At 47.3% G+C, this 69,318-nt stretch overlaps 4 protein-coding genes, 1 long non-coding RNA gene and 1 pseudogene across 12 annotated transcripts in view; 5 read left to right on the top strand and 1 right to left on the bottom strand.

Moving 5' to 3' along the window:
- The first annotated feature begins 598 nt into the window (after positions 1-598).
- LOC103558378 (sialic acid-binding Ig-like lectin 6) lies at positions 599-8,341 on the top strand. 2 transcript variants are annotated; one of them, XM_070558309.1, is made up of 10 exons: positions 599-792; positions 870-1,241; positions 1,409-1,687; positions 1,888-1,935; positions 2,450-2,701; positions 2,785-3,069; positions 3,801-3,894; positions 4,243-4,324; positions 6,750-6,919; positions 8,111-8,341. In XM_070558309.1, the coding sequence occupies exons 1-10, from the start codon at positions 750-752 to the stop codon at positions 8,178-8,180; spliced, it is 1,695 nt and encodes a 564-aa protein (XP_070414410.1). In that variant the 5' UTR covers positions 599-749; the 3' UTR covers positions 8,181-8,341. The 2 variants fall into 2 exon arrangements, with proteins under 2 accessions (XP_070414410.1, XP_008529560.2); XM_008531338.2 differs by lacking the exon at positions 1,888-1,935 and having other exon boundaries at positions 637-792.
- A 1,318-nt stretch (positions 8,342-9,659) lies between these two features.
- LOC103558389 (sialic acid-binding Ig-like lectin 8) lies at positions 9,660-16,283 on the top strand. 2 transcript variants are annotated; one of them, XM_070558345.1, is made up of 8 exons: positions 9,660-9,830; positions 10,023-10,185; positions 10,292-10,518; positions 10,759-10,989; positions 11,145-11,264; positions 14,339-14,544; positions 15,278-15,365; positions 15,735-16,283. In XM_070558345.1, exons 5-8 carry the CDS (start codon positions 11,201-11,203, stop codon positions 15,740-15,742), a joined length of 366 nt encoding a protein of 121 aa, XP_070414446.1. In that variant the 5' UTR covers positions 9,660-9,830; positions 10,023-10,185; positions 10,292-10,518; positions 10,759-10,989; positions 11,145-11,200; the 3' UTR covers positions 15,743-16,283. The 2 variants fall into 2 exon arrangements, 1 of the variants encoding a protein (XP_070414446.1); XR_011522407.1 differs by lacking the exons at positions 9,660-9,830; positions 10,023-10,185; positions 10,292-10,518; ... (1 more) ...; positions 15,278-15,365; positions 15,735-16,283 and adding an exon at positions 12,631-12,762 and having other exon boundaries at positions 10,852-10,989.
- LOC103558377 (uncharacterized) lies at positions 11,565-40,066 on the bottom strand. 2 transcript variants are annotated; one of them, XR_011522408.1, is made up of 7 exons: positions 39,793-40,066; positions 35,618-35,758; positions 32,428-32,621; positions 21,755-21,817; positions 21,418-21,671; positions 15,123-15,197; positions 11,565-13,457 (listed from the first exon to the last, which is right to left on the bottom strand). It is a non-coding gene; the product is annotated as an uncharacterized lncRNA (long non-coding RNA). The 2 variants fall into 2 exon arrangements; XR_011522409.1 differs by lacking the exons at positions 32,428-32,621; positions 35,618-35,758; positions 39,793-40,066 and adding an exon at positions 17,459-17,523 and having other exon boundaries at positions 21,755-21,914.
- Positions 22,063-30,062, top strand: LOC103558376 (myeloid cell surface antigen CD33-like; annotated as a pseudogene).
- Positions 40,067-48,087: 8,021 nt separating the features above from the next.
- Positions 48,088-56,623, top strand: LOC103542992 (sialic acid-binding Ig-like lectin 8). 3 transcript variants are annotated; one of them, XM_008509922.2, is made up of 7 exons: positions 48,088-48,747; positions 48,933-49,211; positions 49,431-49,478; positions 50,375-50,632; positions 51,294-51,390; positions 51,734-51,830; positions 54,896-56,623. In XM_008509922.2, exons 1-7 carry the CDS (start codon positions 48,300-48,302, stop codon positions 55,082-55,084), a joined length of 1,416 nt encoding a protein of 471 aa, XP_008508144.2. In that variant the 5' UTR covers positions 48,088-48,299; the 3' UTR covers positions 55,085-56,623. The 3 variants fall into 3 exon arrangements, with proteins under 3 accessions (XP_008508144.2, XP_070414422.1, XP_070414423.1); XM_070558321.1 differs by having other exon boundaries at positions 48,177-48,747; positions 49,367-49,478; XM_070558322.1 differs by lacking the exon at positions 48,933-49,211 and having other exon boundaries at positions 48,178-48,747.
- A 6,395-nt stretch (positions 56,624-63,018) lies between these two features.
- Positions 63,019-69,318, top strand: part of LOC103542994 (myeloid cell surface antigen CD33-like) — a 9,492-nt gene continuing 3,192 nt past the window's right edge. For 2 of the 3 annotated variants that reach the window (XR_011522397.1, XM_008509925.2), the window contains exons 1-4: positions 63,019-63,160; positions 63,228-63,611; positions 63,843-64,121; positions 69,057-69,159. Coding sequence is in view for 2 of the 3 variants with exons in the window: in XM_008509925.2 (XP_008508147.2) it covers positions 63,124-63,160; positions 63,228-63,611; positions 63,843-64,121; positions 69,057-69,159 (803 nt within the window). In the remaining variant the exon portion in view is untranslated. Of the gene's footprint in view, positions 63,161-63,227; positions 63,612-63,842; positions 64,490-69,056; positions 69,160-69,318 lie in introns of those variants that run through there. The other variant, XM_008509923.2, reaches the window with a different exon arrangement.

A 69,318-nucleotide genomic window follows, 5' to 3' on the forward strand; every position in this document is an offset into this window, starting at 1 on the left:
GGTTACCCCCAGGATCACACTCTGGGATCTGAGTGTTTCTCTCCTCTCCAGCTTGTACCAGATACCCCACCACCTTCATCTGAAGTGCAACCATCTTGGAGCCTAAATAGCACTATGTCAGCTGCTTGTGTAAGAGGATGCTTCTCCCTCCTACTGGGTCCCAAGCCCCCCGCCCCATTCCTAAGTACCTACCCATATGGTAGGGTCAAGGTCATGAGCCCAGCCCTGCTTGCCTGGTGAGCTTCCTAGGGGGTGGTAGGTCTATGGATAGACTCATTGGAGGAGTTCAGCCCAAAGACAAAAAATTATGTGATTTTTCAGGCCTGATCACAGGCAAATAGAAAGGCTTTTCCTGGCTGTCCTCATGGGGAAGCCGTCCTCCACGCACTCTTGACTCTCCAGGAGCTGGACTGCTGGGACCTGCTTCTCCAGTGCATATGATTTTGCACAAGCCCAGAAGGCAGGACTTAGGGGCTCTTGTCCTTCCTTGTTGTCTTACTTGGGCAAACTCCTTGCCTGCCTGAGCTTCACGGTCCATCTGTCACATGCAGAAATGGGCCGTAGGTGATCTTAAATGGGGAGTCACAGTTGACTTTGTGGTCTGAAGTTTCCTTTTCTGAGCTTGTGGCCCTTGGTTCTTGCCACAGTCTTCCTGTCTAAGCTTCCTCTGCCCTCCTGTATCTGAAACTTTCTCTTCTCTCTCTGAGAGGGACCCCAGAAGGCAGGCTGTCCCAGGGCATGAGGACAGGATGTCGCTGCAGCTGCTGCTGTTGCTGCCTGTGCTGTGGGGAGGTGAGTGGTCAAGGGGAGGAGGGAACCCCACTCTGGGGAGGCCCTGGAGCTTCAGGCTGAGTTTCTCTTTCTCCCAGTGCCCACAGTTCAGGGTCAGAGCTACCCGCTGGAGCCACCTATGTCCCTGACAGTGCAGGAGGGCCTGTGTGTCGTCGTGCCCTGCAAATTTTCCTATCCGTGGACGACCCTTGGAACGCTCTACATGTTTTGGATCCGGAAAGGGGTGGATAGAAACCATGATTCTTTGGTGGCTACAAACAAACCAAACCGGAAGCTGCACGAGAGCACCCAGGGCCGGTTCTTCCTCCTCGGAGACACCCAGGCCCGGAACTGCTCCATGAGCATCAGAGACGTCAACCTGGGGGACAGCGGGACTTACTTCTTTCGTACGGAGGACTCCATTAGGGAATACCCATATCTAGATAAGACGTTCTCTCTGAATGTGACAGGTATGGTGGTGGCCCAGGGAAAAGCCCCAGAGGGTGGGGCACTGGAAATAGAATAATGAAGGTTCTGTTCTTCCTGAGGTTAGGATGGGGTGGAGATAGTCATGAAAAGACCCTGGGCAGGCTGAAAACACGCTGAGGGGACCCAACCTCCTCTCTGTCCTCTCCAGCCCTGATCCACAGGCCACACATCCATATCTCGGGGTCCCTGGAGTCCGGCCGACCCAGAAATCTTACCTGCTCTGTGCCCTGGGCCTGTGAGCAGGGCACTCCCCCCATCTTCTCTTGGACATCAGCTGCCCTCATCTCTCTCGGACCCAGGACCCTCCTTTCATCAGTTCTTACCCTTACCCCACGGCCCCAGGACAATGGCACCAACCTCACCTGTCAGGTGAAGTTCCCTGCTGCTGGTGTGACTGTGGAAATGACCATCCAGCTCAACGTCACCTGTGAGTGCTGGGCCAGGACACCCGGATCCCTGAGGGGGTAGAGCCAGGGCAGAGCTGGGGCAGGGCTTGATGCTGGGGTCCTGCTAGTCCTACAGGAAAGGATCCTCCTTTATCTGTTTCCATGGGTCCTGGGGGGAAAGGCCCAATACCCACCCAGCTGTCACCAGGGATGTTGAGGCTGCTACATCCTTCTGTCCCAGATGCTCCACAGAACATGGCCATCAGCATCTCCCAAGGAAACAGCACAGGTAGGAAAGAACCTCTTCTCTCCAGAGCTGAGATGGATGTAGGGTCTAGCTGGATCTAGTACTCCAATTGACCGGGGACCAAGTGAGAGAAAAGTGAGAAGCCAGCTACTGATGTCAGAGGTGGGGTGAGCACAAGGGGAAAGCCCCCAGATACCCCAGCTCCCTGAAGTTAACCTTTTGCTCACCCCAGAAAGATACTTTTCTCTGGCCAAATCCAACAGAAGCTATCGCATCCCTCTAGGTTCACCCTCCTTTCTGATGTTTCACCCGCTCCTTCTTCTGCAGACCCCTCATGACCCATCAACTGTTCACTATTTCCCTGTCCTGAGCCCTCTGTCCTCCATCTGCCTGACACTCTGAGCAGCTCCAGGGAAGTCGTCTGGACGTCTTCTGAAGGCCTGATGCCCGGTCCCCTCTTGTCCCCTCCTCAAAATTAGTGTGGAGTGAGATTTCCCCTTCGCGCACTCCATCTCTCTCTGTCTTTGTCTCTTTCTCTGCATTTCTCTTCCCAAAGCCTTCAAGATCCTGCATAACATGTCAACTCTTCCCGTCCTGGAGGGCCAGGCTGTGCGGCTGCTCTGTGTTGCTGACAGCAACCCCCCTGCAGAGCTGAGCTGGTTCCGGGGATCCCCAGCCCTCAACGCCACCCCCATCTCCACCAGCGCCGTCCTGGAGCTGCCTCACACGGGGAGTGCAGGAGACTTCACCTGCCTCGCTCGGCACGCGCTGGGCTCCCAAAATGTCTCTGTGAGCCTCTCCACAGTCTGTGAGTGTGGGGACCCCTGGGGCAGGAAAGCTGGGTCCTGGGGAGGGGAGCGGCACTGCTGACCTTCTCCTCCCTCCCCACAGACCCCCCACAGCTGCTGGGACCCTCCTGCTCCTGGGAGGACGAGGGTCTGCACTGTGGCTGCTCCTCCCGAGCCCAGCCGGCCCCCTCCCTGCGCTGGCGGCTGGGGGAGCGTCTGCTGGAGGGGAACAGCAGCAACGCCTCCTTCACCATCACCTCCAGCTCCTCCGGGCCCTGGGCCAAGAGCTCCCTGAGCCTCAGCTGGGGGCTCAGCTCCGGCCTCAGAGTCAGCTGTGAGGCCACAAATGTCCACGGGGCCCAGAGTGCCAGTGTCCTGCTGCTGCCAGGTCAGAGGTCGCCGAGGGGTGACGCCTTGGGAGTGAGGACCCCGGAACCTTGTTTTAGTTTCCTAGGGCTGCGCTAACAAAGTACCTCAGACAGGAGGTTAAAAAATGGAGATTTATCATGTCACAGTTCTGGAGGCCAGAAGCCTGTGATCAAGGTGTCAGCAGGGCTGGTTCCCTCTGAGGCTGTGAGACTCTGTTCCAGACCTCTCCCTCAGCTTCTGCTGGTTTGCTGGCAATCGTTGGAGTTCCTTGCCATGTAGAAACATCACCCCAATCTCCATTTTTCAAGGTGTTCTCCCTGTCTGTTTGTAAATTTCCTGTTTTTAATGAGGACACAAGTTATATTGGATCAGGTCAAGCTAATGACCTCATTTTACCATTACCGCTGTAAAGATCCTGTCTCCAAATAAGGTCATATTCTGAGGTCTGGGGCAGGGGATACAGTGAGGGGCGTGGATTTCAAATATGAATTTTGAGGGGGAAAGAGTTTAACCCATAACAGCTCCAGAGAGATGGAGCTTGGAGGAGAGGAGCCCCAAGACCTGGACCGGAGTGGCTGAGGGTGTAAGTTCCTTAGTCCTGTGGCCAGGAGAAGGGGCTGGTCCAGGGTCTACAGGACAATGGAATGCAGAGCGACTGAGTCCTGTTTGAGGACTGGGTACACTCAGGGAACAGACAGAGGGAGAAGTGTACTGGGGTTCGAGTAAACACTAAAGTCAAATTATCTACAGGTAAACCAGAACCCAGGGCCAGGGTGTTCCTGGGAGCAGTTGGGGGAGCTGGCATCATGGCCCTGCTTTCTCTCTGCCTTTTTCTCATCTTCAGGTGAGAGTGGGCTCCAGGGACAGAGGGAGAGGCTTGGGGTGAGAACGGAATAAGGTCTCAGAATCTCAAGAAACCTGAGCTGGAGGAACTGGACTGGTTGGAAAGCCAGGAGCCGGGGAAGGGAGGCTGAGCAGTGGTGGCATGAATCAGCCTGTAACCAACAGGGCCAAACATGCAGTCTTTTCCCAGCTCTTGGTCCAGCTCTTGGGTTGGGGGAGCACCTGGAGAGAGGCCCCACCTCCTCCTACCTCATTCAGCACTTCCATCGTCTTTACAGGGAGTAGAGGGTGGCCTGCCTACTCCGGGCCCTAAATAACCAGGCTGAAATGCCCGGGGCTGTTCCCTTAGAGTGAAGACCTGCAGGAAGAAGGCAGGCCAGCCAGTGCAGAGGGCGGACGACATGAATCCAGTCGAGGGCTCAGGCTCCGGGGTGAGTGAAGGAAGATGAGCTCCATTTAACATTATCCCTGGTGGATGCCTCTTGGGAATGGCCCTGGGGCATTTCCATATTTACATCCAACACTCCCAGAGTTCCACATGCTGTGGTCATTTTAAATTATCGACTCACCTGCTCTGATGGTTCTGTTTCTGATGGGGTAAGTATAGAGTTCAATTGGTTTGTCGGGGGTATTTATGACTCATAATCTTATTATCACTTTCCCCTGGAAATGTTAGCCTTTCCTTCTGTTGTTGATTACTGGAGAAGAGTAATGGCCCAAACCTAGTGTGTGTCAGATCCATTGGGTACAGGAAGGATGGTGGACACGGGCTTTGGAGTAGAGACCCCCGAGCACCCCAAAGTCACAATTCATCACCCCATTTTGCACTTTTCAAATCTACCGGCAAGTTTATTTAATTATCAATACTGAATCTATGGAAGCACCCTTTACATAGAATAAAATGCACCCATTTTAAGTGTAAGTTACATGAATTTTGACAAATGTGTACACCCTGTAACCATGTCCCCAATCAAGATGAGGGACATTTCCATCACTCCCAAAATTCCCCTGTTCCCCTTCCCAGTCAACCCCCTCTTCCCAGCAATCACTGATTTCTGTCGCTAAAGATTAGTTTTATCCATTCTGGAAATTCATAGAAATGGAACCTGCAACATGTACTCTATATAGCTGGTTCTATCACTACCTCAAAGATATAAAAGTCCTAAACAGGTATGCCCCCAATAACAGAGCATCATCCATCACAAGAAATGAACCAAAACTGACAGGACTGCAAAGAGAAATAGACACACCTACAATCATAGTTGATTATTTCAAAACTCCTTTCTCCATAACTAGTAGAACGAGGAGACAGACAATCATTTTTTTAAATTCAGTTTACTTAGTTCCCTGTCCTGTTTCTCCTTGGTCCATCTTGGGAATGGAGTCCTCAGGGTGTGCTAAGCCCCCATCAGGAATCCTGGGGATGGAATCATGGATGCCAGGAATCAGGATGTATCTTTTCCATTACTTTGCTTTCAAAGTTTCAGTGAACTTTATTTTAATGACTGTCTCTTGTAGTCAGTCGAGCCCAGTGGTTCAAAGCTCTGGAGCCAGACTGCCTACATCTAAGCCTCCTTTCCCTACTGACGAGCTGTGTGACCCTGGACAAATGATATGCCCTCTCTGATGTCTCTTTATTTTCTGTGACATGGACATCTGAGGCCACCCTGTGTCACTGAGTTGTGAGGAGTACTTAAAACAGTACCTGGGAGACACTGAGCACAGTGCTCATTACCACATATCAGAGCCCTTCCCTTCTCCAGTGAGTGAGTCCCAAGGGTGGTTTGTGGTTGTTGTCTTCTTCCCTGTTGCATCCCCAGGACCTAGAGGAATGCCTGACTCATAACTCACAGCAGGTACTCAATAAATATTTCCGGAATAAATCACTGAATAAAGGTCTTGCTGGAAACCATTTTCTATTAAAATCTCTGTCTCTGTCTTTTGATGGGTGAGTTTCATCCATATGCAAATACTGTAGCCATGATTACTCACAGACACGATTCTTTCTTTCCCGTGTTTTGGCTGCAGTAGATTAGCACAGCTGGTCCGTCGTTGACTTTCATCTTGCCTTCGCCCACTCTGGGCAGCCTTCTCTCTCTCTTCTATTTGCTCTTCAATAGCAAAGCCCTTTCCTCCTGATCTGAGAACTGTTTGTCTTTGCCTCTCTGAGCTGCTGTTTGAGGGTTTCTGTTTCATGGGTCTGCAGCCTGAAGGTGCTGTGGGCAGGAAGCAGAGAGGGGCGAGGTGTCTGGTGGAATCTTTCCTGCAGGACCTGGTATCTCTTCCGTCTTCTAGGGCCTGTCTGGAAACTGGGTGTGCCCCCTGCCCCTGCTTTATATTTAAAAATATCTCCTGTCTCAAATTGAGAACTTGAAATGTATTTGGTGTCTATTTGTTTAGTAACTGCTTCTCCTAGGAAACCATCACCTGTATGGTGTCAGGGGCTGGGTCTGCTTTCTTCATTACTGTACACACAGCACCTGGCACACGGCCCCAACAGAGGATGGCGCTATAGCGAGAAAGAGCTGGGTGTGAGTACTGGCTCAGGGGTGCATGTATAGAGACGTGTGTCTTCAGGGCAATGCATGTAATCTCTCTTAGCGTTAGTTTTACTGTTTGTAAGCTAAACATTACAACAGTCTCTACTACCCGCATCTTTTTTTAGAATACAATGCATTTAATATAAACACCCACTAAGGATTGGAAAATCTTAACAATCTTAATTATAAACTATTTTTGAATAAATGAACGGGTAAATAATCAGAGTTCCATCTGCCACAATCACATTCTGGTCTTGGCTGCCCTCTCCCAGACCCTGTTGCCCGGCTCTGAATCCATTCTCTTCCTTCCATTCAGGCGCATCAGCACCAGGTCAGGACAGACTCCCCCTCAGATGACCCAGCCGCTGCTGGGGCGAACCCCATCTCAAGAGAGGAACAGGAGCTCAACTATGCTTTCCTCAGATTTCACAAGCCTCAGGGACAAAAAGGCACCAACACCGAGTACGCAGAGATCAAGACACACAAGTGAGGATTTATTTTCTCATAATTCTGGAGGCTGAAAGTCAGATCCACAAGTCAGCAGGGCTGGTTCCTTCTGAGGCCTCTCTCCTGGGCTTGCAGACAGCTGTGTCCTCCGTGTGGCTTCATATGGTCTTTCTTCTGTTTGTGTCTGTGTCCTAACTTCCTCTTCTGATAAAGGTACAGGGTGTATTGGATTAGGGCACACCCTAATGACCTCATTTTGACTGAATTACTTCTTTAAAGACCCTGTCTCCAAATAAAGTCTCATCCTAAGGTTCTGGGGCTTAGGATTTCAACTTATTAATTTTATGATTTTTCTGCCCATAACACTCAGCCTTTGACTATTTTAAAATTAATGCCATTCTTGGCATTGGTATGAATCCCTGTTGTATGTGGAAAACCACAGGGATTGTGTTAGAAATAACTGAGTTTAAATCCACCTATGCCACTTACTGAGTGAGTCCCTTTAATCTCTCTGTGTTCACTTTGCTGTCCTGCAAAGCAGAGGAATCATCCCTTTAATCATATTATTGTAAAAGAGGAAAACAGACATAAAAAACAGCTAACAGAATCCTGACGGGAAGCCTTTTGTGAACTCTGAACCCAGGCTTGCGTCAGGACTTGTGGCTGTGTTAACAGAAAGTTTCTGCTCACAATTTCTCCTAAGACTTGGAGGGGCCAGTCCCAGAGGCCACAGAACTTTTTCCCTCAGATTGGAATGAGGCAAGAATGGCTACTCTTAGCACTGCTATCAAACTATATACCGTAGATCCCTCTCAGTGCAAGGAATGCAAGAAATAGAAATAAGAGCTCTCCAGGTCATAAAGCAAGAAGAAAAACAGATTATTCACAGACAATATGATTGTGCCCTAGAAAATTTACAGTTATGCGCAAAGAAGCTGCCAAAACCAATAAAAGAGTTTGGCAAAGTGTTAAGACACTCTTTCAAATTACAAACTTCCTTTGCAATGCTATGTATTAGCCAACGACAATGAGAAATTATTATTTTTTTCCTGCAGGGAAAGACTCACCCTGAGCTAACATATGTTGCCAATCTTCCTCTTTTTAAAATTTTTTTCCCTAAAGCCCCAGTGTGTGATTGTATATCCTAGTTGTAAGGCATTCCAGTTCTTCTATGTGAGCTGCTGCCCCCACATGGCAACTGACTGACGGGTGGTGTGGTTCCTCTACCAGGAAGCAAACCCGGGCTGAGGAAGCAGTGAGCACCGAGCTTCAACCAGTAGGCCATCATGACCGGCTCTGAAGATTGTTTTTAAAGACACAATTTACAGTACCTGAAGCTATGAAATAAATTGGATGAAATATATGTAAGTCCTGTACATTGTAAAAAATAAATATTTTTATTTATTTTAAATATTGCTTAGATAAATGAAAGAAGACCTAAATAAATGGAGGTATATGTCATGTTCATGGATTGGGAGACTCAATATTGTAGGATGGCAGTTTTCCCAAAGTGATGGATAAATTCAATGCAACCTCAAATTCTCAGTGAGAGCTTCTGTAGAAATTGACAAGCTAATTCTAAACTATGGAAAGAAAAGCAAACAACTAGAGTTTTCTAAGAAATCTTGAAAACTGGCAATTAATCCTTTGACGGGGACACTTCCAGTTCCTGTCCCATTGTCCCAGGGGTCCCACCTCTTCCTGCACAGCCACCAGTTACAAGGGACACACATCTCCGCCATATCCTGTAGCAGGTTCCTTTCTCCAACAACTCCAGAGGGCTTCCAGTGGGGGAGGATTCCCCACGTGGTGGTCCTCATTCCATGGCACCAAAACCCCCAGCAGAGGGGTCTGCATGGGCAAAGCCCCAGAGGCAGGGCAGAGCTTGTCATGTTCCAGAACCGTGAGGGGAAGTGTAGCCAGGCAAGGGAACAGCTGTCCACAAGTCAGTCATGGAGGCCATGGGGTCACTATGGCAAAGTGGACACTTGCTCTCTCTCCTTTCCTTCTCCCTACAAGCACATCCCACAGGAAATCCCAGCTGTCCTCTTGAGAGCACACCGCGGTCCGGGCCCTCTGCCGTCTTATGTGTGCTGCCCCACTGACTCCTCATGACCTCCCACCTTCAGAGTCCTGGTCACATCCCTTCTGCCAATTCCATCTAGATTTCTATTCTCCTGCTGCCTTGTCCAGCTCCCCACTTTCAGGAAGGACACTCTTGTCCTGGTCTGTCAAATTCACCTCGCTGTCTCATCTCAGAAGAGAGTAGGACTTATCCCTGTATGTTTGGAGAAATGAAGGACAGGGTAAGTGACTGAAAGACCACCTCCCCGTATTTGCAAGAAACATAACTGAAACTGAAGGATGAGAAAGGTGGAAATGACAAGATGTCAACAGACAGACCATGGAAGAACTAAACAGGAGAGAACTGGTGTCACTGTCTTAACATCAGATGAGTGAGTTCTGGAGGCAAAGAGTGTTAGGAATGGGCACTTCATAAAAGCCAAAGGTTTAGTCCCCGCTCCCGAAATATAAAATTCTAAACCTGTATACGTCTACAATAGAGTCTCAAAACACACATAGTCACGGAATTACAGCACCTGTCACAGGGAGCTCCAGGTGCTGAGACACTCATTGTCTCCCCACTGGACAGTGACTTTTGGAGCAGCCTCAGGGCTGCTTTGTGACCTCATGAGCAGAGAGGTGTTGTCTACCATGTGGACGCTGAGGGAGGAAGGACAGTTGACCCCCTCACACCCCAGCCTCCCCCATCTCCCACATCCTTACATCCCAGCCCTGGACCGTCCTCCATAGACACCTACAGCCTGTGACTCAGAGGATCTGACCACAAGGCACCCAATTTCACTTCACAGAAGATGCCCCTGAGAGGAGGGGCATCAAGAGGGAGGCAGGAGATGCGGCTCAGGCCCTGTGTGGGGTGTGGATTTGGGTGAGGGTCTCATCCTTCCTGGTCCAGGGCCCCAGGAGTGGATCTGGTTGGTGGCTGGTTGACTCCAATGTTGTCCCGGCGATGACAAGTGTCTGGGGTGAAGTTCCTCCTCTGAGGAGGGCCACTGTTCTGACTTCACCCTCAGTTTCCTGTTGGAACCTCCTCTAAATCTTGAAACTTTTACTTCCTTAGAGAGAACCTTGAGAAACAGATTTTCTTGGCACACCTGGTGCATCCAACCCCAGACATGTTGCTGTTGCTGCTGCTGCTGCTATTGGCCCTGCTCTGGTGGAGGAAGGGGGCCGAGGGCAAGAGGGAGCCCAGGAAGCATTACCCACTGCAGGTGCAGGGGTCAGTGATGGGGCAGGATGGCTTGTGTGTTTTCCTGTCCTGCTCCTTCTCCTACCCCTGGAATGTCTGGGTTATCTTTATACCGGCTCACGGCTACTCGTTCCGGGAAGGGATCAATCCAGACCAGGATGTTCCAGTGGCCACAAACAACCCAGATCATGAATTGCAGAATGAGACCCAGCGCTGATTCCACCTTCTTTGGGACCTCCATCTTTGCAACTGCCCCCTGGACATCAGAGATGTTGGGAGGGGGGACAACGGTTCATACTTTTTTCAAGTAGAGAGAGGAATTATAAAATGGAGTTAGATATCTAACCATCTCATGTACACATGATGGGTAAGTTTTGGCACCAGGAGATGCCACAGGGGGAGGACACGGGGGTCCTTGGGCTGAGCTCGGATCGGACTCTCCATCCTTGGAAAGGGTTGGGGTACTGTGTGTTGGGGCTCAGAGGGAGGAGCTGGACCAAAGCTTGATGCTTCTCTCAGGCCCGAACCTCGAACCCTCCCTCCTGATCCACATGTCTCCCTGTCTCCTCACCAACTTTGACCCGAGTGACCAACATTTCCATCCCAGGGACCCTGAATTGTGGCTGCCCCAGGAACTTCACTTACTCTGTGCCCTGGGCCTGTGAGTGGGAGACACCTCTCATCTTCTCCTGGATGGGAGCCTCTGTCTCCACCTCATTCACTCCTCGCTGTTCACCTTCATCTGAGCCCCAGGACCATGGCACCAGCCTCACCTGTCAGGTGACCTTGCCTGGGGATAGAGTGACCACGACAAGGACCATCTACCTCAACGTGTCCTGTGAGTGCTATACCAGGACACACGAGTCCCTGATGGGGTCTCGTGGGCAGTAGGGATGGGAGGTCAGGGCCTTGGATGCTGGTGTTGGGTCCCAGCATCCAGGCTGGGAGGGGGTCAGGAGGACACTCACCTCCACACTTCCCCCACCTATGCAGCTCCTGGGGAAAATGATCAATGTCCAGCCAGCCTCCACCACTGATGCAAGAAAACCATGTCTTTCTGTCCCAGACTCTCCACAGGCTTGATCTTCACCATCTTCCCAGGAAACAGCACAGGTGAGACATGGCTGGGCTGCAGGGAGCTTGGCCTCTTCCAGCTCAAGGCAGGACCAGGTCCCTGCCTCACCCTGGACTCACCCCAGTGACCAGAGACCCTCTCGTGTGTGAACCCAGTGGTCCCTCCCATCCTCAGCCCCCATGGCCTCTGTGAGCAGCTGTCCCCGTTGACTCCTCACTCCCCTCAGACTTCTCCACCCACCTCGGCTCCACAAGGAGAACAGGGCGACATTCACAGTGCAGAGCTCACCTCTCGAGACCCCTTATCACCCGTCTACTGACGATTTCTCCAACCTCATCTTTTAATTTTCTTTAACAACTGTTTATTTAAGGATTTTCTAGCACATAATATATTCACATGGTCAAAAATTCAAAATGCACAGTAGAATCTGTCCTCAGATGCCCAGTCCCCTCCTGGGAAGTGACCAGTGTCCATAGACTTCTCTGAGCCATGGCTTGTTCAACTAAAGGATCTTAGGGACCATTTGATATCATTAGTACACACTGTCCTCATTCTTCTCCATGACTGTGAAGTATTCCATGGCCTGGATGGACTCTGGTTCTGTCTGCTCTTCTGTTAATGGAATACCGTGGCATTCATTTTATTCATTTATAACCTAAACGCTGCAACGAATAATTGTGTATCTACTTTCTCATGTGTGTGTGTATGCCTTTGGATAAATTCCTAAAAATGAAAGAGCTGGCTCATGTATTCTTTCTACATTTTTTTTTTGATTGAGGTGTAACTGACATATAACATGTAACAGTTACAGGCTTACAATATAACAATTCAATATTTGTATACATTGTGAAATGATCACCACCATTAGTCTAGTTAACATCCGTCACCATATATAGCTACGGAAATTTGTTTTCCTTGTGATGGGAACTTATAGCATCTCTCTCATAGCAACTTGCAAATATGCAATACTGTATTGTTAACTAGGGTCACCATGCTGTACATTATATCCCCATAACATATTTATTTTATACCTGGAAGCTTGTACCCCCTACCCCTTGCCTCTGGCAACCACCAACCTGTTCCCTGTATCCAGGAGCTTGTTTTTTTTTTCTTTTTAGATTCCACATATAAGCGAGATCATACAGTATTTATCCTTCTCTGACTGACTTATTTCATTTAGCATAATACCTCAGGTTTCATCCAGGTTGTCACACACGAAAAGACTTCATTCTGTTTATGAGTCAGTAGCATCCCGTTGTATATATATACTGCATCTCCTTTATCCATTCGTCTGTCACTGGGCACTTAGGTTGCTTCCAAGTGTTGGCTATTGTGGATTATGCTGCACTGAACATGGGGTGGAGTATATATAACTTTTCAAAGAAGTGTTTTCATTTTCTTCAGATATATACCAGGAAGTGGAATCACCTGATCATATGGCATTTCGATTTTAAATTTTTTGAGGAACCTCCATATGGTTTCTGACAGTGGCTGCACCAATTCACATTCATACCAACAGTGCGCAAGGGTTCGTTTTCTCTACCTACATCCTCTATTTTTGAAAAATGTGCCCACATTGTTTTCCATCGAGGGTGGAGAAGCTGACATCCCCTCCAGCAATGGGTGAAGTGTAGGTGTTCTCCCTGCCTCACCAAACCAGGGGGAGGGGTGAAACTTTTAGGTCTTTGACCATATTGGCATCTCCGTGGAGGTTTGATTGTCTTTTCTCTTGTTATGCATGATGTTGCACATGACTTTATACAATAAAGAGTCATCTGTGTTTCTTTTGTTCTGTGACTGTCTCTTTACGTTCTCTGCTCATCTATGGAGTGGCTTGATTTTTCTTATTCACTCTTGGAAACTTTTTTCAAGTGAGAGGAATTAGCCGTTGTTCTGTCGTAAGAGTTGTGACTTTCCTCGGTATGCCGTCACCTTTTCCTTGGTGGCCAGTAATTGTTACAATGCTTAGGGATCTATTTACGGGTGTGGTCACATTTATCAACCTCTTCTCTATGGTCTGCTTCTCCCACTTTGTGTATAAAAACAACTCTTGGGGCAGGCCCGGTGGCGCACAGCGGTTAAGTTCGCACGTTCCACTTCTCAGCGGCCTGGGGTTCACCGGTCTGGATCCCGGGTGCCGACGTTGCACTGCTTGGCAAAAGCCATGCTGTGGTAGGCGTCTCATGTATAAAGTAGAGGAAGATGAGCACGGATGTTAACTCAGGGCCAGTCTTTCTCAGCAAAAAGAGGAGGATTGGCAGTAGTTAGCTCAGGGCTAATCTTCCTCAGAAAACAAACAAACAGCTCCCCGCTTTTCCTCCTGTGGCCTCATCTCAGAAGGCCCACCCCCACCCCAAATCTTCACTCCCTTTCCTTCGAACCTTGCAGGTCTATTTGTTTTTCCGTGGACATGCACAGGCCTTGGTCATCTTTGCACTCTCTCTGCTTCCTGACTACAATGCCCTTCCACCCTCTCAGCATCATCTTGCTGCCCCTGCTTACCCCTCACACTTGACTTCACAAAGCTGCCTCCTCCAGGGAGCCCTCCTTGCCCTGCCAGTCTCATTTACATTGCTATCCTCAAACCTCCTGCAGCCCAGTGTCACCTCCATCACATGTGTCATGTGGTGTGAGCACCTGTTCCCGGGTCCCCATTCCCCACCAGACTGAGAGTTTCTAAGAGTAAGCCCCGTCAGAGACACCTCATTAAATCAGTAAACTTATGTCAAGCAAAGGCAGAAATGAAGCACAAGAATTTTCAGGGTCAATCTGTGTTCTAAGCGAAGGAAACACGGGATCCTTTGGGGCTGACAACTTGTAAGGACATCTTATAAAGCCCAAGACCCCCCTGCTGTGCTTCCTGGGTCCTGAATCCAGACAGACAGTCCATCAGGACAGAGATGAAGCTACGTCATGGAATGCAGAGAAAGATGGGGCCTGAGCAGTGAGTTCCTGCCCACTCCCTCTCTCTGGGTCCGTCTCCCAGAGTCTGGGTCTCTGTCAGTCTCCATCTGTGTATCTGAGTCTGACCCTCTCAGCCAATATCCATCTGTATCCTTCCTCTTTCTCTTGACCTCTTTGTCTCTCTGACCCTCTGTCTCTTTTTCTCAAGCACCTATGGCCCTGGAGAATGGCTCATCTCTTTCAGTCCTGGACCACCAGTCCCTGTGCCTGGTCTCTGTTGTTGACAGCAACCCACTCGCTAGGCTGAGCAGGGCCCGGGGGAGCCTGACCCTGAGCCCTTCACAGGCCTCGAACCCTGGAGTGCTGGAGCTGCCTCGAGTACATGTCAGAGATGAAGGGGAATTCTCCTCTGAGGTCAGAACCCTCTGGGCTCCCAGCACTTCTTTCTGATCCTCTCCCTGCAGAGCGAGTGTCCAGGTGCTGCACACTGGGCCCCAACCACCCAACGCCCTTCAGCTCACTGGTCCCTGAGCAGGTGTCCCCAGAGCCCTCTGTCTGAGCACTGGAAGATCAGAGTGTGGGGAGTAGTGAGGCCCAGACACAGGTGGTCATGCCTCCAGTGATGGAGGAGGGCTTAGAGAACCAATGTCTAGAGTCCTGCTGGGACTGGAAAGACACAAGATTGTGGTGGAGCAGATGGATCCTTCCTTGTCCCACTTACCTGCGGGGAGTTCAGGACCTGTGGCAGACATGGTCCTGGTTCCCATCAGGGAAGTGGCTTTGACGACTCTGCCCCTCCACCTCTGCCTCATCTTCCTCATGTGAGCATTGTCCCAGGGTGAAGGGGAGGTGTGGGGAGGGTAGTGGGCATGTGGCTTGGCCCCAGAACCTGTCTTAGAGGGGCCCAAAAGGATCAGGGGTCCAGGCATGGAGGAGACTGACAGGGGCGGGGTAGGAATGGAGAATACCCAGTGGGAGCTCCAGTGACTTACCCACCAGGTGTCCAGGATGGTAAGCACTTGCTGTCCTCCACACCTGCCCTCTCCCACCTCAGTCACACTCAGCATCTAAAAGGGAAGAAGGGGTGAGTCTGCTGCCCTCTGCTCCATGATCCAACAGGAGTGAAAGACCTGGTCTCTCCTTTCAGAAAGAGGTCCTGCAGGAGGAAGGCAGCCAGGCCAACGAGGGGTGGGGGGAGTGGAAGATGCAAACATCATCCCGGCTTAATCCCTCAGGTGAGTGACCTGGATGTCTCACTACCCAACATCCCATCACACACCTCCATCAGGATTGGTCCACTCAGCGTGCTCAAAGTGGAGCTGCCACCTTTCCCCCCAAATGGACTTCTCTGCTGCGTTCCCCACCACAGTGATGACACTGTGGCCCCATCTCTAAGACCAGAAACAGAGTGTGGCTGTCCACTTTACCTCCCTCCCTTCACCCCTATGCATCCATCCATAAGTGTTGACCATCCTTCCTCCTACACAACTTATCTTGATGCCTGTCTCCTCCCCATCCTGACTTGGTTCTTCCTGGGGCCTCATTTTTTCTCTGGGTCTCTGAACCCATCTCACCTCCTGCTTCCATCTCTTTCCTTAATACAGGCCTCTAGATTGTGTTTCCAGAGACCATTACCGTCTACTCAATGCACAGTGTGAACAGCTACATGTCCTCTCCATGGCCAGAGACCGAGCTTCAAACACCACAGTCTGGACTTGAAGGCCAGGTGTGGTCTGTCCCCTGCTTGACTCTCCCCCAGATTCCTCCCTCTACCTGCATCTGGCAATGTCTCCACTCCCAGCTGGGCCAAGGCCTCTTTGACTCTGAGACTTTGTATGTGCAGTTCCTTCTCCTGAAATGCCCCTCCCTCTCCATTCCTGCCTCTCAGAGTCCTGCTCATCCCTCAGGTTCAGTCTTAAATGTCACCCAGTGTGTGTGTGTGTGTGTATTTTTGTATGGTTCTCGGCAGAGTGATATTCAGTCATTTATCATAGACTATTAAGCAAGTATTACAGAAGACCTACTATGTGCCTACATTGTTGTGGGTGCTGGGAGGTGCATCGGTGAACACACATCCAAGATCTCTTGTCAAAGAAGTGGGAATTTTGAAGACAAGAAAGATAAAAATCAAATAAATAAATAAGAGCTAACGTTAGAGCATGTTTGATGGTAAAGTCTGTTTGGAGAAAAATCATGCAGAGAAAGGAGCACGTGACATCTTGGGGGCAATTTTCTACATCTGAGAATGTTAGGTGTGATGTTGGAGCAAAGACTTAAGATGGCAAAAAGGTAGGTTCTGCATTTGCCTGAGACAAAATTATCCAGGAAAATGAAGAGAGAGGACACCAAGTGGAATAGTTGGAGTTAGAAGCATGCCTAGTGTGTTGGGAAAACAGGAGGAAGAAGTTTGACAGCAGGGAGAGGCTAAGGGAGGGGGAAGCTGGGAGGATAGTGCAGACCACTTGCTGGTGCAGAGCAGGAAACGCAAGAATCTGGAAGCCTTGGAGGATATGATTTTACTTTCATTTTCACAGGATCCCCATGGAGCTCTCTTCGTAAAAGGCCAAAGTGGGTTCACAGCGGCCACCAGATATTGGGAAGGGATTGCTGAATTCTCTAGGCAGGAGGTGATGGTGACTGGAACCATGGAGGTGGGGTGGAGAGTGAGGGTTTATGTTTAGATGTATCATGAAGATGGAACTAACAGAGTTTTCTAACGGATGTGGGAGTAAGAGAGAGGGAGGAGCAAGGATGATGCCCAAATGTTTCCCTTAAAGAATTGGAAGGATGGAGTTGTGTTCCACGGAGGATGTCAGAGAGTAGGGTTTGGAAGGATGATGTTCATTCTGAGAAGCCACTTGACATCCAACTGGTGACATCAGTGAGAGAGCTGGATACGAAAGTCTAGAGGTTGGGAGAAGGCTTCAGGCTGGAGAGGTGAGGATGTAGAGCCATGTAACTGATGAAAACACATGAGGCAAAAAAGGGCTGATTCACACAAAGAAGAGAAGGGGACAAGGAAACATGTCTGTCCTTGGTGATCCCAACATAGCAGGTTTAATGAAGAGGCAGGAAAGTAGTGCAGACTTGATTGGAAAAAGTTCAGGATAGAATTGGAGGAGGGGAGAGAGGAAGAGTGGTACTTACAACGCTTTGAGGAGTTTTGCTCAAAAGAGGAACAGAGAAATTGGTCTGTGAAGGAGGGTTTTTCTATGCATTCTCCCTGGAGACAGCATCTCTCTGATTTCCCACCTGTGTTAGCTTCCTTGGGCCACTGTCACAAATGACTACATACTCTGTATCTAAAACAAAAAATTTATTCTCTCACAGTGTTAGAGGCCAGAAATCCATGGATATTTTCCTTCTGTCTTTGTAAGTTCTTGACTGAGACTCCTGTAACACAAGAGAGATTAACAAAAGAAATGCAAACATATGTATTTAATGTGAGTTTTATGTGGCACTGGAGCCTTCATAAGGAAATGAAGAGCAAATTAGTGGTTAAAATTGAGTATTTTCCTGCTAGATCTGATGCAAAGTGGAAAATCGTGCAGAAATAGGATAGGACAATGAGTGTGAGCTAAGTGCGGTAAACTGGGAGAAACTGAGCAAGCCCTGTTCCTCAGATTCTTCCTTGATCTTAGGAGATAATATGCTCCTTTCCTCTGGATACAGGGAGGGAGCATCTCAGTGAGGGTTAACGACCTGCTTCAAGAGAAGGTCAGAAAGTCCTTCCTGCACATGATGTTTCTCAAATTCCTCCAGCTTGAAATAGTCAATATGCAAAGGTGCCACATCTTGGGGCATCTCCAAAGACCCTTTTTCCTTATAGAGGAACATTTTCAAGGTAGAGGGATTAAGACCCAGGTATCTGGGGTGGTTGCTCTTCTAACATGACCTTTTGCACCCTTGAATGCCCCCATCTCACTTGTGGACCTTGCCCCTTTGAATCTGCTTTTCTATACTCTTTCCCCTCCTCATGTTTTGTAAAAGCCATTATGAAGAGACTAAGTGTTACAGACTGGGAGAATATATCTTCAAATATATATCTAATGGTGACTTGTATCTGGAATATATCAGAACCCTCAAAACAAAATGTAAGTAAGAACACAAACAAATGAATCCAGTTAAATGTATATATTAAAAAACAGCTACTCAACAACAACAAAACAAACACCCTTATATAAAAATTGGCCAAGGATTCGAATAGACATTTCTCCGAAGATGTATGAATGTGCAATAAATGCAGGAAAATACGATCAACATTCTAACATTAGGGAAGTGTAAATTACAATCACACAGTGAGGGCTTCCTTTCACACCCATTAGGATGGCTATTTTTAAAAATTAACTAAAAAGCAAACAAAATTCAAAACAGAGACAACAAGAGTTGGCGAGAATGCGGAGACCGAAGAACTCCTATGTTTTCCTTTTCAGATTGCAAAATGTTGCATCTGCTGTGGAGAATAAAATGGCAGTTCCTCAAATGATTAAAAACAGAATTATTATGTGGTCTTGTAATTTCATTTTTGGATGTGTACAAAGAATCGAATGCAGGAACTTGAACAGATACCTGCACATTCTTGTTTGTAGCAGTATTACTCACAATCACAAAAAGGTGGAAGCAACCCGAGTGTCCATACACAGAGGAATGGATTAACTAAATGTGCAAAACACATACAATGGAATGTTATTCAGCCTTAAAATGGAAGGGAATTCTCACACGTGCTACAAGGTGGTTTGAAGACATCATACTAAGTGAAATAAGCCAGTCACAAAAGGAGAAATACTGTAGTTTCCACTTAAATGGAATATCTGGAGTAGGCACATCCACAGACACTGATATAAAAGAATGGTGGTGGCCAGGGTCCTGGGCAGGAAGAATGGAGTTATTCATGTAATGGGCACAAAGTTTCAGTTTGGGAAGATGAAAAAAGTTCTAGAGTTAAATGGTGGTGATGGTTGTACAACAATGTGGATCTACCTAAGGCTACTGACCTGAAAAATTAAAAAAGGTTAAAATAGTAAAATTTTTGTTACGTACATAATACCGTGTAATAATTTAAAAAGAAGCCAAAGAATTAGACACTTCACCAAAGAAGAAAAAAATGGATGACGAACAACCACATGAAAACAGGCTCAACATCACTTGTCACTAGGAAATAACAGGTTAAACCTGGGATACAATATACATCTATTAGAGTGACTAAAAGGCTAAACATCAAGAAAAATAAAACAAATTTTGGTAATAGCAAATGCTAATAAGGATGTGGAGCAGCCAGAACTCGCACACATTCCTGGGAGGAACACCAGTGATACAGCCAATCTGAAGAACAGTTTGGCAATTTCATATAAAGTTAAACCTACATTTTCCATACACCAGAACACTCTGACTCCCAGGTGTTTACCCAAGAGAAATAAACTGTATGTTCCCATAAAAACCTGCATGTGAATATTTATAGGAGATTTATTTATAGTCACTGCAAACCTGGAAACAACCCAGATGTTCTTCAGCTGTAAGTGTATAGAAGAAGGAACACGTTGAAACAATGGAGTATCAGTGAGCAATTAAATTGAGTAAATCGTTGACACATACACCCAATCAGATGGAGAACCCTTGAATGCATTATGCCAGGTGAATGAAGCCAGACTTTGAAGACAATATTTTGTCTGATTACATTACAAAAAGGATGGAGAACAGATCAGCATTTCTTCAGGGGTTATGGGTGGAGGGAGGATTTGGCTCCCCAGGGACAGCACGAGGGAACGTCTTGGGTGAGGGCTCTCTTCAGGATCTTGACTGTGGCTCTGATTACATCTGTCAAACCTCATAAAGTTGTACATGATAAAAAGTGAATCTACTGTATCTAAATTTAAAATGAATTGAAAAACACAAAGATATTCCATTACACGCCAACTACAATATTAAAATGTAATAGACTGATAATACAAAGTGCTAATGATGGGGTGAGGCTGCTAGAATTCTGGAACATTGCAGATAAGATTGGAAAGTTGAAAACCATTCTGAAAAACACTGACAATTTCTACTAGAGTTAAACGTGTGGTTACTCTTTGAGCTAACAATTCCCCTCCTTGTGTGTACTCATGGGGATGAAAAATGTCCGTAAAAAGACTTACGCCTTAATATTTATTGACAGAAACTCGAAAATCTCAAATTTCTGTCAACAGGTGAATAAACACATGACTATACTGTGCCCACAGAATGGAACTCTACACAATAATCAGACATTATGAACTACAGAAATACGCAACTGGGATCCATTTCAAAAATAGTATTGTTGAGTGAGAGAATCTAGACATACATGAGTACATTTCCAGGCAATTCTCCAGTAGGCAAAATTAATTCACCAAGATAGAGAGTATATCAATGGTTACCTGGGGTGGAGGTGGGAATGATGAGCTGAAAATAGGGTGGGAAAACTTTTTGGGGTAGTGGAAATATTCTATCTCTTGATCATGGAGGTCATAGCTGGGTTGTATACGTTTGTCAAAATTCATAGACAAGTTACTTTCAAGTGGGAACATTCTATTTTACATAAATTACAAAGTTCATTAAAGAAAAACAATGAGAACTCACTGAACCTTCCAGTCCATGAACATGGTATATCTTTCTTGACTGTGAAACCAGTTGTATTGAGGTTTCCTTTATGTGCCACATTCTTACTTTTTAAATAACCTGTATCAACTATTATTTTAATGATTGTAGACTCAATTCCTTATATTTCAAATGAGGGTGCAAAGTCTCTCTCTGTTAGGAATGCTGACAGAACAGTTATCTCAATAATCCTGTATTTGAAAGATTTTACTAATCAACGGTGGCAAATGTACTTGTGTTACAGGTGTCAAGAATTTCCACGATGCATACGACACAGAGTGAGATGCAAAACCACATGAACTGAACCTAAATTTTTAATTGTAGCTGTATGTTCCGCTCATGTTTTCTTGAAATATCGTGACTTGTGAGCCACACATAACTGTGAGAAGATGCTTTACATGATAGGAAATGCTAATCTGTATTATGAGGATCTAAAATAATTCACTCCTGTCCACACGTCACTCAACGACACTATTCAGGGAAAAGGAATTTCCACGGCACTGACTTACAACATGTGTTCTCCCTTTTGGTTTACTTGAAAAGGCTACATGTTTTTTCTTTTGGAGATGCCATTGTAACTTCATGAATCAGCATACAAGAAGCAAAAAAAAGAACCTCCCATACTCATATTTTCAAAAATACCCAACTTGCTACCAGGACACATGGCCAACTCACCAGTGACTGCAGCTTTGAAGCCTGACAGGACTGGGCATTTGAGGAGGAAGTGACTCCACTGGGTGGGAGCATCTCACAGGCTTGCAGCAGGTCAATTGTATCCCTTCTTGTCTCTAGCATCCCCAACACGGAGATACTCAGGAAGTATTTGGAGAATGAATGAATGAATGAATGAATGGTTGGCTGCTGCCTTCATATCACCTAGGACGCCATCTCTTCTTCTGCCTCAGATGCTTGCACAGACCCTAAAGAATCTTACACATGGCGGAATCAGCTCCCTGGTGTAGACAACAGGGCTCAGAGAAGCACCTCAGATGAGAGGCCCTTAGAGACTCACCATGTCCCACTGCTCAGATGTCCTCAGAGGTCCTGGTCCAGGCTCCAGTGCAAGAGGGAATCCCTGATATGGGGACAGAACACTTGGTCAGCTCCTTGTCTGCTCCCCTCTGGGTGTGTCTCAGGGTCTCTGGGCTGTGTGGTGTCCTCAAGCTCTGTGCAGAGAGGGAACGAGCTCCAGGCTGCAGTTCCTCTTCTGTGAAACGCTGACCTCAAGTGCTCCTCCCAAGCTTCCTGTGGGTCTCCCTGCAGCCTCCCCTCCCACTCCTCTTCCCCTTCTCTTTTCAGTCACAGGACAGACGTCCAGATTCCTCCATCTGAGAGATGCTGCTGCTGCTGCTGCTTTCCCTGCTGTGGGCAGGTGAGTGGGCCAAGAGGAGAGGAGGTTGGCAGAGCAGGGGCTGTGTCTGACCATCATTTCCCACCAGGGACCCTGGCACAGGATGACAGATACCAGTTGGAAGTGCAGGAATCCGTGACGGTGCAGGAGGGCCTGTGTGTCTCTGTGCCCTGAGTCTTCTCCTATCCCAGGAAGAAAAGGACTTACGCTGCCCCAGTTCATGGCTACTGGTTCTGGGAAGGGGCTGACACATTCAAGGATGCTCTAGTGGCCACAAACAACCCAGAGAGTAAAGTACAGGAGGAGACTCAGGGCCGATTCCACCTCCTCGGGGATCCCCGGACCAACAACTGCTCCCTGGACATCAGAGACGCCAGGAGGAGGGACGATGGAAAATACATTTTTCGAGTGGAGAGGGGGAGTATGAAATGGACTTACAAATCTAACTCTCTCTCTCTGCATGTGACAGGTAAGGAGTGGGCTCCAGGAGAAATCACAGGGAAAGGACGTGGGGACCAAGGCAGGGCTGGTATGGGAACCCCCCCCCTCCAGGATTTGGGGGAACAGTGTGTCAGGGCTCAGAGGGAGGACCTGGACCAAACCCTGAGGCTACGTCAAGGCCAAATCTTAGACACTCCCTCCTGATTCCTCTCTCTCTCATCATCACCAGCCCTGACCCACACACCTGACATCCTCATCTCGGGGACCCTGGAGTCTGGCCACCCCAAGAACCTGACGTGCTTTGTACCCTGGGCCTGTGAGGGGTACGCCCCCCATCTTCTCCTGGACAACAGCAGCCCTCACCTCCCTGGGCCCCAGGACACAACTCTCCTCAGTGCTCACCCTCACCCCCCGGCCCCAGGACCATGGCACCAACCTCACATGTCAAGTGAAGTTCCCTGCAGCTGGTGTGACTGTGGAAAGGACCATCCAGCTCAACATCACCTGTGAGTGCTGGGCCAGGATGCCCGGGTCCCTGAGGGGGTGAGGAGGATGGCCAGGCTGAGGACGCTTGATGCTTTTGCCCTGGCGTCCTGTCTGAGTAGGGGACCTAGAAGGGCACAAGCCCTGTCCCTCCAGTGATTCCATGTGTCCTGGGGGTGGGGAGATACCTATATTTTTCTCACCACAGCCGCCCCACTGAAGGGGGAAACCTCTTATTGTCCCAAGTCTTACAGAGAACCCAGAAATCGGCGTTTGCCTAGGGGATGGCACAGGTAGGGAGGAGTCCCCACCCACGGCGCATTGATCAGGGTGGGGTCTCTCCCAGGTCGGGTCAGAGCTGGACTTTCAGAGGTCAGATGGTGGGGCTGGGGAGGAGTGGCCGCAGTTAGACATGAGAAGCCCCCATCCAGCCACATCCCCCTAGATCCTCCAACTCTCGTTTTGCTTGGATGACCCACAACCTCCTCCATGGCCATCCTTAACATGCTCTTTATCTTCCTCCAGTCATTGAAAGTCTTGGGGGGAACTTTTTAGTAGGCTTTATTTTTTAGAGTAGTTTTAGGTTCTCAGCAAAATTGAACAGAAGTTAGAGAGATTTCTCCTATACCCGCTGCACTTTCCCACACACGCAACATCCCCCCCAGAGGGTACAATTGCTACAAACCATGAATCTTCATTGTCAAGTCACTATCACCCAAAGTTTGTAGTTGACATAAGGGGTCACTCTTGGTGTTGTACATGCCAAGGGTTTGGACAAATGTACAATGATATTTATCCATCATTATGGTATAGTACGGAATAATTTAATTTCCCTCCAAATCTCTTTGGGTCCTTTTTTGACTGTCAATCTTCCAACCTCACCCTCACCTCTCTCTGGAGCCTGGCTCCCCCCACTGCTCTATTCCCATGGATAATGGTATCTGGTCCCCTCACTGGACAGTGAGTCCTGTTGGGGCTTTCTCAGCAGCACCCACCAAACTGTTGGCAGGTGAAGCCCAGAGACACATCCCTCACCCTCGGTGTTGGGTTCCCAGGAGGCATGGCCAGGCAGGGCCAGCAGAGCTGTCTGTGTCTGATCTGAAGGTTTGAGAAATCCCAGCTTCCTCCACCTTCTGAAGACATGAAACATCGCCTTTGATGGGGCCCATGGAGGACAGGAGAAGAGATCCAGACACCCTCCCTGGAATGAGGGAAGGACAAAGCCTTTCAGGATCCCATAGGACTCTGCATTTTTTTTCGCTCTCTGGATGCCCCCAGTGCCCAGAGACACACTCTCCTGCTGTAGCCAGGTCACGGGGCTGTTGCAGAGAGACCCTGGGTGAAGAAAGACCTGGGTCCTAGATAGAGATGGAGTTTGCTGGACATGCCTGTTGGAGATAGACATTGTCACATGGACCATGTTGTTCTGGAGAAGGCTGAGGTCCTATGATGGGTGGGAGAAGCTAGGGTCTGAACCATGGATGGGAGGGAATGTGTGCCCTTATCTCCCTGCTGCAGATGCAAGGATTCATATCAGTTCACCAAGATTGGAATTCACTCCAAGTCTCTTTTGTCTGCAGGGGAACCTGGGACCATGACTGGTGTGATTCAGGGAGCCATTGGGGGAGCTGGTGTCACTGTTTTTCTCTTTCTCTGCCTTGGCCTCATCTTCTTCATGTGAGCTTGGTTGGCTTTGGGCCAAGAGAGAGAGAAGAGGGACCTGGAGGTGTTGTGGTGACCCAGAGGAAGGGTGGGGTGTATGGTGGTGGTGAGAATTCAGCTGGTAGCCCCTGGGCCAAGCATGAATGTGTTCCCAGCCCTGGTTCCAGATGTCCAGGAGCACGGGAGGAGACCTTGTTACAAAGTCTTGTTATGAAGGTTCCTGGGCTTATACCACCCTCATCCTGCCTTAGTCCCTCACTCCAGCCTCAAAAGAGTGACCTGTGTCAAAGATCCTGGTGTCTCCCATCAGAGTGAAGACCTGCAGGAAAAAAGCAGCCAGGACAGCAGTGTACGTGAATGACATCCACCCTGCCGTTGGACGAGCTTCCCTGGTGAGTGACATGGGCATCCTAGCACTCAGTCTGCTGGACGCACCTCCCCAGGGTGGCTGACAGTCATGCTCCATTAGACATTTCCAGAAATACGCTCATCACTTTAATACTTATTTGAAAATGTAGGTGTTATTATTATAGTCATGCACTATACAACGTTTCAGTCAAAAATGAACCACATACACAACAGTGGTCCCATAAGATTAGTACCACACAGCCTATGTGTGTAGTAGGCTATACCACCCAGATTTCTGTAAGTATACTGTATGACGTTCACACAATGATGAAATCACTTAAAGAGGCATTTCTTTGGCTGTATCTAATCGTTAAGCAATGTATGACTGTATTCAGCTATGTGAGGCCAACAGATTGAGAGACAGTCATTACTCGCAGTTCCCAAGAGGAGGGGGAAATGCCACACCACACAGAGCCAGTTGAGGAACCAGTTTATTGTGTTTTCCATGGGAAAGGCAAGGTGAGGCAAGGTAAGCAGGCTTAGGACTGGCTAGTTTGAATAATTTCAGCTGGCTCTTGGGAGAGGCTGTCTCCAGTTCTTTGGTACCTGGTCCTGCGGTGACTAGAGTGGGAACATAGTCTGGAGTGTAAGAGCTTGATACAGGAAGTGGTTTGGGTGTGAGCGTTGCACTGGTTCACTTGAAATATGAAAGGGAAGATTGCAGGTAAGTCTTTTACTATCTGTAGAAATTCACTAGCTCTGGCAGGGACAATTCCAAGATTCAAAGGCCCCAGATGTCAAAACATCAAGAACACATGGTTAATACATGCTCTGATATACTTCTCCTGCTGGACTATCCACCTACGTGATGCTCATATCCCTGACACCCAAAGAGACACCTGCCTTGTCCCACCCCAGTCCTCCATCACCTCCCCCTGCACTCATAAGCTGCAATGCTTGTCTGTGCTTCTTCTAAATACAGCTTAATACAACCCCTCCCTTGGACTGAGCTCCCCTCTTAGTCCTTATCCTGCTGCAGTCGTCCCATCTCTCCTCCCCAGCAGATTAGCACTACTTCCATCATGAAATGCACTGCTCCTCCACACTTCCAAAAGATGAGCATCCAAGGAACTTAGTCTGGCATTTGGGGCAGGAAAACCAGAGTGCTCTTCAGTGCTTTGCTCCTCCCACACTGACCTGCTTGCTCACCTCAAGCAGAGTAAGCTTCCTGCATCTCAGAATCATTGCTCGCTGTCCCCTCTTCCTCACATGCCTTTATCAGCCTGTCCTACTCCTGCTCATCTGTTGAGCTCCGAATTTCATTTATTTATTTAACCCTGACCAATGTGGACCCTGCTATGAGGGTATTGAGTACATGGTCAGCAATCACCCAAGTATTCATCTACTCCATCAGCAACTATCTCCTGCTTGTTGATTGTTCTGAGGGCTTGGGTAATACCTGTATTTTGAAAAATATGTATGTTGCAAATGTAAAATGTCCCTACTTTCAAGGAATTCCATTTATTGGTGAGGGGGGTGATAATAATGAACAAATAAGTAGTGAAAATATGCAGGAAATAAGTGCTCTATAGGGAAATGAAATGGAACGATGGGGATAGATGGTTCTAGGGGCTGGAGTCTCTGAGAAAACACCTTCAGGAAGTGAAGGAGTGTTGTGTGAGCCCTGAGAGAGGATCGCTGAGGGCTCTAAACAGATGGAACAGCAAGTGTGATGGTTGTGAGGTTGGGGCATCTCTTATACCCTGGAGAAAAAGCAAGAAGACAGTGTTCCTAAAGCAGAGTTACGTGGAGGTGTGGAGTGGGTAACAGTGGGAAGGAATGAGGATGGGGAGGTATGGAGGCTGCATTTATCCCAGAGTCCTGCAGTTCAGCATCATTGCTTGTGTATTTTGAAAAGATGACAACTTCTGTGTGTGGCTCCTTTACAACTCACACAGGACACTTCAGTCCTGACAATTCTGGCATCAGGCATTTGGTGTTTTCCCCACACCAAGCAATTTTTTGTGACACCAGCTTGGCCTTCTACAACTTAGCTCAGTTCTGACACTATCTATCTGGACATAGCATCAAACCCCACAGGTTAAGTGTTCAGTCCCACAAGACTGCTCCCCCCCCCCACCACTGCAGACACCAATCTCAAGTTAAAGTTGTCACCAGTGCTTCTGATCAACTGGCTACAAATCAGAGTGTCCCATGACTCCCTCCTCAGGTTCAATTTATTTGCTAGAGTGGCTCACAGAATTCAGGAAAACAGTTTGCTTACTGTATATCAGCTTATTATAAAAATGTGTGATACAGGATACAGTTGAACATGCAAATGAAGAGATGCATAGGGCAAGGTAGGTCGGAAGGAGGGAGCTTCCATGTCCTCTCCAGGAGTGCCGCTCTCCCAGCACCTCCTTGTGAGTCCAACCTGGAAAATCCTTGAACCTAATACAATTTGGATTTTCAAGGAGGCTTCATCACGTAGGCACGATCAAGTATTAACTCCATTTCCAGCCTGTTTGTGCTTCTTGGAGGAGAGGGGATGGGGCTGAAAGTTCCAAGCTTCTAATCATAGCTTAGTCTTTCTCGTGACAAGCCATTATCCAGGAGCCATCCAGAGTTGCCTCATTAGCACAAAGGCACTACCATCACTCAGGAAATTCTGAGGGAATTAGGAGTTTTATGTCAGGAACCAGGATGAAAGATCAAACATTAAAACAGGAACTGGGGCAAATCTATATATCTATATCTATATCTATATATGCATCTATATCTATACTAGGTAAATGTCTTAGAAGTCATAGATGTAAATAGATGCAATAGTTGTCCCTAGATGTCAAAGTTGCCTCTATTGATGTCATATATGTCCATAGATATCTGTAAATGTTAATGATGAGTCCAAGGGCGTTCATAGATGTCACAGATATTCGTAGATGTTATAGATGTCCATAGCTGTCAAAAATGCCTCCACAGATGTCCATAGACATCATAGATATCAAAGAGGACTCCACGGATGTGCATAGGTGTCTAGGTGGCCATAGATGTCTTAGACGTCCATAAATATCCAAAGATACCAAATGCACTTCCACCGTGGTTGCCTTAAGCAACTTAAGGAATTGAATTACCAATTCCTGAAATTGACAACTCTACAAGAAAAGCACATTTTCAAGAGATGATCAAACCTTATTTTCATTACTATAAGGTGGAGGTGCTCTAAGATGTCCAAGTGAAAGTGACAAGTGTATTACCAAAGTTTGGAGCTCGGGATAGAGGTCCAGGTGAGAGACACAGAGGTTTAGGAGTCCTCCACACCAAGGTCTCATAGTGGAAGAAGCCACAAAGAAGAGAAGGGGTCCATGGACACACCCCTGGAATCCTCCAGCATTTAGAGTCAGGGGGATAAGGTGGAAACAGCAAGAAGATCACTGATAAAAAAATAAATGCCAAGGAGGGTGTACCGTTGGATGCTGGTGGCAAGGGAGAGATGGAGCTTCAAGAAGGAGAAAGCACTCATTAGTTTCAAATGCTACTAAATCCAGTAGGATAGGGTTTGAGAAGTGACCATTTAAATTTTGCTAAGTTGTATCAAGTTTATCTTGGCAAAGCAGACCTGGTAGCCTTGTGGAGGCAGATATCTTGATTGGAGTGAGTTCAAGAGAGGATTGAAGGAGAGGAAGTGGAAAGACTCTTTTGAGAAATATTGTGGTAGATCTAGAGCTGAGAAATGAATCCACAGCGAAAATGGTTATACTCCTAAATCCCTTCAACTTCCTGTGTGAGAGCACTGTGTTTTGTTTTGGTGAGTTGACTCTTGATGGGTTTCTGGATGAGGATTTTCAACCCTGACTCGCTTCTCCAGAGACCAGAGAGGGGCTGGAAATGCATTTAATAATTGATCATGCCTCCATAAAATTTCCAAGGATGGAGTTCAGGAAGCTCCTAAGTTGGTGAACACGTGGAGGTGCTCTGAGAGTCTCACTCCTGGAGAGCACTTGGAAGCTCCATATCCCTTCCTACCCAGCTCCAAGTAGATAGTGTCAGAATTGAATTCAATTGTAGGACACCCAGGTGGCATCACACAGAATTGCTGGTTGTGCCGAAAAAAAACCCCACACATCTGGTATCAGAAGAGTTGTGAGTGTGATAGTATTGCGAGGCTAAAGGAGAGACACAGAAGAGGAGAAGTGGTTTTCATAAACAGCTTCCTGTGCATCCAGTGCACATAGGAGACCTGAGAGAGACCAGGATCTATAGTCATGTGACCTTGGGTAGCACCTAACCTCTCTGAGACTTAGCTTCTGTCTCTGTAAAATAATAGTATTTTCCACATGGGTCTGGGTGAGTGTCCAGAAGAATTGGAAAGCAACCAATAAGTACTTTATTTGTGGGATAATGGAGTAAGTGGAATCTTAAGAAATTTTTGATAAAAGAATGGAAGAATGAATGTGTTCTGTCAGAATCGAATTCACTTCATGGACCCTCTCTGCCTTCTCCCTGGCCACCACCCCACTACTGTGCTCTGATCCCCTTCTTTGCTCTCCACAGAGTCACCAATGTGAGTCCAAGTTAGACAGAGCCACTGACTCGACCACCTCTGTGGGGACCTCCTCTCCCTTGGGGATGGAGCCAGAGCTACATTATGCCTCCTTCAGCTTTCACAGGATAAATCCTCAGGAGGGCACCTAGAGGACCCATTGAGCAGTCAACGGGAGCATCAGTCTCAGCCAGAGCATCCACATCCCCTACAGGAAGGGGGCCCAAAGGATGAACACTGGAGACTTTCCATCCCCATAGGCAATGAACTTATAAACTATTATTTGTGAGTTTCCTGCTATACTGGAACTATATTAGGCTTTTCAATCAGAAAGATGAGGGATCAAATACATGGCCTTTTATTTATTAAGAATATAACATCATGCAAGCCACCTTACCCTTCCATGTCTCAGTTTCCTGCCTTGTGAAATGGACGTAAGAAGTCCTACCTCACAGGTTTGCCATGAGGATTAAATGAAAATACATATGGAAAACATCCAGCAGAAGTTCTGTTACATTGTAAGAGTTTTGCGCATCCTGGCTCCTTCTCCCTTGGACAGAAAGGCCTTAGTGACATTTCTCCCAGAGGCCGGGTGTGCTCTGTCCCAGACACCACGTCAGCCACATGTCAGTTCTCTCTCTACTCAAAGCCCTCCCGTGGATCTTGCCCTGTCTTGACCTCCAGAGCCACCCCTCTCCACTTCTGAATCTTTCCTCTCCATCCTGCCTACCTAGTACTAGTCCTGGTTAGGCAAAATCAGATATTAACATTCAGAAAGTTTCCTAAAACTCGGGGATGACCGTATTCAAAATACTTCTCTATCTCCTTAACTCAAAAGAATAATTTACAAGCTTCTGAACTTAACATTCCTTGTCAGTGTCAGGGAACTTCTTTTTGAAAAGGGCCAGATAGAAAATATTTTTGGCTTTGCAAACTGTATGGTCTTTGATGCAACTATTCAACTCCATGATTGGAGCACAAAAGCAGCCATAGACAATGTGCAAGTGAATTAACGTGGCTGTGTTCCAACAAAATTTTATTTGCAAAAGCAGGCAGCCCTTGGACTATGATTTTCTAACCTCTTCTAGGTTGTCCTTAATTTCACCCTGTCTTCTCCATTGCCATTTCCTAACCCATCAATATCTCAAGACATTCTCTACATGCCCCCTAGCTTATTCTTTCCTCACTGACTTTGTGTATCCACCTCGCTCCTCCAGGAAGGCCCACATGTCATCACTTGGCTGACACCTTCTTGTCCTTCAAAATGAGCTCAGGTGGAAGATGGAGGGAAGCAGAAGCTCATAATCTTCCTCCTAAAAAAGCATCATGTTGGGGCTGGCCCCACGGCATAGTGGTTAAGAGCACGTGCTCCACTTTCGTGGCATGGGCTTCACAGGTTCAGACCCCAGGCACAGACTTACACTGCTCACCAAGCCATGCTGTGGTGATGACCCACATACAAAATAGAGGAAGATGAGCACAGGTGTCAGCTCAGAGCCACTCTCCCTCAAGCAAAAAGAGGGAGATTGGCAATAGGTGTTAGCTCAGGGCCAATCTTCCTCATCAAAACAAACAAACAAACAAACATAATATTGTTATTTTAGTAAAAATCAGTTTAAACAAAAAGAGCCCAAGATTTGCCAGCAGCACCCAACACATCAAAGAGACAAAGCGTTGTGCCATAAGTTAAAAAAATTACCCTTAGATAAACAAGTGGAAGATTCTGATGTAGCGTAAAAAATGCTGATACCTAACACCCCTTCACCCTGCCCTACATCCAGAAGTGAAAGTTGAGTCAGATCTGTTTATGATAATGTCGGTGTGGGTCATATGGATCAACCTGTCTGTTGAAAACTTTAAAAATGGATGGTTAGACTTACAATCCAGACAAGATGGCGTTGACGCATTGTTCCCTGTGTCTCCTCTCTATCCACAACTATAAACCCTGTAAATGGTGCAAGAGACAACCAAAAGAGAATTCTGGAAGGTGATAAGAAGAAGGCAAAATGGTTTTGGACCCCAGGAAAGGAGGAACAATACAGAGGCAGGACATCTCTGTCCCCTACCTTACAGAGTAAGGGCACTCAGGCTCACCATTTCCCAAATCCTGACCAAGAAACACAAGGTAGTCAAGTAGACTCATTCCTCTCCTGGATGGAAGGGGTGCCCCTCTGACAATATCAGGCGAGTCCAACACCACTGGCGAGGGGGATCTCTTGGAGCCAGAAATAAGTTTCCAGGAATTGCTTAACTTCCCCGTCAGGCCTGAGACTATCCTCTCATGAACAGAGGCACTGGGGCAGGTGGACAGAATGGGAGAAAGGGATCCAGGCGTAGTGTCTGATATTCCTGACCCTGATACTCAGTTTTCTCCTTTGTCCAATGCAAAGACTAGCCTTCTCACTTTCATAGTAGAATTGTTTTGTCTTATTTTTTAGTGAGGTTGGCATGATGCAAGCTACTTAAAGGAGCAGTACAGAGACCAGTGAACAGAGAACCTTTGCAAGAACATCCCGTTGCTCTGTGGCTCAGCCAGGTGGATTGGACAGACATTATCCACAGGAGCGACAATGCCTGAAATTGAAGAGGCTATGTGGTAGAAGGAGCAGAGAGAGGAGAGCAGCACCACCAACTCCTGATTGTCTGCTCCCCCCACCCCGGCTCCATTCATCCCCACCTCTTTTCCCTCCTGACCCCAAACTGGGTTCAGGAGCTTCTGCTCAGGCTCCTCTGCAGAGATGGGAGGTACCCAAGCTTCAATCCAGACCCTATTTCAGCACCACAAACAGCACCAGCTCCCCAGTCTGGGTCTCCCCAGGGCCCAGAGTGCATGGAGCCCCCAGAGGGGCCAACCACTTACCAGCCCCCAGTGCAGAGTGGGAGGAGCCTGGGAAAGGGTCTGGTGACATCCAAGGTCAATGATGCTGGTCAGGGATGTCCAGGACCTTCCAGGGTGTGCCACCATCTTCAGACTAATGTTCTGCATCCACCTTCAGGTGATAACAAGGGATTGAGTGGTCCTATGAGTTGAGGACGGTTTAGCCAGGAGTTTCCCTAGTAATTAAATGGAATAACATAGTAATTCTCTGGGCATTACTGATAAGAAAGCATTAATCACACAAAGAAGGGGGTCCTTATGGCATTTTACATCCGTTGTGAGACCTTGGGAGAAAAGAAAACTTTCCTTTTAACTTTGTATCGGTCCCCTCACCCAACCTGAGCCCCGCCCATCCCTGCAGGGATGATTTTTGTCTTTCTCCATCTGAGCTGATTTTCAATTTCATTCTGCAACAGGTTTTTCCTCTTTGTATGTTTTCTGACATTTCTGTCGGGGGCCTTCTGGTCTCTTAGGAGGTGGTCTCAACCCCTCCAGGGCTCCCACCCTAACTCTGCCCAGGCACTTCCTGCAGTTACTAGCCCAGGATGTCCTGAATCCCAGAGTCAGGAAGCAGCAGGAAGTCTGGCTCTGATAGGGATGGAAACAGGAACTTCATGCCCTCTCAACATTCCCCTATAAGTTCCCCTCTGTTGGTCTTTATCCTGCTCAGGAGTGCCCCCTGGGTTTGGCTTCTTCCTCCCCTATGACCTCTCCATGATCTACTATGTCAGGTGATCAGGACCCTGCCCAGATAACACCCTATCTGAGACCCTCAAACACCAGAACGTTGTTCACCAGCTGGTCACTTCCAGAGCCTGCATTCTACAGTTCTATGACCTCATTCTAGTTTTTCCTGGAAGGGTTGGTGGCTTCTGGAAAAGAAGGGAAGAGAAAAACTTCAACTCCTTCGCCTCTCAGGACAAGTGAAAGTCCTGGACATGGGAGCTTGAAAGGAAGGGAAAGAGAGAGGGACACCAGAATCATTGCCTCCCAAGCCTCTCTCCCAACCCCTAACCCACCTCTGCACATCAGGGAAGCACCTTGCTGAGTGGGTCCTGCCCTCACACAGAAAAACAAACAAACTTGTTCCCCTCTCACTTCTGGGCTCCCAAACTATTCCCTAAGGTTGTGTGTGAGTAAATGCTGGGAGAGGAAAGATATATGTATAAGTAATTTCCATCACCAAATGAAAGTAGTATTTTATGCAAGATACTTCTACCCGTGTATTTACCTGTGTGTAGATTTGGGAAGGCTGTCGTTCAAAACAGATCCATCACCTGCTACATAATTTATCACTACTGCATGCAAAGCAAGTTTACAGTGCTTGTGAGAGATGCACATTCTTGACTCCAAGGACTCACTTTCTATAGTTGGAACTTAAATACACAGTTAAGGAAACTCATCTTCTCACCTGCTTTCTGCCCCCCTCCAATCTGTTCTGTTCTCCATGGAGGACCCAGAGTGAATTATAGAATCCCACCCATTTCCCTTTTCTGCTTCTAGCCCTCTAGTGGCTCCCGTTGGCAAAATGGAAATAACCAAGATGCTTTAAGATGAGCCCAAGTTGTTACATGGTCCATGTTATTTGGCCCAGGGACCTGTTTCTAATGCCTAAACAACAAAGCCAACTAATGCACAGAGGCACACACAAATCTGTACATTTATTCTATCAAAGGATTATTTATTTTAAAAATGGTAAAATTATGACTCTCACGTAGATATAAAATGAACATATGTTAAGGATTTTTTATTATGGTAAAAAAATAACATGAGATATCCTCTTCACCAGTTTATAAGTGTACAGTATTGTTAATAATAGGCACAATGTTGTACAGCAGATCTCTAAAACTCTTTCCTCTTGCATGACTGAAATTTTACCCATTAAACAGCAACTCCTCATTTTATTTAACTCATTAATGGGAGAACCAGGCAGAAAAGAAAGAAGCACAAATTTATATGAAGTAAAGGAACGTGAAATGAATTTGTTTATGCATGTGAGACTGGTTTGGGGGAAGGATTCAAGCAGCCCCCAGTGGATAGAATGCACGTGTCTGTGGATGTGAACTATTTGCATTGTTAGTAATTGTCTGAGAATTATAACATTGTAAAATAATTCAAAGGTAAGAACATACTAGATAACTCAAGAAGGGAGTGCTCTAAAGAATACATAGTTTTCCATTGGAGGCAACCAGTAATCTCATTTTGCTTAGTCTAACTTTCCTTACAAGTCATAAAGAAAATATTTATTGATCACCTCATATAAGCCGAGTATTTTTCTAAGCAGAGTAGATTCAGCAGTAAATGGAAGAGATACAAGATCCTTTGTGAAGCTTACATTTTAATGTAAGATAAGCAAAGAATAATTAAGTGTCTTATACATTATGTTGACTATTGATAAAGTGTTTGGACAAAAACCAGGAAAGATATATAGGGAATATAAGATGGATTATACTTTCAATATGTTGCCCATGGATATTACCATTGAAAAACTGACATTCATGTATTTCCACATATGTACACATACAGTAGTCACTTACACAAACACATACACTCCGCTCAGACACACTCACAGAGAAAGACCATGGCCACACAGCCACACAGACACATACACAATTCAAATGCACACACAGACGCACACACCTCAGACACAAACACAGAAACCACAAACACAGATACACATATACATGCAGTCCAAAGAAATACAAACATATACCACAGACACACACATTGAGACTACAGACACAAACACACATGCATACACATAGACACACTCAGGCAACAGATACACAAAACGAGGCGTCATCCATTGGTTCCCTGGGATGATTGAGGCCCTGATTCTCAAGGCAACTAGACCTAATGTCCCAGCAGGAGAGATAGTTCAGGAATGTCCTCTGACTCTGGGCCAATTTTGGCTCTTTGGTCGACAATTTCATTCTCAGAACCTGCCTGCCCTGCACACTGATATCACCATACTCCTGTCCCTGCTGACCACACACAGTCTAGCAGACTCGGCAGCCTCACCACCCGGGCTGCTGACCCGTGCCTGGAGCAGCACTTATGTCCACACTCAGACTGACCACCAGGGAATGGAAAGGGAAGTTGGGACCATCTCTCAGACTTTGGACAGACTGAGACATCAAGACAGGACACGTGAGAAGGGGAGTAGACTCACCTGAGAGGAGTGGGGAGCAAAAAAGCAGGGGCAAAGAAGAGTGGGCTCTGGGCCCACAGCCAATGTGAGAGGCCCAGATGATATGTGGCTTCAAGAATGAGAGAAATCAGCTACTTCCTCCAGGATCCAGATCAAAGTATTCTGTTTAGTAAGTACAAATAATATCTCACAAGGTCTTCTGAGAAAATATATTTTAAAACTTTTCCTGAAAAATAATAGTTAGTAAGCATTACACTATTACAATAACTACTTTTGAAACTGATGACCCTCCCCGTGAGTTCCTGCCACTCCATTTTCTCAACCTGTCTACGTAAGGTCCAATACTCTCCTGGAATCTTTCTCTCTTCAGGTCCCTGTCAGTCTCCTGAATCTTAGGCCCAATGGTCTTTCTTATAGTCTCAGTGTCCTTAATTCCCTCAGGCAATTAGAGACATCCAGATATGCAGAAGAGTCCCTAAGGATGAACCAGGAAGCAGAGAGAATCATAAGAGAACCCCAGCCCACTAATCAAAGGGTCTTCTTTCCCCCAAATCCTTTTCTTTCAGGCAGGCCATATCTTCTCACCACTCCAGGTTATGTGACTGCTTTCCTAGTCTGAGTCTTGGACCCCATGCTTGAGGGATCAGATTCCTCAGAGCTGAGTGATTTTTGAGATCCGATCCTGGCCCGTGGTTCAGCACCATGGACAGCATCCCCCCCCCCCCCCCCGCGCGCCACGCCCCGCCCCCCCGCCCCCGCCCCGTTGTGTCTATAATCTGTCTGGGAGGACAAGCATCGCCTTGAGAGCTGATCCACCTTCATTTCTCTCAGACAAATTAGTTCAAGATAAGACTGCAAGCAAGGGAGTGTCCACTATATCATAGCAAATAAAGGATCTGGACACATACTTCATTATTAGGTCATCACCCAGTAAGCCTGGGAATTTGGCATCAACTACAAATGCTGATGTATCTGTTGATGTTTGACGTATCCTGGAGCTTCTGTGACCATCGAAAACCATCCAACTCAGTGGCTCCTGTGAATGTTGGGCCAGGACTTCCAGGGCCCTGAGCACAATAGGGAGTCCAAGGAGGGTTCAGAGCTTGGGTCCTCAGTTTCTGGGGACCAGGAGCAAATACACATACACAACTACTTTATATATAACAAGAGCTGCACTTCAACGCAGTGTTGAAAATAAGGCCCTTTTGATAAATAGTGCTGGATCCGCTGGATATACATATGTGAAAAAGTGAGTCGTAACCCCAACATAACACAATGAGTGAAAATCCAGTACTAACGGCTTAGATATCTAACTGTAAATAGTGAAAATTTAGATATCTTGGGAGAAAACATAGAAAGCGATCTGTGTATTCTTGGGAATATGCAAAGATTTCTTAGATAGGGCAAACTATTACTAATAATGAAGGAAAAGATTGATAAAACTGACTACATCAGAATTAAGAAACTTTTCATAAAAGATATGATGAAGAAAATATGTGCAATAAAAATATCCAAGAAAAGACTTTAACGCAGAATAATTCAGTATTGGCTGAGAATTGATAAGAAAAAGATTAACAACCAAATACAAAAATGGGAAAATGACTTAAGCCCTTCACAGAGGAAGGTGTTCAAATTCCCTGTACATATATGAGAAAGTCTCTCAGGGCCACTAGTCACCAAGGAAATTCAAATTAAGCACACAATGAAATTCCACTTATCTTCATGATGGTTAAAATGAAAAAAAAAAAAAAAAAACCACCCTGGAAATACCAAGTATTGGCTGGAATTGACAACACTAGTGGAACTCTCACATACTCAAGTTTGGAATGTAAATTTCATAACCACTTTGGAAAACTGTTGGGCAATACCTACTAGAACTGAATATGCACATACCTTATTTCTGAGACATGTTGCTTTAAAAGATATACCAAAAAAGTGCATATTTATATCAAAATACATGTTTATAGCAGCACTCTTCAGAATAGATCCAGAATAGAAATAACCCAAACATCCATCAAAAGGAGGCAGGTTATAGAGCATACGGCATATGCACGCAGTAGAATTCTTCCAGCAGTGAGAATGAATGAATTGGTGACATGGGTAACACTCACAACAAAAAGCGGATCACAGGAACCAGACACAAAAGAATACGTACTATAAAATCACATTTACATAAACATCAAAAACAAATAAAACTAGTCAATGAGATAAAAGCCATTACAGTGGTTACCTTTTGTTGGATGGTGGGCGTAACTCAAAATGGGCTTGGTGGGGCGTCTTGATCAAGGTGGTTTTTCCACTGTGTTAGCATTATGAAAATTGATCAAGTTTGTCTCTATAATCTGAACTCTTTCTCTATGAATGATTTGCTTCAATGTATTTTTATTTAAGAACAATATAAGAAGATATTTCACACACATAGATGCTAATTATTTTGTAAAGTTAGACGATATCTAAAAATCTTGAGAAAAATATAATTTACTGAAATTGTCTCAAGAAGAAGTGAAGAAACCAAATAGCTCTGTATCGATAAAAGAATTGATTCAGTAGGAAACATCATTTTCCAGGGAAAAATTCACTGGCAGCTTCTAAATGTACAAGGAAGAAATATTTCCAACTTTCCATGAATTCTTTCAAGTATGAAATTTACACCGCCCAGGACGACTTTTGGAAGTGTTTTGTTTTCTCTAGACTTTTACTGAGTTCTTCAGAATAGGGAAGCGGTAATGGCTGATCTCCAAGAGCCTCCTCATCTCTGACAGCTGTGGGTCTGAAGTTGCACTTATGTGCACAATTATCCTCCTGTTCATATTCACTGGCTTCCTGTTGTGGTTTACTCTTTTTTTCCCAAAACCATCCTTTCCATACCGAGGGACCCTGGTGACCAGACTTTCCCAGGGCAGTGCCTGGTACTTATGCTTCAAGAGATGCTTCTGCTGGGGGCCGGGCCCGGTGGCGCAGCAGTTAAGTGTGCACATTCCGCTCTGGCACCCCTGGGCTTGCCGGTTTGGATCCCAGGTGCCAGCATGGCACCACTTGGCAAGCCATGCTGTGGCAGGCATCCCATTTATAAAGTAGAGGAAGATGGGCACGGATGTTAGCTCAGGGCTAATCTTCCTCCAAAAAAAAAAATTATGTTAAAAAAAGAGAGATGCTTCTGCTGCTGGGAGTGCTGCTGTGGTCCATATTGTAGGAAGATGAGTGGACCAGGAGCCAGAGGGGTCCAGGATGGGGCGTGAGCATAGAGTCCGAGTGTCTCTCTCCAAGAGCTTTGGCTCTGAGTCCAGAATATGACCTTGACGTGCAGGAGCTGGTGATGGTGCAGGAGGGATTGGGCAGCCTTGTGCCCTGCACCATTTCGTACCCCAAGTATTACTGGATGGATTCTGACCCAGTTCATGGCTACTGGTGCCAGGAAGGGGCCACTTCTGGACAGGTTGCCCCAGTGGCTACAAACAGCCCCAACCCATAAGTGCAGCAGAAGGTCCAGAGACAATTGCCCCTCCTTGGTGATCTCCAGACCTACAACTGCTCCCTGCGCATCAGATATGTACATAATGGGTCCATGGGAGCACACTTCTTTTGTGTGGAGAGAGGTCACTACATGGAATACCATTACCAAAATCAAAAGCTGTTCCTGAATGTCACAGATAGGGTAAGTTTCAAAAAAGAAGCATTTCCCCTCATCCAAATTCGTGGGAGTCATCAAGGACCCTAGGAGGACCCAGCACAGGGGGTTCCCCTCCGGAAACTGAAGTCACCCCTTTTCTCTTCCCTAGCCTTGACCCAAACACCAGAGATCCATGGCCCAGGGATGCTGGAATCCAGTTACCTTGGAAATCTGACCTGAATCACTTTTTGTTCTATTCATGCCCTCAACAGACTGGATGATGCAATGCCTATTGGGGAGGGCAATATCCTTTGCCAAGTTCACCAATTTCAAAGGCAATCTCATCTAGAAGCACCTTCACAGGCACACCCACAAATAATATTTAATCTGAGCATCCCATGGCCCAGTCAAGTTGACATAAAATTAACTATTACACTGGCCTTGGAGGCCAATATAGGGCATATACACAAAGACTGACAGACACACAGCTGGTCATTGGGCATTCTGAGTACTGAGATGGAACATTTCCTGCCCTTCATGCTGGGGAAGATGGGGCTCCTGTGAATAAGCAAATGTTCCCACTTACCTGGTCAAAGAGATCCTGGGACAATGTCTCAAGGAGAGCGATACAAGGGATGTTATTTTCCTGGATCCTTTGCAAACATCTCTCTGGACTGTCTATGTCCTCTTGGGTCCACAATCCATGTACAGAGGCTTGATGGTCCTTGTCCCTTGAAGGCCAGCCTGTGGCTTTCCCCAGCATACACCTTGCTTCCTAGCTGTTGAACAGCTGTCATGCCAGCAATGTGAGCCAGCAAATCAGCGTTGATGTGTGAGAACCGCATAGCACCTGCCCCTCTGCTGACGCTCAGAGCCATGTGGCTTCTGCTTCAACTCCTCCCTTCTCTTGTGGCCAATTGTAACGTGGAAAATAGGGAAGAGGATTCTGGGAAATGTAGTTCCAGCCTGGCAAAGCCTCCACAGGCATCTTCACTGAAAGCTTCAAATCACATTTAAAAGTCATCCTTTAAATACAGTATGTGGAAAAATTCATCAGGTGAGTAAACCTCCAACTCTACGTTTTCTGTCTTAGCTGTGATTTGTGCGGCTACTGTTTCAGTTATCTCTTGGTGCACATAAACCGCACTAAATCTCAGTGGCTCAAAGAATCAATTATCTGAACTCATAGTTCCGTAAATTGGCCAGCTGGGCAGTTTCACTTCTAATTTTGCTTTGGGCTCTTTCAGACAATTGATTGGACTGGTGGTGGGGACTGGGGCTGGACGTCTGACTCCTCAGGGTTCCTCTATGTAGCATCTCTCTCCATCAGAGTCCCCTGGATCACTTACACAGAGGCCCAGAAATCCATGCTGCAGAAGTGGAGGCTGCCAGACCGTCTTCATGTCTGAGCTGTATGAGTCTCAGAACATATTGTCCTCCATATTCTATTGGTCAAAGCAGTCATGGCCCCAATCCAGGTTCAAGAGGAGGAGAGAATAATAGCAAACTTCATCTTGTAATGAGAGGGGTAACATGTTTGTATAAAGAAGGGGTGGGAATGTTTGGGGTTATCTTTGCAGACTAGACTAGATTCTGGGTGCTCCCAATGTTCTATTTCTTGGAGGATGTTCATTTTATGATGAATCACTGAGCTGTTCCTATGGGGGCACTTTTCTGGACGTGTCTTATATTTCCCTCCAAAAAATGCTTCAAGAAAACTGACATGGGTCTGAGGAGGCAGCACCTCCAAGGATTCCCACCATTTCCTCCCAGCCCCGTCACACAGTTAAAAATAACCTTCTGTAAATTCAGGCGCATGTGTCTTCGTTCATGAAATCCTCACCATCTCTGAGGGTGGACGACACCCAGGCTCCTCCTGCAAATCCAAATCATAGGAGGAGAGCCAGCTCAGGCAAAGACCTTGAGGCCAGCAGACTCCACCATGCTCTGGAGCAATGAGGAGAAGCGTGGCCCCATGAGACGTCTGTGATGAAGAAATCTGACCTGGCACCGAGATGGCTCCAACGAAGGGGGAAGTTTCTATCCCTTTCGAAATCTGCCACTTCCCTTCTGCTCTTTCTTCCCTCTAAAAACCCCACTGTGTAGAGAATCGCAGCCTCAGTTCCCCAGGCATCCCGAGAGCTGGGCTTCCCTTCATGTCCTCGGCTTCTGTTAACATATGGATCACTGGCCTCCATCGTCTGAGTGTTCCCTCTGCTGACTCCTCCTGAGACTGAACTGCCCACCTGGAGGGAGAGGGACGCCCCATCCTGCCTGTGTGTCCTCCATCTCAGCTGCTATGAGAGGGAGCTCTAAGTGCTGGGAGACCTGTTATCTCCCCTCTGGACAGTGACTCTCAGGGCAGCGTCCAGGGCTGGTGTGTGACCTCGTGAGCAGAGAGGTGATGCTCTCCCTGTGGATGCTGAAGGAGGGAGGACAGTCAGCCTCCTTCATAACTCCTGTCCTTGAGTCTTTCTCCTGACTGGACTGACCTCCACAGACATCTACAGCCTGTGACTCAGGAGGTCTGGCCAGAAGGGATCTGTTTTCACTTTGCAGAAAATGACCACCAGAGGGGAAGGACATTGACAAGGAGGCAGGAGATGGGGCTCAGGCCCTGCATGGGGTGTGAATTTAGGTGAGGCTCTCACCCTCCCTGGTCCAGGGTCCACAGGAGTGGATATCGGAAGAGGATGGTTGACTCCAAGGTCTGTCCCTGCCCTGATAGTGTCTGGGGGTGAACTTCCTCCTCTGAGGAGGGTCACTGTTCTGACTTTACCCTCAGATTTCTGTTGGAGTCTTCTCTAAATGTTGCAACTTTCAGTTCCTGAGAGAGAAGTGGACTTTCCCAGGGAACCTGGCACCGCCAACTCGAGACATGCTGCTGCTGCTGCTGGCCCTGCTCTTGTGGATGGAGGGGGCCAAGGGCCAGAGGGAACCCTGCGAGGATCACTCACTGCAGGTGCAGGGGTTGGTGACTGTGCAGGAGGGCCTGTCCCTGCACATGCCCTGCTCCTTCTCCCACCCCCAGGTTGGCTGGAATGACTCGACCCCAGCTCATGGCTAGGGTTCCAGGAAGGGGCCAAAATATACCAGGATGCTCCTGTGGCCACGTACAAGCCAGATCGTGAAGTGCAGAAGGAGACCCAGGTCTGATTCTACCTCCTTGGGGACCCCCCCCACCCTACAATTGCTCCCTCATGATCAGGGATGCCAGGAAGAGGGACAATGAAACATACTTTTTTCAGGTGGAGAGAGGGTATTATGTGAGAAATTCTTACAGAAAAAACCAGCTTTCATACACGTGGAGGGTAAGGGGCTGTCTGCAGGAACTGACACAGGGAAAAGATAGGGAGGTCCCGAGCCAGAGCTGGGATGGGACTCTCCATCCTGGGAGGGCTGGGGGTACAGCAAGTCGGCACCCTGAGGGAGGAGCTAGGCAAAGCCTGAGGCTTCTCTCAGGGCTGCTTTTCAGACTCTAACTCCTAAGCCCTGTCTCCCTCTCTCTTCCTCAGCTCTGACGCAGACACCTGACACCCTGATCCCAGGGACCCTGGAGTCTGGCCAGTCCAGGAACCTGACCTGCTCTGTGCCCTGGGAACTGGACAGTCGACAAATAAACACAAAGTTCTTCTTGTCCCCAAATCCTTTCCTCCTCGGCAGACCGTATGTTTTCACCCCTGTAGGTTATATGGCTGCTTTCGTAGCCTGACTCTTGAATCCCATTTTAAGAGATCAGATCCCTCTCAGAGTTGGGTGATTTATGAGCTCAGAACCGGGCCCCGGTTCAGCACCACAGACAGCACCAGCCCCTTGCCTGGAGCAGCGGGGTTTCTGTTCCTTGGTCCTCACTCTGATCGGGGCCCTCAGGAGGGCTGGCTTCCTCCTCAACTATGGCCTCACCTGGATCTACCACACCAGGTGAGCAGGCCTGTCCCTCTCCTGGGAAGTCCAGTGATTGGCCCCTGAGTTCCAGGTGGGGCTGAGCTGTCTTGCCCTGCCTGGAGTCAGAGTTAATGTGGCTGATGTGCTCATCTGAGAGCCCTGGTGGCTCTGCAGGTGTCGAGGTTCCCTGGGAGCAGAGCTGAGAAGGCTGACTGAGGATCCCTCCTTCTCAAGACGGGACTGAGGTGTTGACATGGAGCCCAGAGGGATAGATGTGGCGACATCGCTGTGAGCTTCTCTCTGGAGACGCCCAGCCCTCACTGCCTACTACTGCTCCTTCATTTTCCACCTGACTCCTCTCCCAAAATACGCAAATCCCCTCCCATCCCTGTTCCCTCTGGTCCCTATTTTAGCAGTTTGAGGGAGAGGTGAGCCTTCAGGTCCTTGGCTTCCCACCACTCAAGAGTTAACTTGTTAACACTATACAGTTTTTAACTTAAAACTTGGTTACTATTTTTTAACGTATTCGTCACCTTTCCCTCAAAAATTGCACTTTTAATGGTACGCATTCCACAAGCGTTTATTTATCATCCACTGTGGGCAAAGTGAAGCCCAACATTTTCAGGGGCTACAAACATGAAGCAGGGTTATGCTGTGTGTGTGACAGCAATCCTCATCAACAACAGTACCGGATGAGAAGTGGCCCCAGACTTCCGTCTTGCTCACCTGGCTCCTCTCCAGCTAGCCCTTCAACCTGCTCCCTTCAGAGCAGCCAGAGGGGGCACCTGAAAACACAAATCTTATGATTTTACTTCCTGGCTTTCCAGCTTTGAACTCTTCTGTGGCATCTATTTCTCATGGAAATATGAGAAAGTAAGAAATACAACCCAAGAGACCTTGCTTTGTCTGTCCTCTTCTTGGCTGTACTCATCCGGGTTCTCTAGAGAAACAGAAGCAGATGGCTATTTATTAGGAGGAATTGGCTCACACAATTATGGAAGCTGAGAAACCCCACCATCTTCTACCCAAAAGCTGGAGACCCAGGAAAGGCAGTGCTGTAATTTCAGTGTGAGTCCGAAGGCCTGAGACCCGGAGGAGCTGATGGTGCAAATCAGTCTGAGGGCAGGAGGAGACAGATCTCCCAGCTCAGCAGGCAGGCAGGAAGGGAATGAATCCTCTCTTCCTCTGCTTTTTGTTCTATTCAGGTCCTCAACGGATTAGATGAAGCCCACTCTAATGGGAGAGGACCACCTAGTTTACTGAGTCCACTGATTGAAATGATAATCTCATGTGGAAACACCCTCACAGACACACCCACAAGGAATGTCTACTATGGGAATCCCATGACCAAGACAACTCAACACATAAAATTACTCATAACACTGGCCCAGGAGGTCAATGTTCAGCTTATGTACACAGACAGAATACACACTCATAGCTGGGATTGACCATTCTGAGGAATGAAATGGACCATTTCCTGCCCTTTTCCCTGGGGAAGATGGGGCTTCTCTGAATAAGCAGGTGACCCTCATCATCAGGTCAAAGAGATCTGGGACAAGGTCTCCTAGGAGAGAAATACTAGAGGTGTTCTTTTCCTGGATCCTTTGCATGTCACTGTAAATGTCTCCCTGACCATCTGTGTCTACTTGGATCATCAATCCATGTACCAAGGCTTGATGGTCCTTGCCCCTTGAAGTCCAGCCATTGGCTTTCTCTGACACTTTCCTTGCCTCTCAGCAGTTGAGCAGCTGTTAATTCACGCCAGCAAGGTGAGCCAACAGATAGCAGTGATCTGTGAGGGCTGCAATAGTACCTGCCCCTCCACCGATCCTTAGAGCTTGGTGGCTGCTGTCAACGTCTTCTTTCTCTTGGGGCCAACTTTAACCTGGAAGCAAATAGAGAAGGGGATTCTAGGAAATGTAGTTCCAGCCTGGCAAAGCCTCCATGGGTATCTTCACTGAAGCCTTCAAGTCACTGTTTAAAAGTCATTTTTTATATGTAATATGCGGAAAAATTCATCAGGCAGGTGAACCTCCTACTTTACCTTTTCCCTGTTAGATATGATTTGTGTGCATTACTGCGTTGCTTATCTACTACTACACATCAAACCACCCTAAAACTCAGTGCACCAAACAATCTTCTTATTCTATCTCATGGTTCTGTAAAGTGGCCAGAGCCGGGTTGGCTGTTTCTCTCCTAGTTTTGCTTTTGGCTGTTTCAAACAGTCAGGTTGGGATGGCAGTGACTGGGACTGGAGTTCTGATCCCTCAGGATTCCTCTCTGTAGAATCTCTTTCCATCAGAGTCCCCTGGATTGCTTACACAGATGCTCAGACATCCACGATTCCTGAGTGGAAGCTGCCAGGCCTTCTTAATGTCTGAGCCATATGAGTCTCAGAACATCGTGCCCTCCACATTCTATGGGTCAAAGCAGTCTTGGGTCCAGTCCAGGTTCAAGAAGAGGAGAAAATAATAAAATCTCCATCTTGCAACCAAAGGAATGTCATGATTGTGACACATGTTTATAAAGGAAGGGAAGAATTTCTTGGGGTCGTCTTTGGATTCCAGTTCCTTCAGCTACTCGCCTGTCTTGGTGTCAGTGGCCTCCTCTATCTGATGAGGGAGATTACCTCTGTCAGGGATGTGGGGAAAGTTAAATGGGAACAGACAAGTAAAGGGGCAGCCCCGAACCTTCCTTCCCTGCCCTTGGACCGGTGGCAACAGCCTGGCATCATCCACATGACATTCCCTGGGGTGGACAGAAGGACAAGGAGAAGCAGCAGAGGTTTTCCCCTCCCCTGACTCCCTCCTTCTAGGTAGACCTGAGTCTTCCCAGCACATCTGACACCCTGACATTCCTGAGTCCAGACATAAGGTCCCTGTGCTGTATGGTCAGTCCCCTCCAATGAGCTGCAGACATCTCCAAAGTCAGCACTCAGCTCTGAATCAGCACCGCGGACAGCATCACCGCCCTCTCCTGGGGATCCGCAGGAGCCAAGCAAGGCAAAGAGAGTGCTCCTATGGGTGAAGGCCTGACCCCTGCCAGGGCAGAGGTGGGGTTGGTCACAATCAGAGCACAGAACTTGGTAGCTGGCGGAAGACCTCCAGCACAGTGGGGGAGCGAGTGGAATTCAAAACATACTACCTGAGAGTCCAGAGATTTCCAGGGTAACATGACCACCTGTGGAAGTCACATCCCTGGTGATTGCCTGAGTGTCCCTACCATGTCTACTTGACCCATTCCTCCCTGAAAACTCACCTTCCAGTCCAGAAGAGCAAGAGCCCCACTCACCCCAGCCTGTGCTTTCCCATCACAGTCACCTACCCTATGGTACTAGAATTGTCAGGCAACTTGTCTGTCTCCCAACCAGATGCTGCTCTCCTCAAAAGCAAGAGCTAGATCTGTCATATTCACCCATTTACTGAAGGCACCCTCCCTGAAGGTACAAGGTTGTTGATTGGTTGAATGAATGAGTGAAGGAAGTCTCCTCCCTGACTGCATGAGAAGAGTCGGCAATTCTTCTCTCTCAAATTAAGATAAGCTGCCAGTCTCCCAGCCCAATGAATCCGGGGCAAAGATTGATGAAGGGGCTCCGAGTGCAGACAGTGGTATATGAGACAAAGCACCCCTGTGATTTGTGCAACTCACTTGCCCACTCTTGGACCTTTGTGTCTTCTTCTGTAAATTGGAGAAGTGGAGCTAGTTGGCCCCACAGCGTTGATGGCGTGTAAGTCGTAAGTTCCTCTTTTGCACACAGTTAGATTCTCGGTGGCTTCCCCATGTCTCTCCTTCCCACTTTTATGCTATTTTTTGCAAATTGGGGACCACGGGGAACAGGCTGGGCATGACTAAGCCCTTCTGATCACAGATTCTGCAACTGCTCCTGCAAGGAGAGAGTGAGTGGCCAGGACAGGGGGGCCCAGGAGAGGGGGAGGGCTGCAGGATGAGATTCCAGCTGAAAATTCAGGAAATGGTGATGGTGTGGGAGGACTTATGCGTGCTCACACCCTGTACCTTCCTTCTCCATGATCACAGCGCTGACTCTACTCAGGGGGTTGGGTAATAGTTCTGGGAATGGAATAATATAGGTTGGACAGATTCATGAAGTTGAATAGAAGAAAACACTGTGATTTTTTCCATGTATACAAAGTCTTTAAAAAAAAGCATGCACAAAGCCATAGTATTAAGGACAGCATGCTCAGATGATAAAACTACAGAGAAAAGCAAGGAAACAATTGGCTTCACAGTGAAGTTGGGGCTCCTCCGAGGGAGTAGGCATTCACGATATGGAGGAGGACCAAGGGGGAGGTCCTGGGTGCTCCCCATGTTCTATACCTTGAGTGTGTTCATTTTGTGGTGAACCACTGAGCTTGTGGGGGCACTTCTGTGTATGTGTCTTACGTTTCCCCCAAAATAGTCTCAAGGAAACCAACATGGGTCTGAGGAGGCACCACCTCCCAGAATTCCCACCACCTCTGCCCACCCCGTGGTCACTGAAAATAAACTCGGTGAATTAAAGTGCATGCCTCTTCTCTCACAAAATCCTCACCGTCCCTGAGGGTGGAGGACCCCCAGGCTGGCGTTCCTCACTACGTGTCTACTTCACGTGTCTCCATGTGTCCCCGTAACAGGGAGGTTCTGGTGCTGGGACACCTATTGTCTCCCCACTGGACACTGAATCTCAGGGCAGCGTCTGGGGTTGGTGTGAGACCTCATGAGCAGGGAAGGGACGCCCGTCATTTGGATTCTCAGGAAGTGAGGACAGTCAGCCTCCCACATCTCCTGTGTCCCTGAGTCCAACCCTTGGCCAGACCAACCTCCACAGACAGCCACAGCCTGTGATTCAATAAGTTTGACCAGAGGGAACATATTTCACTTTGCAGAAAATGACCCTCCAAGGGGAAGAACATCCACAGGGAGGCAAGAGAAGGGGCTAGGGCCCTGTGTGGGGTGTGAATTGGGTGAGGCTCTCACCCTCCCTGGTCCAGGGTCCCCAGGATTGGATGTGGGTGGAGGATGGTTGACTATAGGGCCTGTCCCAGTCCCCACAGTGTCTGGGGTGAACTTCCTCCTCTGAGGAGGGTCACTGTTCTGCCCTCAGCCTCAGCTTCCTGTTGGAGCCTCCTCTAAATCTTGAACTTTTAGTTTCTGAGAGAGAACCCTGAGAAACAACTTTTGTCGGGAAATTTGGCGTCTCCAACCCCAGACATGCTGCTGCTGCTGCTGCTGCTGCTGGCCATGCTCTGGTGGAGGGAGGGGGCTGAGGGCCATAGAGAGCCCTGGAAATATTACCAGACTTACCAGCTGCAAGTACAGAGGACGGTGGAGGTGCCGGAGGGTCTGTGTGTGCGAGTACCCTGCTCCTTCTCCTATCCCAAGGATGGCTGGACTGAATCTACCCCAGCTCATGGCTACTGGTTCTGGGAAGGGGCCAAAACGAACCAGGACGCTCCTGTGGCCACAGATGACCCAGATAGAAAAGTGCAGGAGGAGACCCAGGGCCGATTCCACCTCCTTGGGAGCCCCCATACCTACAACTGCTCCCTGGACATCAGAGATGCCAGGAGGACGGACAACAGAACATACTTTTATCGAGTTGAGAGAGGAAAAGCAAAATGGAATTACCAAGAAGACTATCTCTCTGTGCATGTGATAGGTAAGGAGAGGGCTCCAGGAGAGGCCTCAGCGGAAGTACTGGGATAAGACCTCACTCCTGGGAGGTGTTGGGGGTAAAGAGTGTCAGAGTTTAGAGGGAGGAGTTGGACCAAAGCTGGAGGCTTTTCTCAGGACTGCACCTCAGACCCTCCATCCTGATCCCCACATCTCCCTCTCTCCCGCCAGCCCTGACCCACTTACCTGACATTATCATCCCGGAGACCCTGCATTCTGGGCACCCCACGAATCTGACTTGCTCTGTGCCCTGGGCCTGTGAGCAGGGGACACCCCCCATCTTCTCCTGGATGACATCAGCCGTCACCACCTTGGGCCCCAGGACCCGACGCTCCTCGGCTCTCACCCTCACCCCACGGCCTCAGGACCATGGCACCAGCCTCGCATGTCAGGTTAACTTGCCTGGGGCTGGAGTGACCAGGACAAGGACTGTCCTCCTCGACGTGTCCTGTGAGTGCTGGGCCAGGATGCCCCATTCCTGATGTGATCCTGAGGGCAGTGGGGATGGAGGTATGATGGCCTCAGACACTGGTGTGGGGTCACAGAATCCAGGCTGGGAGGGGGTCAGGAGGTGGCCCGCCTCTATCCTTCCCCCATATTTGCAGCTCCTGGGGACAAGGGCCCATGTCTACCCAGCCCTCAACACCGATGTGTGTCTTTCTCTCCCAGACCCTCCGCAGAACTTGACCGTAACCATCTTCCTTGGAAACAGCACAGGTAGGAAGGAGCCCCCTCCCGGGCTGTAGGGAGCAGGACCTCTTCCAGCTCAGGGCAAGGCCAGGTCCCTGCCTCACCCTGGATTCACCCCAGTGACCGGCTTGTGGGTGAACCCAGTGGTCCCTCCCATCCTTAGCCCCCATGGCCTCTGAGAAGCTGTCCCCATCGGCCCCTCACTGCCCTCAGCCTTCTCCAATCCCCTCAGCTCCACAAGGGAAAAAGGGCAATTCACATGGCAGATCCCACCTCTGGAGACCCCTAATCATCAGTCTTTTGGTGACTGTTCCAGCCTTGTCTTTTTATTTTCTCCAACAATTGCTTACTTAAGTACCTTTGAATAGGTAATATATTCACACGGTCCAAAATTCATAACGTACAGCAGAGTCTGTCCTTCTGATGCCCAGTCCCCTATAGGGAAGAGATCAGTGTCCATACGCTGCTCTGAGCCTTGGTTTGTTCACATAAAGGATCTAAGTTGTCCTTTGATATCAGTAGCCCAGTTGTCCTCATTCTTCCCCACGACTGTGCAGTATTCCATCGTCTGGATGGATTCTGAGTTTGCACGCATCTTCTGTTAATGGAAAATCATGACATTAATTTTATTCTACTGGCAGAAACACTGCAATGAACAAGCCTGTGTCTCCTTTCGCAAACATGTCTGTGGGAAAGATTCCTATAAGCAAAATATAGCTGCTTCCTATATTCTTTCCAATTTCACCAAGTGGTTCTTTTCAGAGGGAGACTAAGTTTACATTCCCACCCGTGAGGGATGAAAGTGTGTGTTTTCCTGAACTTGCACTTACATCTCTGTGTCTGTCCTCATCCAGTCTCTGTCTGTATCCTTCCTCTTTATCTCCACCTCTTTGTGGCTCTGACCCTCTCTCTCTTCTTCCCAGCACCCACAACCCTGGAGAATGGCTCATCTCTTTCAGTCCAGGAGGGCCAGTCCCTGCGCCTGGTCTGTGTTGCCGACAGCAACCCCCCTGCCAGGCTGAGCTGGGCCCGTGGGAGCCAGACACTGAGCCCCTCACAGTCCTTGAACCTCGGGGTCCTGGAGCTGCCCCAGGTGGAGTCAAGTCACGAAGGCAAATTCACCTGCCAAGCTCAGCACCCTCAGGGCTCCCTGCACATCTCCCTGAGCCTCTCTGTGCAGAGTGAGTGCACCGGCGGGTTGGGAGGAGGGCTGGAGGAGGAGACAACACCCACCCTCACAGTCCACTGAGCAGCCCCCTGAGCTTCAACAGAGCTCAACTCTGGTCTGTGCTCTGCTGTGAGGCCTGAATTTTCCTGGACTCAGAGTGTCACTGTCCACTTCCTTCCAGGCCAGGGGTGTGGCGTGGGGTGAGGGCTGGGAGGGAAAGGCCAGCGAAAGAGGTGGGTGTTGGAGGAGAGGGGCTGGGGCCTGGACAGGTGTGTCTGGGGACACGAGGCCCTTTCTTTGCAGGTTGAACAAGTCTCAGGAGAGTGAGGCTTTTACCATGGGCACAAAATTTAAGGAGAAGCCAAAAAATCCTCCAGAATCAAAAGGAGTAATATTACAATGCAATAGTTTTTAAAAAATAAAATGAATGCAAAATAAATGCCATGATGAACAAAATATCACCATTTTAAATAAAGTCAGGCTGCAAATCTGCTCTTGTATGCCTCACTCTCCTCACTCTAACCCTGCCCCCTCCACCTGCCCCCAGTTCCATGCCCCTTTTTTTGCATCTGGCAAAGTGGCCTCAACACAGAAGTCTAGGGACCTACGTGGAGTGGGAGAAGAAGAGACCGAGTTCCCATAAGGGAATCACCAATAATCCAATCTGTCTGCAGGAAAAGCGTGTCCTTCATCAGGAGCGGCACTGGGGGCCATCAGTGGAGCAGGTGCTACAGCCCTGCTCTTCCTGTCCTTCTGCATCATCGTCATCATGTGAGCAGTGACCCTGGGGAGGGAGGGAGAGCCCTGGGGTGGGAAGCACAGGCAGCCATGGAATCCCTGAGCCCAGAGCCAGAGGGACCTGGGTGGGTCAAGAGCCTGAAGCAAGGGCAGGAGGAGGTCCCTGGCACCTGGGCGAGTCTGTCATAAGCCCTTGGCCCCACTGCTCAGGAGGGGGGAGCCTGTATTCTCAACCTTGAGGTCTCTGGGTCAAAACCACTCCTTTTCTACCTCAGTCACCCATCCTGCCCCTTCAGAGAGAACAGAGGAGGGGGTCAGTCTGCCCACTGCACCCTGAGCTGCTCTGACAGAAAGTCTCTCTGGTCTCTTCACTCAGAGTGAGGCGCCACAAGAAGAAGGCAACAAGGCCAGCAGCAGGCGTGGGGGACATGGCCATGGAGGGTACCATCGCTGTCACCAGCTCAGTCTGTCAGGTGTGTGACCTGGGCATCTCCCCATCCAGCATCCTGCATGGATACCTCCTCCAAGATGGTGCCCTGCATTTGATTGTCCTACTCAGCATGGCCAAAGATGCATTCCTCATCACCGCCTCTTCATCCTCCCATGCTGGATTACCCATCTTGATGACAGCAGGACAGTTTTCTCCTCTTTCCTTCAGGCCAGGTGCAGAGGAGGCACCTTCTCTCTATCCTCCTTTTCTTTTGCCACAGCCAAAAATTGACCACATCTTGTCCATTTTTCTTTCTACGAGCAGCAAGCATCAGTCTCCCTCTCTCCATCTTGACTCCTGTCATTGCAGAGGCTTCAGGATCTCTTTCTTGGACCCCTCATTTCTCTGCCTTTCACCTCCTTTGCCCTACACAGAGCGACCATCTAGAAGTCACCGTTGTCCAGCTGCTCTGCGTTTGAATATATGTTCGCCCCCATTGTCTAGAGCAGAGGCTGGCAAAATTCTTCTAACAAGGGTCAGATGGTAGACATTTTTAGCTTTGTTGGCCTGACACTCTCTGCTACAGCAACTCAACTCTGATTTGCAGTGTGAAAGCAGCCAGAGACTATATGTAAATAACTGAGTGAGGCTGTGTTCCAATAAAACTTTATTTACAAACACAGACAGTGGGCTGGACTTGACCCACGGGCTGTAGTTTGCTGACCTCTGACCTAGAGAATGAAGCTCAAACTCCTCATCCTTGAGCCCTGCGTCCTCCAGCCTCTCAGTTCCTACCCCTCCAGAAGGGCTGGGGTTTGGGTGAGGAGAGTGAGGCACTCTCCTCAGATGCAAAACTTGAGGGGATACCAGAAACCTCAGCAACTGAGATAAATAATATTTTAGTACACTATTTTAAAAAAATCACAAGTAATGAAAAAAAATCCATGATAAGCAAAATATCAAAAATCTAACTAATGGTAGAATCAGTAGAGTGAAGTTAGTTAATAGTTATTTAAAATCATTTCTCCATCATAGGAAAAGCAGAGGCAGAGAAGAATGTTTTGAAAATATTTTGTCTGCTTTCGTTTCCAGTAAAGTCAGGAAAGCAAAATTATAATAAATTCTGGTTTGGGTATACACAAACCCTTTAATATCTTAAATTTAAACTTTAATCTTAAATCATGTTTCAAATTTTCAGTAATATTTCCATTATTTTAATGTTCTGGAAAAAGTGATCACTAAAATTAAAAACACATATATAGGAGGACACAGTTTTTCTTCTGGCTCAGGTTCCAACTGGTTCAGAAGGGCACTCTAACCAATCCTAGCTTATTGAAACTTTTGATATTCTGTTTTCCATAAGATCTTTTTACATTCATTTTGATTTTAAAAATATTGCACGAAAATCTCATTTATACCAGTTACCAAGGTTTTGGCTCCCCTTTTAGATTTGCATTGTGAATGACTGCCTCCCTTGCCTCACCCTGATCCCCGCCCTGCGGTCCAGTCCACTTCCGACCACTCCTCCTGCCTCCCGTCTTTTCTCCACCCACACTGGACTTTTCATCATCATCAAGCAGAGCAAAGTCACTTCTGCCTCTGGGTCTTTGCATGGGCTGTTCCTCCCTCCTCTCTTACTCTCCCCTCCCCTTTTGGTTGGGGAGCAACTAGAAATGAGGCTGCCAGTGAGGTCGACAGACCAGGAAAGTGTGATATCTTGTAGTTAAGTAGAGAAGGGCTTTCATTCAGGGAAGACATGCAACAGAGTCACCTGCTGCTGCAGAGTCCAGAGAGGTGAGGACTGAAGATGGCCATTTGGATTTCACTAGCAGAGGTCACTGGTGTGCTGGATAATAGCAGTGTGGGGAAGTGGTTGTGTGTGTGTATGAATCTTAATCTGGATAATCAAGAGAGACTTGGAGGAGCACAAACGTTAACAATTCTGGTGAAGCGTTCTCCTGTCAAGGGAGCAGCAAAGAAGGATGCTCCCCAGGTAGCACCTGTCATTCTCGACTGTGTGAGTCTGTATTAGCTTCGTGTTCCCACTGTAATGAATTAACACAAATTTAGTGGCTTCCAGCAACATAAATTTATCATCTTACAGTTCTGGAGGTCACAAGTCCAAAATGGGTTTCACTGGGCTGAAATGAAGGCGTTGGCAGGCAGGGCTGCGTTTCTTCTGGAGGCTCCAGGGGAAAATGCATTTTCTTGCCTTTTCCAGCCTCTAGAGGGCACCTGCATTCCATGGTTCATGGCTCCTTCCCCCATCTTCAAGGCCAGAACCAGAGTATCTTCAGATCTCTCTTTGCCTCCTTCCTCCCTTGTCAAGACCCTTGTGATTACATTGGGCCCACCCAAATAATCCAGGAGGATGTCCCAATCTCAATATTCTTAACTTAACTCCATCTTGAAAGTCCTTTTTTTCATGTAAGCAACACATTCACAGGTTCCAGGAGATTAGGGCATGCACATCCTGCAGGGATGTCATTCTGCCTACCACAGGGCTGTAACTTCTTTGACTGACTTGTCCTCCCACGAAACTCTTCCCATGGGCAGGTGCCATGCCTGAATCAAGGCCCTGAAACCATCTCATTTACTGTGTTCCTGTCTATCATATCTTGATTCACAATTAGAGATTTGTTTAACTCACTTTTTTCTGCCTCCTTCAAATAAAGAATAAGCTGCAAGAGGTCAGGGCCTGTGTCTTCTGTGTCCATCACAGTATGTCTAGCACCCAGCTCAGGGCCTCACACACAGGGGCCCTCAGGCTGTGGGGTTAGAAAGAACTGGTTTGGATGCTGGTTTCACCAGCGACTTTGAGCATAGTGCTTACTTGGTTCAACCTCAGCTTTAATATTTATAAAATGGAGACAGTAATAATATCTTCCTTATGAGGTTGTTGTAGGAAGTTAATGAGATTAGCAAGCGCCAAATAATGTGCTCACTAAGTATTGAATATTTAAAGAAAGCATGAATCAAGGAGATCTCGACAAAAATGTGTATGGGATGGATGGATGAGGGAATTCATGGGCCTCCCTCCTGGACACTTTCTGCTTGATCCTGTGCCTCACGTTCTGTTCTGACTCCCTTCTCTCTCCCTCCACTCAGGGTTCTGTGATTGAATCCCGGGCAGGCAGCGTCTCAAAACACCCTCCCCCAGAGGTGGCTGCCCCCTACTCAGGGGAGGAAGAAGAGCTATTTTATGCAAACCTCAGCTTTCTTGGGATGAAGCCTCAGGACCCGCAGGAACAGGAGGCCACTGGTGGTGAGTACTCCGAGATCAAGATCCACAAGTGAGCAGTTGCAGAGCCCCTGCCCTGGCTTCAGAGACCACGGTCCTTGAGGCAAAGAAAAAAATCACAGACTGATGCCTGCAGATTTAAATGCCCGCTAAATGGTGTAAATAGCAGAGCCTTTGGAACTAAAGAGTTTTGAATTAGAATCCACACTCTCCACCTTTACTAAGTAAGTGACAGACCAACCCTCTCTCTGTGTCTCGGTTTCTTGTTCTGTGAAACACGCATGAGAAGCTCTACCTGGAAGTCTGTAGTGAGAATTCTGGGAGTAAAGTCCTATCAGAGCACCTGCCACAAAGTGGATGCAGAACACATGCTGGATCCCTGTGATTTGGACAGAGGGATCTGCTGGGGATCTCTCCTGACTCAGGAGAGGACTAGCATCAGACCTCAGACCTTGCATCCTGAGGTCCCTCCTGCTGAAATGTCCTCCCGCTGGACCTTCATCTGCTTCTGTCCTTGAGAGCCGAGCTCAAGAGGCAGACTCTGGGTTGAGATGGGAAAGTCAAACAGCAGCTCATCATCACAACCTGTGGAGACGAACCAAACCAGTGAGGAAGGTTCCCAAATGGTCACATGACCATCTGATGAATGAAACTGCATGATCCCAAAATCCTCTACAGCACCCACCCAAAGAAAGGAATGCATCACAGCAGCCACTGCATAGAGTAGCCTGATGGAAAGAAATCAAAGGATTGATGGGGCATTAAAAATTCCCTGTAAATGGACCCCAGCCCATTTATAACAGCACCAAAACCCATAAAGTACTAAGGAAAGCTTTTTTATTTAAATATGCAATGCTTCTGAAAAATACAGAATATTGCTGACAGAAGTTAAGGGAGATTCAAATGAATGAAGAAATATAACGTGTTCATGGATTGGAAGACAGAATATTGCTAACATGCCTGTTTTGTCCACACTGATTTAAAATAATACCAGTCAACAAACATATATATATGGATGTAAATAAGCTTATATCTGGATGTATAAGCATATATATGTGTGTGTGTGTGTACATACATAATTTGACAATTTGATTCTAAAATGTATGGAAATGTAAAGACCTAAAATAGTGAAATATTCCCAAAAATAAGAACACAGTTGGAGAAGTCAGACTTTACTATAAAGTGGAGTAATCAAGAGTGTGGTGTGGCAGAACAGAGTCCATAAATAGACCAGCACATTACACATGGTGCACTGAGCAGCACCCATTCTATTCAACTGGGAAAAGGACGACTTCTTGACAAATGTGGTCGAAAAAATGGATCAAGGCTTGGAAAAAACTGATCTTATAAATTATATAATTGGTTTATGTAATTGGAATCATGCGGTATATACTCATGTGGTTTGTTCACTCTGTGTTGCCTTTTTTTTCAGATTCCTCAATGCTGTTGTGCATTTCAGTATTTTGTTCCTTTATTGCTGAGTAGTATTCAATGTATCACAACTTTTTTACCCATTTTTCTGTTCATGCACATTTGGTTTCTTTCCAGTATTTCATGATTATGAATAAAGCTGCTGTGAACATATTTGTACAAAATTGTGTCCAGATGTATTTTCATTCCTCTCAATTGTTGGGAAGTAGGGCTTGGGGGGAGACAGTGAGGTCAGAGTTACATGTTGGGAGCATGAGGGTCTCTGGGACATCCTCATGGAGACCAAAATCCAGCAGGCAGCTAGAAAGATGGATGGTCTGGAGCTCAGGAGGAAGGCGGGGACAGGAGATGGACAGTGGGAACATCAGGGGACTCAACGGTCCCGATAATGAACACTGGCTGTATTTTTGTGTACTTTGTACACCAAGAAAAATGTCTGACAATAATAAGCTCCCAATAGATATTTTAGAAGTTAAAAAATGTGATGCTGTTGCTTGCAAACTCTCTATCTCCAGCCCAGGTCTTTGTTCCAACCCCAGCATTTTCATAACTGTCCTGATGTTTCCTACAATAGCACCTTCAATGTTCCCCACCCTACTAGATGGTGAGCCCATGGGGGCAAAGACTGGGTTTATTTTGACTCTCAGAGCAGTTCAGAAAATTTTGTGGTTAAGATGAGTCCCAGAGAAAGCTCTGAGTCAGGTCAATCGGTCCCCAGGAGGCAAAGACAATTAAATTCAGAATCTACCACTTTCATAGCCAGCAGGAAGCGAGGCTGCTCTTGTCCTGGAGGGAGACATGACGTCATCCCTGAAGGTTGCTCTGCAAACACAGCCCTGAGAACTCGGCCAGGGGAGGAGCAGTCACAGCATCATGTTTTGTTCAGCAAGACTCAGCAAGACCTGGAGGAGTAGGAGGGACTCAGGAGGACTATCTTTCCCAGCAGGTGGTTTTGCTCTTCTTTAATGATGTGGAAGACCTCAGAATCTTTTCATAAATTTCTCCTTTACTGGGATCAACTAAGGATTCTGTCGCTTATGATCAACATATTGCTTTATAAGCCTGGAGCATTTGGCTGGTTCCTCCTCAGAAAACTAGGAGGATGTGGTGAATAGAGAAACCCCATATTGACATTTCACAACTCTATATTCTCATTTCATGCTTCGTTTGAGGAAGTTGAGAAGGAGATGACTGGAGAGAAGTGACGCTGTGGGAAAATAAATCTTCATTTTTTGGTCATATATCCTTGCACTTTCTTCCTACTAACAGCCAGACTTTGGTTACTTCTCCCAACTCCTCCAGGGGCCTCAAAGGACCTGGATCCTACAGTGTGGGATTCTTGTGTGAGCTTCATCTGTTAAGGACGTTCAGGCGGGAAACTGGGTGAGCAATACTATTCTAGAGAAGATGAGGGGGCAGACAACTGAAAAGTTCTAATCAGGAGTGTGAGCTCTACTGATCTTTGTTCTGGAAAGTTTATCCAGTTACCAAATGAGAAAGAACTGGAAACCCTGATCATCTCCAAAGGCAACGATGTTACAGCACTTTCACTCAAGATAATATGGAAACAAAATAAGTGACCAATCTCATTTGAGAGATTAACTAAATATAGCACATATCCTCTTAAAAAAACATGAGAATGAAATTTAGGAGGCTAGAAATTACCCAGAAAAATAAATAAAATGGAATGACATAAAATCACACCTCCTGTAAGATCAAGATGAGAGAAAAAACAAGTGTCCTGAATAAAGAGAAGGCAGCATACCAAGATGGTAATCAAATGTTGTTGGCTCTGGGGAGGGGGACCCGGTGGTGATGATGCTATAGATTGTACCGCAGGCACCATGTAACCTCACGTGTGGGATGGTGCTTGGCACAGAGTAGATGTTCAACCAACATTCAAGAATGAGTGAAGGTCAACTGGCTTCTCCAAGATCCAGATCTAAACATTCTAGTTGGTAGGTATAAATTACACCTATCAAGGTCTTCTGAGAAAACATGTTTTCAACATTTTCCTGAAACATAATAGTACATTTGTTGTTAGTATCATCAAGTTGATTGTGACTTCTAGGGACCCTGTGTACAGCAGAACAGAATACCTTCCAGCTGCTTTTGCATCATCCTCTTATTCTCTGCCACTATATAAGACAATGCTTTGCTGCTTTTCATAAGGTTTTCATGGCCAATTTTTTCCTAAGTGGATCGTCATTTCCTTCTTCCTTGTTGGTGTTAGTCTGGAAGTTCCACTGAAAACTATCCACCATGGGTGACCCTGCTGGTATTTGAAATAACAGTGGCATAGCTTTCAGCTTCACAGCAACATGCAGCTGCCACAATATGAGAACTCACAGACAGATGGTGTGTTTCCCTGACTGGGACACAAACCTGAGGTGTGGCAGTAAGAGCACTGAATCTTAACCTCTAGAACACCAGGGCTGGCATTCAGTAAACAAGAGTTATGAATACTTCTCACTAGTATAATAACTACTTTTTGAAATTGCTGGCCCCTCCCCCATGAGTTCCTGTCACTCATTTCTCAACCTCTCTACATACGGCCCAATACTCTCCTGGAATCGTTCTCTTTTCAGGTCCCCATTGGTCTCTTCAATCTTAGGCCTAATAGTCTTTCTTATAGCTTCACTGTCCTTAGTTCCCTTAGGCAATTAGTGACAGCCAGACATACAAAAGTGTCCCTAACGGTGGATTCGGAACCAAAGAGAAGTATAAGAGAACCTCAGCCCACTGAAGAGAGGTTCTTCTTACCCTCAGATCCTTTTCTTGTAGGCAGGCCATATGTTCTCACCACCCCAGGTTATATGGCTGTCTTTCTGGCTTAAGTCTTAGATCCCATGCTTGAGGGGCAGACCCCTCTCAGACTGGGCAACTTGGGAGCTCAGAATCTGGCCATAGTTCAGCATCGTGGACAGCATCATCTCCTTTCCTGAAGCTCACCAGGTCTACAGTCTGTCTTGGGAAGACAGACATCCCCTTGTGTGCTGAGCCACCTTCATTGCATGACAGGCAAATTAGTTCAATATAAGGCTTGATGGAGGGATTTGTTCACTATAACACAGTAAATAAAGGATCTGGGCAAACAACTCATTTTTAGGTCATCACCCCACAATCATGGCCATTGGTATCAACTACCCTGAAGCGTGAGGTTCCTGGAGCTTGTGCAATCACAGAAACCATCCAGCTCAATGTCTCCTGTGAATGTGGGGCCAGGACTCCCAGCACCCTGAGTACCATAGGGAGTCCAATGAGAGTTCAGGGCTTGGGATAGTCAGTGCCTGGCTCCTGGGGGCCAGAAGGAGGAGAGGGTTAAATAAACAAATTAGAGATTTTGGTCTGGTGTAAAAAATGGCTGATACCTAGCACTCCTTCCACCTGCCCTACCTCCAGAAGAGAGAGTTGAGTCAGACTTCTATTTACCATAATGTCAGGGTGGGTCATATGGGTCAACCTGTCTGTTGAAAACATTAAAATTTGACAGTTAGACCTACAATCCAGACAAGGTGGCATTGACCCATTGTTCCCTGCTTCTCCCCTCTATGCACAAAACCATAAATCCTGTAAATGGTGCGAGACACAACCAAATGAGAATTCTGAAAGGTGATAAGAAGAAGGTGAGCTGGTTTAGGATGCCAGGACTGGAGGAACAATACGGAGGCAGGACATCTCGGTCCCCCAGCTCACAGAGTAAGGACACTCAGACTGAGCATTTCCCAAATCCTGGCCAAGAAACACAAGACAGCTAAGGAGTCTCATGCCTCTACTGATGGAAGGGGAGCCCTCTGACTATTTCAGGCGAGTCCTACACCACCAGCAGAGGGGATCCATTGGAGCCAGAAACAAGTGTCCAAGAAGCACTTACCTTCTCCATCAGGCCTGAGACAGACCTCTCCTTCCAGGATGCAGTGAGACAGGTGGAGAGAACGGGAGAAAGGGATCCAAGTGTAGTGTCTGATATTTCTGACCCTGATACTCCATTTTCTCCTTTGTCAAATGTGACATTCCTCCTCACATTCAGAGTTTGTTTTTGTTTTTTTAATTGTGAGGTTGGCATAAAGTAAGTTATTTCAAGGAGCGAGACAGAGGCCAGTAAACAGAAAAACTCAGCAATAACTTCCCACTGCCCCTGTGGCTCAGCCAGTGTGGCAGACAGACATCATCCACAGAAGGGACAGTGCCTGAGAGTGAACAGGAGAGGTGGGAAAGGGAGGAGAGAGAGGAGAGCTGCACCGCCCACATCTGTCTGCTCCTCCCTGGCTCCATCCATCCCCATCTCTTTGTCTTCCTGGCACCAAACTGGGACCTTAAGTTTCTGCTAAGGCCCTTCTGTAGAGGTGAGAGGTACAGGAGCTCCAATCAGGACCCTGTTTCAGCACCACGGACAGCATCAGCTCTGCGCCTCCTGGATCACCTCAGGCTCCCGAGCGCCCCCTGGTGGATCGAGCCTTCTGGGCGGCCAACCATTTACCAGCCACCAATACAGCGTGGGAGGAGCTTGGGGAAGGATTTGGTAACACCCTAGGTCAATGATGCCGGTCAGGGGTATGAAGGACCTTCCAGGGTGTGCTGCCATCCTCAGATTTGTGCTGTTCATCCCCTACAGGTGTTAACTAAGGACTGAGTGCTGTCTTGAGGTGAGGACGATTTACAGGGTTTTCCCCCGTAATTAGATGGAATAACAAAGCCGGTCTCATGGCATCATTGATAAGAAAGCATTAATCACTCACAGAGGGGGTCACTATGGTTTTATACAGCTGTTGGAAGACCTCAAGAGAGATAAAAATTCCTTTTAATTTTGTAGCTGTCCCGCTATCCAGCCTGAACAACTGCAGGAATGCTTTCTGTCTTTCTCCATCGGAGCTGATTTTCACTTTCAGTCTGGGACAGGTTTTTCCTCTTTCCTCGTTTTCTCACATTTCTGTCTGGAATCTTCTGGTCTCTTGCTAGGTGATTTCAACCACTGCAGGGCTCCCACCCCAGCTCTGCCCAGATGCTTCCTGCAATTACTGGTTCAGGCTGTCCTGAGCCCCAGAGTCATAAAGTGGCAGGAAGTCTGGGTCCTGATAGGGCTGGAAACAGGAAGTTCATGCTCTCCCGAAATTCCCCTGACGTGTGGCCCGCTATTGGTCCTGAGCCTGCTCAGGTGTTCCCACGGGGGGCTGGCTTTCTCCTCCCCTATGGCCTCTCCAGGATCTGCTACATCAGATAATCAGAGTCCTCCTCAGGTAACCCCTTATCTGAGTCCTCCAACACCAGAACATTGTTCACCAGCTCATCACCCCCAAAGCCTGCATTCTACAGGACTCTGACCTCACTCCTGTTTTTTCATGGCAGGGTTGGGGCCTCTTAAAGGGGGCGATGAGAAAAACTTCAGCCCCTTTGCGTCTCTGGAAAGGGAAAGATCCTGCATACGGGAAGTTGAAAGGAAGGGCCAGACACGGGGACACCGTGATCATCGTCTCCCAAACCTCTCTCCCCACCCCCAACCCACTCTGCGCATTAGGGAAGCACCTTGCTGAGCAGCCCTGACCCAACATAGAAAAAGAAACAAGTAAACTTGTTCACCTCTCACTTGTGGGCTCCCAAACTGTTCCCTGTGGTTGTGAGTGAGGAGATGGAGGGAGAGGAAAGATACGCACACGTAAGTTTCTTTACCAAAATTAAAGCAATGTTTTATGCAAGAGTCTGCTACTTGTGTATTGACCTGATGTAGATTTGGGAAGCCTATCATTCGGCACATATCCATCACCTACTATGTACCTTATCATTACTGTGTGCAAAGCAAATCTACAGTGCTTGTGAGAGATGCACATTCTTGCCTCCCAGGACTCACTTTCTATATTTGGAACTTAAGTACACAGTTAAGGAGACTCGTCTCCTCACCTGCTTTCTGCCCAACTCCAGTCTGTTCTCCAAGGAGAAGCCAGAGTGAATGCTAAAAACCCAATGGTTCCCTTTTCTCCTTCTAACTCTCCAGTGGCTCCCACTTGCTCAAATGGAAATAGCCAAAAGCCTTTAAGATGAGCCCAGGTGTTACATGGTTCATCTTGTTTGGCCCACGGAGACCTGTATCTAATACCTAGAAGACTCTACAAACCAAAAAGCCAACACATGCTCAGAAGCACACACAAATTTGTCTATTTATTCTATCGAAGGATATTTTTTTAAAAGGTAAAATATTGACTCATATAGATATAAATTTAACATGCGTTAAAGATTTTCTTATTATGGTATAAAGACACATAACATGAGATCTACACTCTTCACCAATTAAGTTTACAGTATTGTTTACCGTAGGCACTGTGTTGCACAGCAGATCTCTAGAACTTTTTCCTCTTCCACGACTGAAATTTATACCCATTGAATGGCAACTCCCTATTTTATTTAACTCATTAATGGGAGAACCAGGTAGAAATGGAAGAAGCACAGATTTATATGGAGTAAAGGGATGTAGAAATGAATTTGTGAGTTTATGTGAAACCCCACCTGGAAAGTAGGAGTTGTAATTCTCCAAGGACCACACCAGCTCCAAAGCATGTGGGTTTCAAGTTCCTCTTCTGCAGTCAGTCACCTTTCTGACCTCAGTCTGGGCTTCCTGCTGGGGCTTCCTCCTAGTCCTGTGACACCGAGGTCCTGTGGCTCGTCCTCAAAGATGCCGCTGCTGCTGTTGCTCCCTCTGCTGTGGGCAGGTGAGTGGGTTGAGGGGAGAGGGAGTAGGTGGGGCAGGGGACCGAGATGACCGTCATTTCCCCACAGGGTCCCAGGCTCAGCATGGGAGATTCTGGCTGCAAGTGCAGGGGTCTGCGACGGTGCAGGAGGGCCTGTGCGTCCGTGTGCCCTGCACTATCTTCTATCCTCAAGTCAATGACAGTAACACTGACCCAGTTTATGGCTACTGGTTCCGAGAAGGGGCAAGTCCACACCAGGAAGCTCCTGTGGCCACAAACAACCCAGATCGTGAAGTGCAGGAGGAGACTCAGGGCCGATTCCACCTTCTTGGAAACCCCCAGATCTATGACTGCTCCCTGGACATCAAAGACACCAGGAGGAGTGACTCTGGGACATACTTCTTTCGGGTGGAGAGAGGGTCTTTTCTGAGATATAATTACAGACAGAACCAGCTCTCTGTGCATGTGACAGGTAAGGAATGGGGACAAGGAGAGGATACATGGATGGGTTCTGTGGGCCTCCAGGGAAGCACTGGGAGGGGATTCCTTGCTCTTCATCCTGGGAGGGACCCAGAAGGACCTGGGAGGGCAGGATGCTGAGGCTGACCAGGGAGGAGATGGCTGGCCTGGGGTAGAGGTTGACCTTAGGCTCATACTTGGGGTCCCCGCCTCCAGGCCTGGTCTCTGTCTCTCTCCTCCTCAGCTCTGACAGAGACACCTGACATCTACATCCAGGAGACCCTAGAAGCTGGCCACCCCAAGAACATTACTTGTACTGTGCCATGGGCCTGTGAGAGGGGGACGCCCCCCACCTTCTCCTGGATGGGGGTCGCCCTCACCTCCATGGGCTCCAAGACTCCCCACTCCTCAGTGCTTACCCTCACCCCAGAGCCCCAGGACCACGGCACCAACCTCACCTGTCAAGTGACATTCCCTGGAGCTGGTGTGAGCACGGAGAGGACCGTCCAGCTCAACGTGTCCTGTGAGTGCCAGACCAGGATGGCCAGGTCCCTAAGGGCAATTACTATGGGGGAGGGGGAGGCAGAGCCTGTGATAGTGGGTGCTGGGTGCTGGGTTCTGCAAGCTGGCTCTGGGGAGGAAGGAAAGAGGACATCCAACTCCACCCACTTCCTATTTCTAAAGTTCTGGGGGAAAAGGCCCATCACCCACCTTCCTGCCTTTGAAAAGGGAACAACATGTCTGTCTGTCCTGATGTGCTCCTGAACTCACGACCTTCAGTGTGTTCCGGAAAGAAAGCACAAGTAGGGCGAACCTCTACTATCTGGGGGCTGTGGTGGAAGTAGGGTCTGTCTCCTCCCTTCAGAGCAGAGGTGGGGTTCAGAACTCAGATGGGAGAAAGGCTCAGGCCAGGAGTGGGCACAGCAGAGATGGGAAGCCCCCACTCAACCATTAGCTTACACACTGGCCTCCCACCTCCACTGACCCTGCTCTCAGGGGTTTGCACATCCAAGGTTGTGCTGTCCCCATGCAAGGGATGCATCCTCGTCCCAAAGCCAGCCCTCATTCTCCTTAGGATCTGGACCCCACCTACTCCTCCAGCCTCCCTGGATCATTTTAATGTTAGTGTTAAAATAGGAAGCATAAAAAGTGTCTTAGCTGCTCAGCATGCCATAACAAATTACCCCAGACTGCATGGCTTAAACAACAGGAATTTATTTCTCATACTTCTGGAGGCTGGAAGTCCAAGATCAAGGTGTCAGCCATCAGGTTCCTGGTGAGGACTCTCTTCCTGCTTTGTAGATGGCCGCCTTCTGGCTGTGTCCTCACAAGGCTGAGAGAGCCAGCTCTCTGGTGTCTCTTCTTATAAGGGCACTAATGTCATCATGAGAGCCCCACTCTCATGACCTCATCTGACCCCAATCACCTCCCAAAGATCCCTCCAGATACCTCCAAATACCATCACACTGGGGGTTGGGGCTTTGATATATGAATTAGGAGGAACACAATTCAGTCCCTAGGAAAATTTAGTAGGAATAAAAGAGTATTCAGAACGCTGTGTACCTCCCTCTTGGTTATCTTCCCAAATGCAACCTATGCATATACATTTAAACACACACACACATAGGTACACATCATACTATACACACTGTTCTGCATCTTTATTATCATTTTAATAAACTTTTCATGTGGAGCATTTTTAGATTTACCTGTTATGGAGAGTTTCCATAATCTCTCACCCAGCTTCCCTCATTGTTAAAATCTCACCTCATGTTTGCACATTTGTCACAACTAAGGAAGTGACATTGGTACATTTCTGTGAACTAAACTCGCCTTTTTCTCACACTCAGTCTATCTTGGAGATCCTTCTACATCAGTACACAGGAAACCTTCCTCATTCTTACTGATGACTCCATGGTTGTCCAGTTGAAAGTATATGGTACTATAAAGCACTCAATTGGTCCCCTGTTGGTGGAAAGGCTATGATGTTTCCAATCTTCTGCTCAGACAAAAAATACTGCCCTGAATAACTTGTACAAACATTCTCCATGCATGTGTGTCTGGCAGATAATTTTGTGGAGAAGAAAGTCCCGGATCAAAGGGTATGTGTGTAATTTCTACAGATGCTGTCAAATCCCACTACACGGAGGTTGATCCGTTCATACTCCCACCTGCAATGTGCCCCGTTCCCTGCTGAGCGTGTCCATCCTCACTCACATCCTAAGGGAATTCCCTGCTATTTTAAGTTGCAGTTGTATTTTGCGAATAGGTTGAGATCTTTCCTTGTGTTTAAGACCCACTGGTGTTTCTTTGTGATCTTTCTCTTAATTATTTGAAGAAGCTTTGTTCATCTTGAGGACATCAGCTGTGTGTTATTGAAAGGACTGATTTCTAGTCTGCTGATGGCCTTTTGACTTAGCATATAGTGATTTTTCCAGGAAAAAAACATGTATTTTTCTGCTGTGTTGCACGTAGTGGTGTAATGGTGTTGGCTCTGACTGTTTGGCAAGAACTAATTGTGTCCATCTTTTCCCAAGTCCGGGGTCAGTGACCTCAAATTGGGTGCATGAAATTGGGCAGGATGGGAATATTTAGATCGAAGGAAATAGGCAAATGCTACAAATCAGTACACCCCCCCTTCCCCCACCATGAAGGAGCTGGCTGTTAAACATTTCCTAGCAAAACACTGGTCGCATTTATCAACATTTTCTTTCGTGACTCTGACTTTCACCTTTGAACATAGTTTCTTAAATCTCACATAACTTCTTCTACTATCTTCATACACAAACTCCTCCAAACATGCCCATTCACTAGACTCTCCCAGAACCATTTGCTTTCCATGAGCAGGGTCATTACACATCTCAGCTGTAGCTGCACCTTCTTTTTTTTTTACTGAGAACGTAATGGCTTATAACATGGTGTAAAATTCAGGTGTACATTATTACTTGTCAGTTTCTGTATAGACAGCGTTGTGCTCACCAGCAATAGTCTAATTTGTATCCATCACCATGCTTATGTGCCCCTTTTCCCCTTTTGCCCTCTACCCGCTCCCTTCCCCTCTGGTTACCACTAATCTTTCTCCTTATCCGTGTATTTATCTTCTACTTGTGAGGGAAATCACACAGTGTTTGTCTTTCTCTGTCTGGCTCATTTCACTTAACATAGTACCCTCAAGGACCGTCCATGCAAATGGCATGGTTTTGTCTCTTTTATGGATGGGTAGTATTCCATTGTATATATATATATACCACATCTTCTTTATCCATTCATCCATCGATGGGCACTTGGGTTGCTTCCATGTCCTGGCTATTGTGAATAATGCTGCGATGAACACAGGGATGCATGGATCTCTTTGAATTGCTGATTTCATGTTCTCTGGATAAATACCCAGTAGTGGAATAGCTGGATCAAATGACGTTTCTATTTTTAATTTATTGAGAAATCTCTATACTGTTTTCCATTGTGGGTGCACCTGTTTTCATTCCCACCAGCAGTATATGAGGGTTCCCATTTCTCCACATCCTCTGCAACATTTGTTATTGCTTATCTTGTTAATTATACCCATTCTGATGGGTGTGAGGTGATATCTCATTGTAGTTTTGATTTGCATTTCTCTAATAATGAGTGATGTTGAGCATCTTTTCATCTGTCTGTTGACCATCTGTATATCTTCTTTGGAAAAACGTCTGTTCACTCCCTCTGCTCACTTTTTGATCAGGCTGTTCATTTTTTCTTGTTGAGTTGTATAAGTTCTTTATATATTTTGGAAATCAACTCTTTGTCAGATATATGATCTACAAATATTTTCTCCCAGTTGATGGGTTGTCTTTTCATTTTTTTGATCCCTTCATTTGGTATGCAGAAGCTAAAAGTGTGTGTATTCAGTATAAGAGGAAACTTTTTGATTTTTGACAGCAGCAGGTAAATATTGGTGTCTATATATAATTTTTAAAAATATGTATAAATTATTTTATTATTGAGGAAAATTCACTAAAACTAAAGTCACTGTCTGAGCCATTTTTAAGTGTACAGTAGGTGGCTTTTAGTACATTCACAATGTTGTACAACCATCACCAATATCTAATTCCATCCATCCAACATTTTCATCACCCCGAAGAGGAACCCTGTGCCCGTGAAGCAGTCACTCTCCATACTCCCCTCCCCCAGTCCCTGCAACCACTAATCTGCTTTGTGTCTCTGTGGATTTGCCTATTCTGGACATTTCATATAAGTGGCATCATACAAAATGTGGCCTTTTTTCTCTGGCTTATCTTGCTTCACAAAACATTTTGAATGTTGATCCATATAGCATGTATCAGTAATTCTTTCTTTTCTGTCTGAATAAGATTCCATTGTATGGATGTACCGCATATTGTTCATCCATTGACCAGTTGATGGACATTTGGGTTGTTTCCACATTTTGGCTGTTGGGAATAATGCTGCTATAAACATTGGTATACATGCTTTTGTTCAAACACATGTTCTCAGATTTGTTGAGAACTCCACTCCCGAGTACCTCCTTAGGAGTGTAACTGCTAGGTCACATGGTAATTCAATGTTCCACTTTTTGAGGAAATGCCAGACTGTTTTCCACAATGGCAGCTCCATTTTACGTTTACTCTGGAAATGTATGAAGGTTCTAATTTCTCCACACCCTTACCAACATTGTTATTGTCCTTTTTTGAAAAAAATTATAGCCTGCTAGTGCTGTGAAGGAGTATTTCATCAGTTTTCATTTGCGTTTATGTAATGACTAATGATATTGCTAATTCTTTCGTGGACATATTGGCCATTTGTATATCTTCTTGGGAGATTTTTTTCAGATTCTTTGCAGACTTTTTTTTTGGCTGGGAAAGATTCACCATCAGCTAACATTTGTTGCCAGTCTCTCTCTCTCTTTTTTTCCATTCCTGAAAGCCCCGATACAAAGTTGTATGTTCTAGTTGCAAGTCCTTCTGGTTCTCCTATGTCAGCTGCCACCATAGCATGGCCACTGACAGATGAGTAGTGTGGTTTGACCCTCAGGCACTGAACCCGGGCTGCTGAAGCAGAGCGTGCTGAAATTTAACCACTAGGCCATCAGGGCTGGCTCTCTGCCCATCTTTTAAGTGAGTAGTTTGGTGTTCTGCTGTTGAGTTGTAAGAGTGCTGGATCCTACACTTTTATCAGATCTGTGAATTGCAAATATTTTCTCCCATTAAGTAGGTTGGCTTTTTACTTTCTCAGTAGTGTCAATCGAAGAACAAAATTTTGTCATTTTGATGAAGTCCAACTTATTCAATTTTCCTCCATCCAAATGCTGGACAGTCAGGTTGTGGGGTGGGGTGGGGTGAAGCCTGAGTGCAGGTGGTCACATATCCGTGATGCAGGAGGGCCTGGAGGACCAATGTCCAGATCCCACTTGGAGTGGAAGGACACAGGATTGCCATGCAGCAGGTGGATCTGTTCTTGTCCCAAGTTCCTGCAGGGAGATCAAGGCCCATGACAGAAGTTGTTCTGGTGGCCATCGGGGAAGCAGCTGTGAAGATCCTGCTCCTCCTCCTCTGCCTCATCTTCCTCATGTGAGCATTGTCCCAGGATGAACAGGAGGTGTGGGGAGGGGATGGGGCACCTGGCTGAGTCACAGACTAGTGCTGGGAAGTCCCAAATGGATCAGGAGGTGGGGCAGGCACAAAGCTTACAGGGACAGGGGGTGTTGATGGGGAATCCACCAGGGCAGT

This window comes from Equus przewalskii, chromosome 9 (assembly GCF_037783145.1).
Source record: "Equus przewalskii isolate Varuska chromosome 9, EquPr2, whole genome shotgun sequence".
In the NCBI taxonomy this organism is placed as follows: Eukaryota; Metazoa; Chordata; class Mammalia; order Perissodactyla; family Equidae; genus Equus; species Equus przewalskii.

Excerpts from the sequence above, each read along its gene's own strand:
- LOC103558389 (XM_070558345.1), top strand. The coding sequence starts at position 11,201 with ATGTCTTTCTGTCCCAGACTCTCCACAGGCTTGATCTTCACCATCTTC. Across the intron at positions 11,265-14,338 it reads CTTCCCAGGAAACAGCACAG|CACCTATGGCCCTGGAGAAT; the intron begins GTGAGACATGGC and ends CTTTTTCTCAAG. Across the intron at positions 14,545-15,277 it reads AAGGGGAATTCTCCTCTGAG|AAAGAGGTCCTGCAGGAGGA; the intron begins GTCAGAACCCTC and ends CTCTCCTTTCAG.
- LOC103558378 (XM_070558309.1), top strand. The coding sequence starts at position 750 with ATGTCGCTGCAGCTGCTGCTGTTGCTGCCTGTGCTGTGGGGAG. Across the intron at positions 1,936-2,449 it reads CTCCCAAGGAAACAGCACAG|CCTTCAAGATCCTGCATAAC; the intron begins GTAGGAAAGAAC and ends CTCTTCCCAAAG. Across the intron at positions 2,702-2,784 it reads TGTGAGCCTCTCCACAGTCT|ACCCCCCACAGCTGCTGGGA; the intron begins GTGAGTGTGGGG and ends CCCTCCCCACAG.
- LOC103542992 (XM_008509922.2), top strand. The coding sequence starts at position 48,300 with ATGCTGCTGCTGCTGCTGCTGCTGCTGGCCATGCTCTGGTGGAGGGAG. Across the intron at positions 48,748-48,932 it reads TCTCTCTGTGCATGTGATAG|CCCTGACCCACTTACCTGAC; the intron begins GTAAGGAGAGGG and ends CTCTCCCGCCAG. Across the intron at positions 51,391-51,733 it reads TTCTGCATCATCGTCATCAT|AGTGAGGCGCCACAAGAAGA; the intron begins GTGAGCAGTGAC and ends CTCTTCACTCAG.